The following is a 61,362-nucleotide window of genomic DNA, read 5'->3' on the forward strand; positions in this document are numbered from 1 at the left end:
TCCATCAATGGTGCTTATGGCCTCCTCTGCCCTTTCCCCAATGGGCAGCATCTCCTTGGCTTCATATTTGTCCTGAACTCTCTCCATCTTCCGCTTCATCCCTGCCTCGAGGGGTCTCATGACTGCTCCACAGGTGCAGCAATTGAGCAGCAAACCCCCCATGATAAGGAATCCCCCTCGCCAGCCAAACTTCTCGAGCAAGACCTGCCCCAACGGAGAGAGGGCAGAGAGGAAGACAGGGCTCCCAGCTGCAGCAAGCCCATTGGCCAGAGGTCTACGTTTGTCAAAGTAGGTGCCAAGCATGATCAGGGAGGGCTGGAAATTCAGAGCCATACCTAGACCTGTGTGCAGGGGTAGGGGAAGGAGGAGATGGAGAAAGTAATGGGTGAGAGACCACAGAGACAAGAGGACCACAACAAATGCAAATCTCTCAGAGATTCTGCATGCACACACCTAGCCCAAAGACCCTGTCATGTAGTTTAATTCTCTTCCCAAGTCTTAGACTCTCCCATATGACTTACTGTATGAAACTCATAGGCAGAGGCAGGACCAGGTCCCAAAGACCTTATATTGCACTGGGACCCACCCACTGTCACCTGCCTTTGCTACCCCGTTCTAACTGGCAGGCCTTCCCTGAGGGCCTGTATCAGGGCTTCTCCATCACCACCTTACTTGGGCTATTACCCGTTAAACTCTTGATCAGTCCCACTGTGACCCCACCTCAGGCTGTTCCATTGTCAGATTGCATCCAGAAGAGAAAATATTAATGGACCAGCGTTTGGGGGTTTTTTTCCTGTTACTATGGGTTCTTCTTCCTCCTGGTGCGTGTCTCTCTTCCCCGCGCCTCTCAGAGCTCAGTGGTTTCCCCCCACCCCATACCCTAGTGACTCTGCCTCTGTATGAAGACGGCTGTGTGGAGTTCCTTCTCTAGCCCATCCAATCTTGCTAAATCAATTGATGAGCCAGACTTAAGGTGTTTCTCCTGCCAGCCCCTGAGTGCTGAGCCGATCGTCCTCACAGTGCTCTCAGCCTTTGCCAGCCACAGAACAAGGGTCTTGGACACTGAGGTCCTTCGGCCAGGTCTGATTCCATCTATGCAGCTCCAGATGGAGGCAGGCAGGAGTCTCAGTCACAGCCCAGACCCCTCCTCTTGCCTCCTCCAGCCTCAAGAGCCAGTGCCATAAGAGCAGGCTATCCTCCCAATAGCCACGTCAGCTCCCTGAGCACATCCACAGTAAAGAGAAAATCCTCTTCCCTCAGCAACCAAACTCTGTTTCTCCAGAGCAAAGGGGGGAAAAAAACCCACGTCATGAAGTTGTGTGTTTCTCGCTCAGTCTCCACTTCTCTCCCCTATGACCATGTAATCCTTCCATTGACTTAGACCCCTTTATTTCTCCATCATCCCTGCCAGTGTTCCTCACAACTCCTCACTCTGCCTTGTCTCCCTCAGGTAGCAGCTTGCCAGCCTGAACTGCATTTAAGCATGTGTCTTGCTCACACAGATCCAGTGGAAGCACAGACAGGGCCTCTCTCTCATCCCCTGCTCATCTCTCACTCCCCTCTCTGCCTTCACATATTTATACATCGCCAGTCACCATGGTAGTTAGACATCATCTATGTCCCTTCTGTCTCTATCCCTGCCTATGTCATTCTCCCACCCCAGGCCCCAAGCTGCTGGGATCCGACAGGTGCACTCCCCCAGCTGCAGCGCTCCCCCTCCGTAGGGCTCTCACCTGTCAGCATGCCAGCCGTCAGGTACAGTTCAATAATGTTGGTCGTGAAGGAGGCTAGGATCATACCAGAAGATGCCAGGAGCCCACCGACAAGCATCACAGGCCGGCACCCAAACTGGTTCACCATGATGCTGCTCACAGGCCCTGAATGGAAGCAGAGAAGCCAGAGTGAGAACCAGAGAAAACAAGGAGTTAGGGCAGCTATGACCAAGTGACTTCTCCACACGCCTGCAACACGTGAATGCGGAATGCTCAGGCCAAAGGAAATCTCCCTCCTTCACCGTCAGCTCTGCTCTGGAGGTAGAGCATCAGCTCTAGGGTCCACACAGAGTAGCCCTGGCTCCACACTGCCACAAGGGTGACCTGGCTTTGATTCCTTCTTTCCATGGGGCAAGAAGAGACTTGGTGTAACATGGAGACAGCTATACTCAGCTTCAGTGAGGGCAGCAAAAGGGAAGAGAGGGACCCCCTCCGGCTGACCAAGGAATGGAGCTGATGAGCAGGCAAAGAGATCTTCAGGGTGCCAATGGAGACATAGGGGATGTCTGAGGCATGGGGGACGAGGGGGCATAAATCAGGACATTGCATGCTTATCCCCCTTTTGGGAGGGGTGTTGGGGACAGAGGTCTCTCACCCTGCCCCAACTCCCATTTGGTTTTAGTGCAGAGGCGGATTGGGAAGCATAAAGAGGTCAAAGACCCAAAGGAGACGTCTGCTCTGTGCCGTGTCCGTGTTTGAGTGGGGGAGGGCTAAAGTGGGGGTTTGTTGGAAGGGGGACGGGGCTCACTCTAGCGTTCTCACCTGTGCCATACAGCATGGCCAGCATGATGGACGAGATCCAAGCTGTGTCGCTGTAGCCCACATGGAAGTCATGCATCAGCTCCTTGAAGTAGACGCTCACTGCCTTAGGGAAGGCGTAGGAGAAGCCGGTGATCACAAAGCAGCCCAGCAGCACTATCCAGCCCCAGCCACCATCTGGGGGCTTCACCGAAGCTGGCAGCTGGCCCTCCTCTGGGTCAGACCTCCCCATTTTCTAATTTGGGGGAGGGGACCCAATGCCAAGCGGGGGAGAGCGTGTAGTAGACACGGATCTCCAAGAGCTGCAGGATGAGAAGAGCATGCAGGACACACGGTTACAATGGCAGCTCCAGCCTTCCGCCCGTTGACGTGCTTACATTCACTTGTGCCAGTATTTGTTCCCACATTCTCTGACCTCTGCCCCCTCGTCACATGGAGCTGCAGCGTGGTCTAATGGCTAGGACACTGGAGTGGGAGTCAGAAGACCTGGTGCTATTCTGAACTCTTTGCCACTGACCTGCTGTGTGGCCTTGGGCATGTCCCCTCACCTCTCCTCCTTGTGCCTGGTTCCCCTCCCATGCTTTGGCTGCCTTGTCTAGTTAGGCTGGAAGCTCTTCAGGGGCTGTTTCTCAAGCAGTGTTTGCACAGTGCCTAGCACAACGGGACTCTGGTTTGGGTTGGGGCCTAGACATGCTACAAACCACCACTTGTGCTCCCTGCAAGCACACTACAGACAGCCCCCTCACACACACACACCCTCTTTCTGAGCTGCCGAGGAGACAGATTTTTGAAAGGGGGGGCAAGCTAGAGCTGTAGGGTATTTGCATGCCAGAGGGATTAGGGCTCTGTACCTATATAACTTACTTTGCCAGAACAAAGGCAGGGTGAGTTGGGGGTGGGGGGTTGCCTTGTGAGTTTCTCTCAGAAGCCTTAAGCTGGACAAGAATTTTGCTCCCACTGGGCAGTCTGGGTTTGTTTTTCTCACTTCCACAGTCCGTGCCAGGGCGCCCGTTGGGCCCTTCCCAATGCTGAGCATGGTGGACCCTGGGAGCACACAACAGCAGTACAGGGAGGCCACAGCCTCTCTCCTTGTCACCCAATAGCTTTCCCATGTCTCTGCACACACCCTATGCTTTGGCTATAACTGCTAACACACAGCACTCTCTCACTCCTGGCCAGAGCGTGGATAGCACATGGTATGACAGGTTCCAGAGAATCCAGGTGGATTTCCCCAGGCTTAGCTCACAGCTTGCCAGGACACTTTCCTCTTCTGGCAACGCAGGTTTCCCCTCTCCTTCTGAAACGCCTCTCCCCACCCCAGTGCCACTGGCTGCAGTACTTTGAGCGGACAGGTCACTCTTTGATGATGTCTCCATTCCCTGTCTCAGCCAGTTCTGGGAAGTCCCAGCCTTCACTCTGATCTGGGACTGCCATGAGCCAAGGAGGCTCTCACAGACAAGGCACAGGATGGGGAAGCAGGAGATCTAAGCTCTATCCCCAGCTCTGCTGCAGACACTGTGTGTGTGACCTTGAGCTAGTCATCTCCCCTCTCTGTACCACCTGCATAACAGAGAGTCTATTTCAGCCCCCTCACCACAGAGGTGCTCATGTTTATAAAGTGCTTTGAGATCCTCAGATAGCAGTGCAGAGTGGCGTTATTCAGGGTAAACCACTTTCACGGGGCAAGAGTCAAATTTGGAGAGCAGCCCCTTCTTCCCCAGCACCAGCCAGCCTCAGTAGTTTTGTGAGATTGCTAACTCCCCGCAGGGGTTGAAGGGCTGGTGTTTCACAACCAAACTGGTTATGGTGTAGGCTGTTGGCAGGTCAATATGGCACAACTAAAAATAAAAATAGGGCTGGGTGTTTCCAGGGGGTGTCTGCAAGGGGGTGAGCAAGGACTATGTAGCACCGCACCAGCTGAAATGGGGAGATTGCCGGTGGGCCTACAGTAAGGGACACTGCCATACCCACAATGCACTGCAGGGCTGATTTGCATGAGAAGGCGCCATTGGCTTTGGGCCAGCTGTCACTAATCAGGTTTCGGAGCCAGGCTCAGCACATACAGGTAGGCACAGGGCTGGTGACCCCAGATGCCCTCAGCAGAGTCTCCCTTCCCCACACCAGGAGGAACCTTCTTCTGGAAAAGCATGGTCCGTTGTCCTACCACAGCACACTACTAGGGGCAAGTGCCGTGGGCCAAGCTCCATTGAAGCGGAGCTGGAAAGGTATTTCTGGCACTTCTCCCACAAGGCCCAGTCCAGTGCCGCCTAGTCAACAGTCGTTGGGAACCTGTCCCACAGGAAATCAATGGCCAGAGGGATCTTGCTGTGAGGGTGGAGTTAAGCTGTCTCTCCTTTGGACGGTTCTAGCCAAATGCTCCTCACATGCAGAACCAGCATGTGCTGCAAGCTTCCGAAATCAGGCAGGCAAGGGGCCAGCAAGCTCTGCCCGGTGTTTCAGCCCATTTATAAAGGGCTCCAGCTCCCCCCCACACACACACCGGCTCGAGCATTCTCTACCTGCAGCCAAGCAGCATCAAGAAACTCATTCCAGACATAAGACTTGGCGCTCGTACAGCACCTTAAGTGTTCAAAGTGCTGCATGTACATTACCCCATTAATATTCATCCCCATACACACACACACACACACACGTGTGTTACAGATGGGGAAACTCAGGCACAGAGATGATAAATTACTCGCCCAAGGCCACCCAGTGAGCCAGCAGCAGAGTCAGGATTAGAACTCAGGAGCTGTGACTCCCCCAGTGCTGTGTTTATTTATCTAGCCCCTACTGCCAAAAAGAATCTGAGCCTTACAACCAAGTCTCCCTGACTCAGTGCAAATGAGTGACAGCAGTAGGAACGGGCTGTGGGAAAGGCATTTCCACGCTAAGTATTCACCGGTCGGGGTGAGGGTAAACCCAGATTCTACTGTCAACCACCAACAGTTCTAACCTTTTACTGCTCCAAATGATCACGTCAAACAGTGGCACCCCGGCAGGTTGATTTAGCAACACTCCACTCTCCGCTCCGCCCAAAGCCCCTCTCCAACTTACTAGCAAGCAAGTTACTATTGTATTACAGAGCACGTGCTCTAATGGAACAAAGATTCCCAGATCAGTCTTGCACCTGGACCACTGGCATCATCTGATGCATGCAGCTGTGTTGGAAGAGTGTCTGCTGCCAAACACACGCACCCACGCAGACACATGGACACCTGCCCCAGATTCTTGCTGTTCATTCCTCTGCTCATCCTTACGTTTGTCAAGCTGGTTGAAACCTCTGTGCTCCAGCACCATGATCAGAGGTTTATTGGGAAGTGGGGAGGCATAAGCAACATGTGTCCTCGCTCGAAATGTTCAATAGCTTCTAGGCAAGGGCATTGATTTGGCCCTTTGGCACACACCTCCTCATTTGCAAAACATGGTCTGATGTGCCATTTACTCCAGGTTCTGAGAAACAATATGGGGAGTGTAGGTTTCCCGCTCAGAAGTTCACAACAAATGCACTGGCTGTTCTGATCATTGCTACGGGGGTTGTATGCACTGATGTACACTGTGTCTGGTCCTTGCACACCACTGCTCACTACTATTTTCTCCAGTGCTGGGAAGGTTTGTTTGGATATTTAAAAAACTCAATTCCCAGTTTAAATACACACTAGAGTAGATGGATCATTGGCACACAGAGGCTCCTCCCCGAATGCTAACGCCCAACGCATCACACCTGCATTCTCAGGGGTCTCCATAGCACCCGTCACCTTTGTAGCTCAGTGTGCTGATGCCTCTGTTATGGCAGGGCGAGATTTACCACCAGTGCTAGAAAACCCACATGCAAGGGCAGCGCACTAATGGTGAGAGTCAGACCCTCAGCCTTTGTGTGCGGGGTGGGCTACACCCCGGGGGCTAGCACTGAGAATCATCCTCCACGCACAGCAGGATCCCACCACTAGGGAGCTGTCCCAGACCCAACCGCTGAACAAAGTGGGATTCACAACTCGAGCACACTGGCACTGGGAGTCAATGGGATCCACACACTAGTGCCAGCATTCTCCTCTAGTGTCCCCGCTCAGTGGGGTCCCTGCTCCAGGTGATGGGGCCAGGACTCACGCTCCCAGCCTCCAAGGGCAGCGGATCCACGTCACAGAGGGAGAGAGGGTGCATGGAGAGCGCATCCAGAGAGAATTAGATAAGCTTTCCCTGGCACAGGCTGACCTATTAATAGGCTATGCCCTGAGACCAGCATTAGCCTGGGCGGCAACCAGGAGAACATCCTGCACACACCACTAACCTACCAAATGAATCAACAGTCGTCAAAGTGCATCTGGATACAAACCTCGCAGGACGGCGGCTGCCTGTTCACCCTCCGAGTTCCGGGGGGCCGATCTGCGTGGTGCTTCTTGGCTCCAGGAGGAGCACGTTAGCTTAGATGGTGTCTTTCGGGGTTAGCTCCATGGCAGATGCCTGCTTTGTTTTCCTGGACAGCAAAGTCCCCCCTTCAATCTGGATTGCAGAAAATCCTGCACTGCTTCCTGTCCTCTCCTGAACCACCTGCTGCTGGTGGGGTCATGCAGTGATCTCCAACTGCTGCAGAGACCCCCCCACTCCCGCCAAGTCCTGTCCGCTGGGAGTCCCTGGGTGCAGCGCAGCTTGCAGCTTGAGCCCCAAGGTGTTTACACTGTGGATGTGGGTCAGCAGCTGCTTATGTTTTAAAGTCGGCAAAGCATCAGAGGTGCTGATCTAGCAGAAACCACCTCTCCATTTTTAAGAAGCTTTTCCAGCCAATGGGAAGGAGCAGCCTGCATGCCTGGGCCAGAATGCCCCGGTAATCCCATGGCTCAACACAGAGAGACAGCTGGGAGCCTGGCCAAAGATTCCTTATGGCTTCCCCTCTGCACTCACTTTCCTTAGCAGGGAGACTCTTAACATTTGTCTCTTGGCTCATCAGGATGGAGCAGCCTAAGCAACAACATCAAGGATCTTTACAAAGCTGGAGCGTGAATGCGCAGTTCAATCAGTGGGATGTGCTGAGGAGGCGGGGCAGGGAAGGTGCAGTCCTGGAGCAGGGGGAGCAGAAGGATGGGGCAGGGGGTGCAGTGGTTAAGGAGGGGGATAGGGTGTGGTGACGGAGCAGGGAATGCAGTGACAGGATGCAGGTGTTTACAGTGAATGGTGCAGAGGATGCAGGGACAGAGCAGGGCATGGGGTGGAGGTGCAGTGACAGGACAAGGGTGCAGTGCTGCAGTATGGAGGTGCTGCAGTGGAGACAGGGTGCAATGATGGAGCAAAGGAAGCAGAGCCGAGAGTGGGCCCTGCAGGGAATGCTCTGAAGTAGCAAGCAGGTGCTTGGATTCAATGCTGATGAGGGCCACATATGCTAGTAGATAGACAGGGGAGGAACATGGAGGCCTTCCTGAACAGCCTCCTTACCACTTGCCTGGGGTAAATTCTCCTTTTAAGGAGTGTGGAAAATCTCATGAGTTATTCCTATCTCCTCGTGGCATAAGGCTGGAGGGCTGGTGAGAGTTCACCATGGTTTGACCAGGGCTCCCTTCTGTTGCAGGCTCCACAAAAAAGCCAAGTGAATGGAGGGCAGGGCTGGCGGTCTAGCACACTCCAAACGGCACTCACCCAGAGCAGGCAGAGCCGTTGGCGTTAGGATGGTGGGGCTGCTCTGGGGAGATCAGTGCGCACAGAGCGCCAGGAGGAATGCTACCAGGAGGAATACAGTCACCAACCATAAAAAAAGCAAACCCGGGGGGGGGGGGCAGAATTCAGGCAGCCTCTGCAGCTGACTGGAGGGGAGTGAGGGTTAAGCCACCATAATAAAACCAGAAGTCTGCTTTCCACCTGAGACCGGCAAGACTCATTCCAGGTGTGGCCAAAGGATTTAAGACATGCACACCCTGGTCCCCAGAAGTGAAAGGCTTGCTGTTTAATCCATTAAGCTTCTTAGCTTCCTTCCCCCTCCTCCATCTCTAAATTCCTGCAGGGGAGCAGAGGTAACAGAGCAGGGAGGGAAGGGAGCCGGAGGGGCTTTGGGGAGCTGCAGGGAGGGGGGGTAGTGGTGGTGGTGAATGTCTATTAATAAGGCTAATTGGCTAAAGCAGCTGCAGCAGGTCTCTCCCCACCCTCCCCTCGGGAGAGCTCAAAACAACAATGCTGGGTTTGTGTGCAGGCCTCGTGAAGCACCGAGTGCGGGGAAGAACCCCCCCCCCCGCGGGCCCCCCCCACACTGCAGTGACCCAGCCGGAGACAGGGAGGCCAGGCGTATCTTCATTAAAGCCGGTTTAAAAGATGACTCTCAAACTCAACACCTGAGCAAGGGGCTGCCGCCACCGATTCTCCCGGGGAACCACACTGTGCAGGGGTAACGGGGGGAAGCGAGGGGGGTGCCACATTCCAGTGCAGAGAGGTGGATGGGGAGAGGGTTAGTAGGACCCCTGTTCCTGCAGCTCTAGACATCCCCTGGTGCCAATGGTCTGTATGGGGAGAGCTCACGCCTCCTTGCCATTCTCTGGGCACCACTCACTCAACCCTCCAGCCACATCACCCTCCTCAGTACTCTGACTGGCTTCTCTAGGAACACCCACCACCCTGCCTCCCAGAGACCCCCAGGCCTTCTCTCAGCAGGGCGGCGCCCTGCGCTCAGCGAGGGAAAGGGAACACAGGACTTTGCTGCCCCCTAATGGCCGGAAATTACAGGTACTCAGTGTAAGGTTAGGAGATCACCCACCTCTTACTCCACTCTTGAGGGCCAACTTGCATGGAAGGAGCAGAATGTCCAGGGTGAGGGGGCAAGGAGGATGTACAAGTTAAAACCACAGCTCTAATACAGCTGCAGGCCTGCCTGTCTGTCTGTCTGTCTCTCTCACACACACACCCTACAGCTTTCCTCCGGGCAATGGCTTTCACAAGAACTCTGGCTCAAAACACACCACAGTGTTCGGTGCTGCTGTGAAGCTGAATTCAAACGAAGGAAAGGAGACATTAGTGAGGTTGCAGTACAGGAGAAGCGAGATTGTAAACGAGATGGAGAGTTGGTGAGGCCAAGAGAAGCAGGCAGGTGGCTCCCGATAGCAAGAGCATTGGAGACCCTTTCCTCCATTTTACCCAGCACCAAGGGGCCACAGCAAGGCTGAGGAGCAAACTCCCGGTCCCTTAGGCAGGTGGAGGCAGAAGACTCAGAGGTTTGTCGAGGTGGTTTAACCACTCGAGCCACACGTATTAGCAAGGCTTAGGCACCATAGGGTATGTCTACACAGCCTGCAGCAGCGAGATTCAGAGCCTAGGTCAACAGCCTGGGGCTCTCGCCATGGCGCTAAAAACAGCCAGGTTGCTATTGCACCTCGGGCTCTGAAGCCAACCCACCTGCCTAGGCTTCCACACCAAGCCCGAAGGTCTACACAGCTACTTCTAGAGCCGTAGTGCGAGCCCCACAAGCCCAAGGCTGTAGATGCAGGTTCTGAGACTGCCACAAGCTGCCGCTTACTGTGTGGACCTACCCAAGGCTAAGCTTTCCCAAATCTTAGTTTCCCTGGTGGACACCTGCCCCTGGCATCCCCCCGGGGAGGCAGACAGGAAGGACGGTGAGAGGAACCAGGACGCACAAGGAGGTTGTGTTTTCCATTTTATTTAAAAAATATATTATTGTTATTATGTACAGAATCAAACAAGGCTGCGCAGCTGGGTTTCCCCTCCCATCTTAATCCAACCCTGGGGCTACCAAGCAAGAGGGTGGAGGAGAGGGCACTGCGAACGGGCAGGCAGCCTCCCCACAAAGCTCTTGGAAACTCAGTGGCCAGTTGCCCAAGGCCCTGGGGCGAGGGGCCGAAAGGAGAAGACCCCTGCCGTGCAGTTATCCGCTGATCCATCGAGCAGGGACCTAACCCCAAACGTAGGTCAGGAATCTGCTCAGTGGCCAAATAATCGTCAGTGCTTTACAACAAAGAGAGTAGGGGCTGGGTAGGGTTCTCCTTTTCCCCTGCCAATAGCGCCCCTTGCAGCGCAGGTGCACAGACCAACGAGAGCCATGCCCTCCTCCAGTTCCCAGTGCTTAGGTATAAGCAACCCCCTGCCCACGCTACCAGCACTGGTATCCCGGGGACGCCTTCCACTCAGCATGACCAGCATCACACATGTCACTCCAAAGAGAACGCCAAAGAAAACCAGGGAATCTATTTACTGCTGGAGAGCGCCAGACACAGGGAGTAAAAACAGAGACGCTCCACCGCTGGGGCCGTGCCCTGAGAAACTGCACTAGGTTAGCGCCAACCCGAGGTCAGGGTGGCCCAGGAATGGGAAAGGACTGTGTTTCTCTAGCACTTCTGCTTCTGTCAACCCCCCAGAATCCGCTGCTTTCCACGGCCTCCTTTCACTGGATGATGGGTGCCGACCGGTCGTTGGTGACGGTGGGGCGCAGTTTTACTGTGGCAAACGGGTTGGTGCCGCTGTAAGGAGAAAGGCAAGAGGAGAAATTAAGGCTCAGGAAAGCCTGTTTCAGTACCACCCGGCCATGGGGCCCTGGCAGGGGCCCCGTCACAGAGAATGTTATGGGGACCCGCTGCAGGGACAGCGGAAAGCTTCCCTGCTGAGAGCGGGAAACAGTCTCATTCGGATGGGGGCCCACTAGGTGCAAGTTATCAATGCCATTAATTATAATACATCCCCGTACTCTCTCCTGGTAACCTTCCTCCTCATGCCCCCTGACAGGTCCATTCCCCTTCCTTCCCTGCATGGGACTGCCCCCCCTCACCTCCTCCTGACAGGGCCATTCCCTCCCTCTCCTCTTCACCCCCTCCTGGTAGAGCCACTCCCCTCCCTCTCCCTGGACAGGAACCCCTCCTCCACCCTGGCACAGTTCACAAGATGAGCAATTAGCCAGTGAAGGAGGAGGAGTTGGAGGGGGGAAGCAATGGTTCAAATAAGAGAGAACAGGGAGGTGACTTGGGCATGCGGCTCCTCCTCTCCCCCTGCCCTTTGGCTGGGGCAAGCAAGAGGTCCCCCTGCTGTTTCAATCTGCCTTGACCATTGGGCAGCATTTCGGAGAGTCGCCTCCTGCCCTGCCAGTCGCCCATCCCATCCCCCACTAGAGAGCTCACCCCACTTTGTATTCTCAGAAAGGTTCAGAGGACAGAGAGGAGATGGCAAAAGCCTGTCAGATCCACCTTGTCATCTCCCTGGGGCTGGTGCAGCTTGCTCACTATGGTACATTTGCTAGTGCCCGTCCAGAATAGTTTTAGTGTCCCTCACGATGGGGTTTCCATACCGCTTCCCTTGGAGACTAAGTGATGATCCAGCAGCCCTCACTGGCCTGACTTTCCTGTCCTAATTTGCTCTTAGTTACTCCCTCCCTTTGGACCCTTCCAAATGGGCAGTTCTGAGGGACCCAATTCATCATCTCCTCAACCTGAGAGCTCTTATTGCAGTTCCCCCAGGAGAGGCCAGAGAGGAGCCTGGGGGGCCTTTCTAGAGCCTGAGTGTTTTTTCCTTCCTCTCATTCATTGTTCTATGATTTTAACAGCGATAGGAGTCAGTCAACAGGGCAGTAATTGTCATGATCACCCTTCCTTCCTTTTTTGGAAGACTGGTACCACACTTGCTTTTCCCCAGGCACCTCCCCAGTTCTCCAGGACTTTCCAAACAATAAGATAAAACCACCAGGGATCCCAGACTTCACTTACCGGGGGAAGAGCTCTGGGGGCTGCTCCTGCACAGCTGACTTCTGCAACAAAACGAGATAAAGGGTCAAAAGCTGAGAGCAAGCACATTGTGCAGGTTAGAGAGAGGCACAAAGGGTGGAGGAGGGAAAGAGACACACACACACACACACACAGTGGGATTTTCAAAAGCACCTAAACAATTAAAAAGCCCAAGTCCCACTAACGGGATGATAGACTCCATATCCCAGTCTCCAATTCCCATTTATTGGACTTGGGCTCCTAAATAGCTTAGGTGCTTTTGAAAAATCCCACTAAAGGAGAATTGCAGAGAACAAATATCCCCCTTTCTGTGCAGGGGGAAGAGGGGATTTTGTCCCTCCACACACAGGCTCCCAGGCCCCCCTCTCTTTCTCAGGGAGGAGGGTGCATTTCTGATCATGGGAGTTTAGGATCCACAGAGCACAGCAAAGAGCAAACAAATGAAACTGGCACTAGAATTCACAGGCCAGCATGGCCAGAGATGCCCCCTCTGATCACAGGAGGGCCTGGGATACCATCTCCCGCCCCCTGCATGCTTCCTACAGCCTCATATATAGGGCCCTACCAAATTCACGGCCATGAAAAACAGGTCACAGACTGTGAAATCTGGTCTTTTATGTGCTTTTACCCAATAGTATACAGATTTCACAGGGGAGACCAGCATATCTCAAACTGGGGGTCCTGACCCAAAAGGGAGTTGCAGGGGGGTCATGATATTGCCACCCTTATGTCTGCACTGGCTTCGGAGCTGGTCAGCCAGAGAGCAGTGGCTGTTGGCCAGGCACCCAGCTCTGAAGGCAGCACCCTGCCAATAGCAGCACAGAAGTAAGGGTGGCAATACCATACCATGTCACCCTCCACCAGCAGCAGCGCAGAAGTAAGGGTGGCTTGGTATGGTGTTGCCATCCTTCCTTCTGTGCTGCTGCTGGCGGTGACGCTGCCTTCAGAGCTGGGCTCCCGGCCAGCAGCTGCCGCTCCCCAGCTGCCCGGCTCTGAAGGCAGCGCCGCCGCCAGCAGCAGTGCAGAAGTAAGAGTAGCAGCATCGCAACCCCCCCTACAATGACCTTGCGACCCCCCACAATGCCTCTTTGGATCAGGACCCTGACAATTATAACACCATGAAATTTCAGATTTAAATAGCTGAACTCATGACATTTACTATTTTTAAAACCCTGTGACTGTGAAATTGACCAAAATGGGCCGTGAATTTGGTAGGGCCCTACTCATAGAATATACAGATACAGCAAGATCCCAACATTCACGGCCCTAAATGGCCTCTGGGCTGCCCTGGAGGGACCAACCCGGAGAGGAGAGGAGAGTTCAGGTGCCACAGCCCATTTCATCCCGGTACCTGCCGAGCCCCCGAAGGGAGTGATAACAACTGGCAATAGTGGGACTTGTGATGCAAATATCTGCCCCACTAGGCGCTGGATTAAGACCCCAACTCATTTCACACAGCTTGCTCCACAGTCATCAGCTGGGATTGACTTTCATTGACTGCTGACCTGCAGCTGGCTCAGAGCCAGAGGAGAAAAGCTCCCACTCCTCGATTACCTGAGGTGTCCAGTTTCCCAGCCTGGGTCTGGATTGGAACCAGTGACTTTTAGGGGGTAGGTTACATGTCCACATCCCAGTCCCCCAAGCTGGGCAGACTGGGGCTTCACCAGAACCACAGACCCAGAGGTGAAAAGCTACATATTCCATTTCTCAATCCCTTGAACCATCCAGGTCCCTCCAGCCTGGGATTGGAACCAATCACCTAGAGAGGACAGGCTCCAAATCCCATCCCCCAATCCCCTGTGCCATCCAAACACATTTCTGCCCTTCACCCTGCCTTCCTGCCCCATTCTGGGTCCAAATTGGGTGAAAGCCTCTGTATTCTATCCCCCACCTTGCTGAGACCCAAATGCGGGCCCTCTGCTCCCAGGCTTTTATTCACCCTTCCCCATCCTCAGCTGCCTTTAGAAGAGGCACCCAAAAGAGCTATCCCTAGCCTTATCAGGGCAAGGAGGTCGGCATCTCTGTCAGCTGGTCTCCAGCCCAGCTCCATCACTCATGGTCCTACTTTTAGCAGAAAGAGCTTCCACCCCGGAGCCACCAGAAACCAGGCTGGGATGTCGTGGAGAAGAGGAGTGAACTGAAGGGCCCCTGCTGCATAATAAAGGGAAGAAGTGAGAGGAGCCCAGAGGCCAGGGCTCTCCCACGGGATAGAGCACAGAGTTTGCTAGGGACAGATGGACAGGAGCTGTGCTGAAGACGACTTCATCTTGCAGGTAGGTGCAAAGGGATGGACGGGAGTAGCTGCAAAGCAGCCCATGCCCAGCAGAGTAGCTGAGATCAGCTAGGGTGGATTCATGGATGACCAGCAGCAGCACTAAAGAGGCCCAGAAGCATGGGAGAGATGGATGAAATCTGTGATTCAGTGAGGTCAGGATGACCCTTCCCTTCCCGCTAAGCCTGGTTGGAGCGGGTGTGTATCATGGCATCCCAGAAATGTAGGGCTGGAAGGGACCTCAAGAGGTCACCAAGTCCAGCTCCCTGCACTGAGGCACTGACTAAACCTAGACCATCCCTGACAGGTGTTTGTCCACCCTGTTCTTAAAACCCTCCCGTGATGGGGGTTTCCACAGCCTCCCTTGGTAACCGGTTAACTATCCTCATAATTAGAAAGGATGTGAAAGCGAAGGTCAGTGTTGGTTGAGGGACACACCCTAACCCACAGATCCCTTCTCACTGCCTTAGCTCAGGTTAGAATAGCACCGCGCCCACTCACCTTGGAATCCGAAGGAGCAGCAGCGCTAACCAAGCTGCTCCGGCAGCTGCCAGCACCACGTGAGGCTGGAGAAGGGCTTGGTGACTGGGGCGGGGCAGCGTTGTGTCGGTAATTTCCTGCTGATGGGACACTGGGGCAATCCAGGCCATCCACGCTGTGACTGCTCCGCAGTGGGAAGGACCTGAACAAGAGCGGAAAGGAGAGATCCCAGGAAGAAAAGGAAGAAGAAAAGGCCAGAATCCAGCTCTGGGGAAGAGTGCTCTGGGGTCTCTCCATACAGCAAATGTGGTCTGGGTCCTCCCCCTTCCCAGGATCTCTCCAGAGGGAATATGTCGGTTTCCACACGGAATATGTACCCCTAGGATTTACCTAACTAGAGATTTAAAGGCCTCTGGAAATATTGTGCCCTTATTGGGAGAGCCGTAAAGGGAGCAACATGTCACAGTTTAATCGAGAAAAGCCATGTCCAAGGGTGCCAATGGCCCTCAGACAAGTTCTTGAGCGTGCTCAAGAGCCGTAGCCTTGATGGGCAGCACCACACAGGACAGTGCATCACACACTTGCGTGAAAGATGTACAAACATGCACTTCAGCAGCTCCCAATACCTGGTGGGCAGTTCCTCCGGGTCTCTTACTCCCTCCAGGGGCTTTACGAAAGCTTCGGGGAACCAGCCGCTCCTAAGGCCCCGGAGACAGAGGGGACAATGAGCCTTTGCAGCAACACGTTTCTTAGCATTCCCTTTCCCTTACGTCGTGGAGTCTGGCCAGGGCACAGGGGCAAACACGCCCATTGCATGGAGGGCCATGATGAGATCTTAAAATGGCCACCAGTCACCGAGCCTTTGCCTTGCGTCTGAGCTGAAAGAACAGCACTTCCAGCAGCACGTGGACCCCCACTAGCACCAGGTCAGGGCCTTCGTTCAGGGACGACTTAGAGGAAAGAGCACCATTTACTAAGCCACCAGCACCTGGGTTTTCCTGGGAGAGCTCCCCCTGCACTGTTGGGAGGGGGCTCCTTTTGGACACTTTTTTGGACAGAGACAAGGCCAACTCCAGAAAGTGAGGACAGTTTTGGAGACTCCCCTGGGACTCTCTTCTGGAAACTCCCCTGCTCCAAAGGTAGACACAGCTGGGACTAATGAACCTCAAACAGAAAGGCAGCATCTGGGTAAGAACTATATGGCGAGCAGGCACCCCACAAATTCCAACCCACACCCTGCCCCACGTTGCCAGTAACCCATGCCCCATATCGGATGCCAGGCCAGGGATAGCACCTGTTGTGCCATTCGGTAACTGTTCCACGTGGTGCCAAGCACTGTGCCGGAGCACTAGCTGCTGCCCATGTAAGTGAGAAACCCCTCGGCTAGACAGCGACCGGCGTTGCCTTTTTTAAGCAGGAAGGCTTGAGGGCAGGGCATTAACCCTTGGAGCCCAGCTCTTCACAGCTGGCTTGCTGCCTTCGCCAAGACCCCCCCTCTAGCCCAGCGCCACGGAGACAGGCCGAGCGCACTTACATGGATGATCCCTCTAGCTTGCCGTACAGCCAGCCGTTCTGCGCCTCTGGGATCAGCACCGTGATGATGTCCCCGAGGTTGAACCCCAGCAAGGTGCGGTTGGTGCCAGCAGAGTGGGGCACAATTGTCTGGACTCTAAACACGTTGCTGCCTCCTCCTGCCCGCTCCCCGAAGGAGCTGGAGCGCGAGCGCTGGCTGGCGGAGAGTGAGCCTGCCAGGAGCCGCCAAGGCGTGAGAGGATTCAGAGGGCTTCTTTCAACCCCAGACTCCCCCTGCAAGATCCCAGCCTGGCTAGGAGGGACCCACCACTGAAGGAGTGAGAAGCCTCCATTGTCCATTAGGACCTGGGCTTCCCTATCCCACTCACACAGCTTCCCTAAAGGAGCCCTGCCCCTGCCCGTTTGGCTCCCTGTTCATTCACTTGTGGCCTTCACCCCCACCCTCCATATACCCTGCCCTCTCGCCCTTGCATAGAACAGGTGCCCAAGTGCACCCTGGGACAAATGCATTATGGACAGATTTGTCCCTCCCAAATCCAGCCTGTACCTGCTCAAATAAGGTACAACCAGCCTCACACCACTACCCCCATCTACCCAGTCTTACCAGCAGATGAAGTCTTCTGCAGACCTCTCCTGGTTGGCTCTGGCTGAGGAGAGGGTCTAAGAAGTTCTGCAGGCTCCTGGGGGAAGGGGCTTGAACTACGTCCAGTCATGACTGAGCCAAAATCTCCCAGAGGCCTCTGAGGCTGTTGGAAGGAAATGAAGGTGAGCGTGAGCACCACACAGAGGAGATCTCTCTTCGAGAGAAGCCTGGTCCCTAAAGGATTGTATCCTTCCCCACCCCCAAGCTTTCCCCACCCAGCCCCCACACCTCGTCTTGTATAGCTAATGCTACCAAGGGAGGAAAATCAGGTGAGGCCTGGAGGTATAGATAAATGGGGTACACAGGGGATTGCCTCCCACCCCTCAAAAAATAACAGACCCTGGGAAAAAGCTGGGCTGACCCTCTGTTCTGGGATCTCGGCCCTGGGAGGGGCCATCCCAGGCACCCCCCCATTACTGGACAGATCATTTGTTGGCATTTTTCTCACCATGTCGAGGTGGCTGGGAGTCAGGCGGCCTGACGGGTACCCCTGGCCATGGGAGGCACTGAGCAGGCTCGGGGAGTGTCTGCTGCTTGGATTGCGGCTGGCCTCCAACTGCTCCTTCCACTTTGGCACCTTGCTCTGGATGATGCCACAAGCCTGGGGAAAGAGAGAGAGGAGAGATCAGGGGGAGAATGGGAGCAGACCAGCTGTGAGGGGGAAAGGGGAAATTAAAGAGTGAGGACCCAAAACAAGCTGCAACCTGTACCCAAGTGCATTGCCATCCGCAGGTTGAGGCAGGTGAGACACCCTCGCCACTCTACGAGCCCCTCAATCCTGATTGGCAGAGGGCCGACTGTTCTGTAACTCCCATCAGGCCTGACATACTCACTACCCCAACACACTGCTGTCACGGCATTTATCTGTGACAAGTGTTGTGTGAAGTATCAGCTCAAAGCTGGTGACACACCGGTCATGAATCTCATCGTGTGATGGACGGTGTGTAAAGAGCTATGTACATGTGCCAGAAATGCGTTATGCTTTGGGGGCAGACCTCATGAACAAGTTTGTCCTAGACAAAGGAATGTTGATTTGCCTGCTTGCCTTGGTCTATGATGTCAATTGAGCATGATGATGCCAGAGACAATTTGCCTTGGAGGTAAACACCAGTTATCAGGAGGATGGGGCAATAGCATGACATTGGCACACTGCAGGATACCGCAGTCTGAACCCCGGCGGGTCATCCTAACTCTTAAGGAAAAGGCAATGAACTTTGAGGGGTATAAAGAAAAGCAGAAGGGCCTCTTGTGAACCATCACTTAGTGGACAAAGAGGCAGCGCTCTCTGTATCTTCGAACGGTGGATCCCCACCATGTGGGTTGGTGATGCGGAAAAGCTGCTTTAGGTAAGAAACTTTTCTTAGACAAGGATTGTAAGCTACACATCCCCACATAGAATCATGGAAATGTAGGACTGGAAGGGACCTCAAGAGGTCTTCTAGTCCAGTCCCCTGTACTCAAGGCAGGACAAAGGGGCTATAGCTATGTCCCTCCCCCCAACCTCAGGTCAAGCCCCCTCCTTACCCTGCTGTACACCTGGAGGAAGGTGCTGGAGAGCAGCTGGTGCTTTTCAGCCAGGAAGCGGTAGCGGCGCTTCTCCTCCAGCGCGGCAGCCCGCTGGCTCTCAGAGACAAATGCCTGCATCTCTGACTGCAAGCGCCTCACATTCTCCTGGGTGGACAAGCGGAGGAGGGATTGATGTCAGTGCAGCACCCTGAGTCTGCACAGAGCAGTATTTGGGGGCATACACCCAGGGTTCCCCTCACATGACTGGGTCATCAGCCTTTACAACCCCTTTGTTATGCTGAAGCAGCATACAACATTTATAGGGATCTGGCCCCTAATCTTATTTTAGTCTTTCCACGCAGTTTGCCTCAGAAACATTCTGCAGGAGGGAGTTCCACAGATTTAACGGTACCCTGTGTGAAAAAGTATGTCTCCTATCTGTGTGTCAGCTTGCTGTCTTTTGCATCTCAGGGAGCGCCCCCTTGCATTCTAAGGAAGGGAGAGACAAGCTAGAAGCTATCTAGGGCTCTGGAGGCATCATCAGCATCAGCTTGTGATGACCACTCTCCTCAATTCAGACTCGCCTGCATCTCAGGGCCATCCTTACCTCCCCTTCATTTCCCACCTTCATTTCCCAGGTGTTTTTGTCTCGAGTCCTCTCCATCCTCCACAGCTCCGACATGCACTTCTCCAGGTTGGCAGCCCTGTGCTGATACTCCAGTTCGTACTGCTGATGGCTGTCCTGCCGAGAGCACAGAAGGAGACCAGAAACTATGAGGAACGTTTTCTAAAGCGGGGAGTCTAAATCTCATTGAAAGTCAATGGGCGTAAATTCCTTTTGAAAATGGGACTTAGGAGCCCAGTGAATCCTAGCAACTCCAAAGGAGAGCTGGCCAAGTCAGCCCATGAGGACATGGCAGCTAGGCAGAAGGAAAGTCTCTCTTTCTCCAGTTGGCGAGAGACACTCCCCAACCTCTGCCCCAGGGAAAGCCTGGAATATCCTTGAAAACGCCTCAGGGATGAAACAATGATCTAAACCAGCGAGAAGGTGAAAGCCTGAGCTGTGCTAAGGGACTCAAAGGAGGGAGGGGCACAGTGAGGGTGTGGGGAGAGAGCTCCAGCACCCTGCTTAGGGGTAAGGGAGGGGGCAGCCTGCAAAGAGCTCAGGAGGGACAGGGAAGGACTGGGGCTCACCTTGATGAACTGCATGTCCAGCTTGGTGTTTTTCTCTATGTGCTGCAGCAGGTCTTTGTGGAACGTCTGAGCCTAGACGTGACAGAGAAGTTGTTACAAACCGCCCCTAGCAACTGGTGTTACTGGGCACTGCTGACAGGTGGGGGGTGGGAGGACCCGAAACGGGAGAGTTAGGGAGTGCCCAGGAGAAACCCCACTCCTCTGCCTCCTGATGGACACGCTTAGCCAGGCACCTGCAGACAGAGAGTCGATACCGCTTTTCCTCCCACCTTTTGTCTTGTCTATCCAAACGGAAAGCTCTCAGGGGCGAAGGCTGTCTCTCCATGTAGGTTGGGACCTCTAGACACTGCTGTCATATCAATAACAACCGCACAGCTGGGAAAGGGTTAACATCCTTGTTTTTACACAAGTCCTCCCCATTCTACCCCCACCACCAACAGCACTACCAGGGAGGGAGATGGAAATATTGGCACATCAGAACTGGATGCTGCTTAGATTACATCCCCCTCCTAGGTTTTCGACTGGAACACCTGGTCGAAAAGGGACCCTGGCGGCTCTGGTCAGCACTGCTGACCGGGCTGTTAAAAGTCCAGTCAGCAGCGCAGGGGGGCTAAGGCAGGCTCCCTACCTGCTGTGGCTCCACACAGCTCCCGGAAGCAGCAGCATGGCCCACCTCCGGCTCCTGTGCACCGGCTCTGCAGCTCCCATTGGCCGGGAACTGCAGCTGCGGGGACAGCACCTGTGGACGAGGCAGCACGCAGAGCTTCCTGGCTGTGCCTCTACGTAGGAGCCGGAGCGGGGACATGCCGCTGCTTCTGGGAGCTGCTTGAGGTAAGCGCCACCTGGAGCCTGCACCCCGATCCCCTCCCACACCTCAACCCCCTGTCCCAGCCCTGATCCTCCTTCTGCCCTCAGTCCCATCCCGGAGCACCCACCTGCATTCCAAACCCCTCATCCACAGCCCCACCCCAGAGCCCACACCCCCAGCCGCAGCCTGCACCCCCTCCCACATCGCAACCCCTGCCCCAGCCCGGATCCCACTCCCACCTTCTGAACCCCTCAATCCCAGCCCGGAGCACCCTCCTGCACCCCAAACCCCTGATACCCAGCCCCACCCCAGAGTCTTCAACCTCAGCCACAGTCCTCACCCGCCCTCATGCCCCAACCCCCTGCCCCAGCCCTGATCCCCATCACCCTCCAAACCCCTCAGTCCCAGTCTGGAGCCCCCTCCTACACCCCAAATCCCTCATCCCCGGCCCCACACCAGAGCTCGCACCCTCAGCTGGAACCCTCACACTCCACCCCCAGCACCCAACCCTCTGCCCCAGCCTGGTGAAAATGAGTGAATGAGTGAGGGTGGGAAGAGTGAGCGACAGAGGGAGGGGGGGATGGAGTGAGAGGGGGCAGGGCCTCAGAAAAGGAGCAGGGCCTCAAAGGGGGGGGGGGCAAGAGTGTTCGGTTTTGTGTAAGTAGAAAGTTGGCAACCCTACCCCCTCCCCCAGTTCTGTTCACCACAAACTGGGAGCAACCCACCCGAAACTCGGTATGGAAACAACAGGTGGCATCTGGCCACCGCAGCTCCATAAAAAACTGCTCCATTAGGCCCAGCATACAGCTACAGGCTGCTCCCAGTAGAGATGGGCCATGGCAAGATACTCACCACTACTTCCAGGTCAGAGTTCATATGCCTGTGGGTGTCAGACATCTGTATCAAAATTTGACCTTCAAGAAGAGAGATCAAAGTATCATAATCAGACCTTCCTCCTTGTGTGCATCATTCTCCCCCAGAGTTAGAACAAAGGGGCCATTAGCACTAATCGCCACTGTTAGATGACTGGGCACAGCGTTATCTTGGTGCAAAAGTCCAACTACTATCGCTATGCATAAGCTGTCTGCTAGGGCTGGGTCCAAGGTGTGAGGAGAGGGTTTCAGCCAATTCGCTTCATTCTATAACAGCTGCTCAATCCCTTTCTATGATTTCACTGATTACCCTCAGAATCTGCATGTTATAAACCACACCCAAGGGCTAGTAGCTTAGCGTGCGGTGGGAAACCGTGGTACCAGCTCCCGGTCTCCCAGTCTCTTGCATAGTGGAGTTAGCAAGGGGTTGGAAGGCTGGGATCTGTGCCCCAGGGCAAGCCGTTGTGTACTTCACAGCAAGCCACATCGACCCTGGATTCTGCACGACACTGCGGCAGCAGGCTGAAAATTTGGTGACAGCTTCATCTACATTAAATATCCTGTTTGTAAAGAATGCAGAATTAAATATGCTAGCACGCTTAGTGGCGCCCGCCCTACGTGGCTTATTTTGATATTACAGTCCATTTAGTTTACACTGTCCCCATGTTTTCCGTTTGAGATGTGCCACAAATTTTTGTATGAATAAGTTGTGACGGATGGGGGTAGTTAGAGTGATGGGCTGCTGAGTAGGAAGCAACTGGGGGTCTGAGGAAGGCATGGGAGACAGTTCGGGACTGGGAGATAAGCACGTTCAGCTGGATCTTTTTGTTAACGTGATCAGCAGTGAAATAGTTAAATTGACATCTTTAGGTTTCAGAGTTAACCCACACAGGTGAATGGGGGCTGCCTCCCGTCTCGCCGAGTTCTCGATTCAGGCTGGCTGCAGACTCACTAAGGCAGCACAGCGTCGTTACGGTTGGTTCATGTATTCAGAGTTTCCCTCAGCGCCAGGAGGATGCGGAACATGGTGTGTGTGACATGACAGCTGGGACGCTTGGATCAGAATGCTGCAGCCAGGGCTGTGCGATCCCCAGGGCTCCGTGCGCTGCTCTACCATGGAGAGCAGGAGGCCTGGGCTTCCGTCTCTGAAGCGGGTGGGACATGGGGAGGCTGGGCCTAGTGCTCTGCGGGGGTCAGTGCTCTGCAAGGCCATGTACGAAGCCCGGCTTTCAGGCCTCGGGATCAGTGGGGGCTGGGAGTGCTGCACGCACCGGGCCTAGCGCATCAGGGGTTGTCATGCAGGAGACTCAGGCTCCTTTCCCAGTGCGGTCCTTCATTCCTCATGCCGCTCGGTGAGATGGGAGCACTGGGGCGGGGATGGGATGGAGAGGAGGTCAACATTTCAAATTGACCTGCCTCCCAGAGACGGTCATTGGAGAAACTTACCCAGCATTTGTGAGGTAGAGCTCTGCAGGGCTTGCTCCCCAATCTTCTGTATTGCCTTAAAATAGACTTCCGCCGCCTTAGAGAGTGCTGCAGAAATACAAGGAGAGAGGGCAGCTGGATTAAAGCTTCCCTAAATGACCCTGCTCCATCCTTGTCCTCTGCCCCCTTTTTCTTCAACTCGTCCCTTCTTTGCCACCTCCCGTCCTCATCACCTATCCTCTGGCCTACCCACAAGCTCAGACCAGCCCCAGGAGCACAGACTGACGCCCCCCCCACCTGCCAACTGAGGGCGATGCCCATGGACACAATCCCAGCTGTCCCCCCACTAGGCACAGGTGGGAGACGAGACAGCACTCACCGTGGAAAGTGCGTAAGTAGTTGTTGCCCAGGTAGACCAGGTTCTCCAGGGCAGGGTTAAACTGCTCCAAGATGTTCTGTCATCCATCCGAGTTAGGGAGAGGGGTGAAAGAACACAACAGGTTAATGCGATCCTCCTGCATGCCCATAGGATGAAAGAGGCCTGTGCCCTCCTTATGTGATTCATCCCACAGAGCAGCGGCCTACCTATCCCACCAATCTCTGGTTTCAGGCTCAGACACCCTCCTCATTGGGGAGGTCCAGTGCTTGCATCTTCTCTTCTAGCTGAGAGCAAACATCGGGGTGGAGTGATCAGGAGCTCGCCCTTCCCTCTGAACTTTCCCAAATGCTATTACTGTCACCCAGAATCTAGTGGGTTTCTTTCCTACCTCAGGGATGGGCATCACTTCCTGGCAACCATGTCATGAGCATCAGGGCCCCATAGGTTGATAAGAGTCAAGTAATGGGGCAGTCCTAACCCAGCCTCATAGGTCCATTTACTGTATTAACAAGGTGGGCAGTGTGCACAGCACCCCTTATTGCACGCCACGCAGGGGCAGAAGTCTGGAAATTCAGATGTGGGATTTAAGCACTGCACAAAATTGAGGAGACGAGCCCAGCACAGAAAGGAAGCACCCTCCCTTGTACATTCCAACCCAGCTGGGCATGGTTGTGTGCAGGGTTCTTTTAGAAAGAGCTCCGATCCTGGCAGCATCTTTACCAAAAAGGTGCATTGTATAATTTGATCTGTACATCGGAGACCAGTGAGATCGATCTGGTCACTAGGGCAAGGAGCTGCACAGCCACTAATCTACCCTCAACTTGAGGTCAGAGAAACTAGTGTCTGGGCATGTTTGATTCTCCAGAGAGTTTTAACACTTGTCTACGTTCACTGGCACTCTCTACTGTTGAAAGGGTTTTTTTTTCTTCCCTCAAAATTCACTGTAAGAGGCTAATTATAAGCAGGTCCCATGCTGTGTGCGCACAGGCGGATGTACACCTGTAACTAGAAAAACACCTGTAACAACATGCATTCACGGAGGGGGACAGTAATTGGCCTGGACATATATCAGTACTCACTAATCCTTGGTGGCTCTTCAGACACACACAGATTTTCACACCAGTCATGCAGAGCACACACAGGGGAGCTCTCTGGCCAATTTCTAACACATAAAGAAAAGGAGTACTTGTGGCACCTTAGAGACTAGTCTCTAAGGTGCCACAAGTACTCCTTTTCTTTTTGCGAATACAGACTTACACGGCTGTTACTCTGAAACCTTTCTATCACATGCCGTCCCTGGACACCTTCAATACAGCCCCCCCCACCCCCACAGAACACAGGTGTTGAGACAGGTCTTTCCTATTAGGTAACACGTAATTTACCCCTCCATTGCCAAGGCAGAATTACTCCCCACTGTGTATTCTCCAGGGCTTTGATCAGTCTAGTTTTATAGGTCCCAAGCAATGGGGCTTCCACCATTTCCCTGGGAGAATATTCCACAGTCCAGTAGATCCTCACTGTCTAGAAAGGATTCCTAAGATCAGCCAAAATGTTTCTCAGTTTCAACCTGTTTCTTTCCTGCTCTACCCTTTTGGCTCACTTCAAACAATCTCCCTCCCTCCCTTCTGGGACAGCCCCCCAGCTGAGCCTCTCTAGCTCTCCCATAGCAGGGATTCACTGGGAAACGTGCTCTGTCTTAATACACCAGAATGCCCCAAGGTTAGCCCCAGCACCGCTGGGTTCCGCGCTGAATTACACCACGCACCCTGTCGGCCATTAGTCTGTTCTCACACCAGACCAGGATTCATAGAGGCTTGGAACTACAGCAGTTTACACCAGCTGAGGATCTGGCCCACAGATTTTCAAAGCAAATTAAATCAATTAATCTTAATTTAATCTCCCCCACAGAACATTGTGTTTCTCTTGTGCTTTTAAATCCTTTATGAAGGATCTCCCAACCCCCATGCATCTCTCGCCAATTGGGAACAGCCCTTTCACTCCACAGCCTGCAGGGAGGTAACAGCTCACCTTATAGATGGAGATTGTGGATCTGTAGGACTGCTCCATCTCACCAGCCTTTTGCAGGGAGGCGAGGGGCTCCCAGAGATCGAGAAGTTGGTGGGCAGAGGATGTGTTGTCCTCAAAACTCTCCTAAGAATCCAATTGCAAGGACCTAGATGGGTTGAGACTGTCTCTGCCTGGCACAGCAGGACACCAGGAAGAAACATGTCCGATGTGAAGGGATGAGAATGCCACAAGGAGGTTTAATAATTCACCAGTCAGGATGTTAGAACTTGATCCTTGAATGTAACCAGACACCGAGGAGAGAGGAACCCTGTGACGGCCATGAGGGTCATGTGACCTTCTCCTTTAATTATTTATTGCAGGTTTCAATATACAGCTTGCCCCCCATACCATCACATACTGGTCCAGCCGTCTTCACTATGCCTCACCACTGTGACACAGATGCCAATTGGTGCCAATGGGGAAAGGGTTCACTGTTCTTTACAAGCACCTCCTGTCTCAGACCTCACAAACTCACTACACCTAATACACCGCTTTCATGGTCTTTATCCATAAAGGGTAGCATGTGAGATCTCTACTGAATGCTTGTAACTTATCAATACTCATAATCATTGTGAGATGTGTGTACGAGTGATGTTTAAGGAATAATGTAGTTATACAGAAAAACACGCCCTTATGGCCTTGGATTGAAAGTGAATCACCAGGAAATAATGTGTCTCAGTGATGGCCCATTCACGTGGGAGGAAGTTGTCACCCTGTATTGCTCAGTTGTCCACCTTTGCACCAACCCAGAAAAGTCAATGGAAAACCAGCGAAGTATAAACACTGGAAAAAATTTGGCACTGGCAGTGGAAAGGATGGCAGGACGGCGAGGGGATCGCCCTGTCTGTGAATAAAGACAAGAGACTTATTCAGGAGATCACAGGGTGGAGAGACACTCTGCACCCATTCACTGAGGAGGTAACTCGATGAGTGGGGGTGCTTCATGGAAGACTGGATCTTAGCTCCTTGGGGGCAGCAAATGCTGCAAATGCCTGAACTTTGGGCTGAGCATCTATTTGACTAGATGGGGAAGGTAACTGTGAATAAGTGTAGGCCCTTCTTCACATTTCATGATTTTGTTTTGTATGGTGCCATTTGTTTCCATCACAAACTTGTTTCTATTGAATCTCTTTTTGTTCTTAAATAAATGTCCTCTTGTTTTACTATAATTCTTCCCTTGGGAATGGAGATTTCTGGGGGTATCCAGTGATAAGGGACTGGACACCACAGGGGGACACTTTGAAGGCTCAGAGGCTGGGGAGCCTTCATAGTCAACCTGCAGGGCAAAGGCAGGGCCCGTACAGCCCAGAGGAGAGCGCCTGAGTGGCTGACAGGCTGGTTGTGTTAGGGAGCTAACACCCAGCTGGCACAGGCAAGACTCCCTGCACTGGAGGCTGCTGGCAACAGCCCTGTGTGCCCCAAGAAGAGTCATAACCACCTCCCTTCCCAACTCTCAGAGAAACAAAACTTGCTCAACCTGCACCACCAAGCCTGACTAGTGGCCTTCGTTTAACTCCCTCATGCTTGCAACCTGGTCTGACTGGCATCCCTACTCCAAGAGACCACACCTCTGCCCACAACATATCAAACAGACCCCAGGCCCAGCACAGCTCTCTGAGGTGGGGGAAGCACCTCTCTTTACAGGTGCCAACAACCATCTTTTGGATGAAATGCAGGAGAATTAACACCCTAATGCCTCATGATCATTAGATTCCAATGCACTTTGGTGTATCCTCTATTCTCCTGACCCAGTTCCAACTGGGTCATTACAGACTGCTTGCCTGAAACACCTGGAGAGCTGTGGGATGTTGCTGTGCATTCTTAAACAGCCATTACATTCCACCCGAGAAGAGGCTGCACTTCACTGGTGATTGATCCCTTCATACAGATAGAGGGCAGGATTCTGCTCATACACACATTGGTGTAAATCAAGAGTGATTTTGCTGCAATCAGTGGAATTACACTGGTGTAAAATGACAGGTTTCAGAGTAGCAGCCGTGTTAGTCTGTATTCGCAAAAAGAAAAGGAGGACTTGTGGCACCTTAGAGACTAACACATTTATTTGAGCATAAGCTTTCGTGAGCTACAGCTCACTTCATCGGCTGCACTGGTGTAAATGGGATTAGAATCAGACCCAAAGCCCTTTGGGATCTTGCAGGATAGAAGACACTACAGAAATACAAAGCTTATGATGATCAAATGGACTTCAAACCTCCCTTTATTTCACACCTTGTAAGTTTCACACTGAACCCTCTCTTTGCAACACCACCACAACTGGTTAGTTTGTTTTGCAAGGCAAAAACAAGGTGAGATTTAAAAGAGAGAGAGAGAGAGAGAACGAACGTGGGAGATGACCCGATGCACCGTGAACTCCAAATGGTTCCTACAGGCAAATAAATTCACCTCTATCAAAAACTAAACAAAACACAGAAACAATGAGTGCCTTTTAAGAGCGCACTGGAATTCCCAACACAGGAGGAAAAGCTGGGGAGGGGGAGAATGAAATAGCAGAAATCCATCTAGTCCCAGGGGTCAGATTCCTCAGCGGGAAATGATCACAGAGAATACAGTATTTAAATCATCGTTATCTTTTTATTCAGTGTTATCAGCCAATAAATGGCCCCCAATAAATTTGGTTTAATCTTTGTTCCGTGGCTGAAGCAAGAATTTTGCTCCTCATCATGTGACCCCTGGAAGGGAAGGGAGGGGGAGGAGTTTCCACATCTCAGCCCATGCGTGAGGACTATCAGCACAGGCCAGGCAGCAGGAAACATTCACTGAAAACCCGGAAGCCTCATCCCCTTCCCCCAGGTCTGCTCACACCACCCTAGTGGCCAGAAGCTGTTGGGAACTGGGAGGGACACTGGAAGGAGAGATGGGAGGAGCCACTGGGGGGGGGTGGAAAGAGCACTAAAGCAATAGAAAGGGAAAGGGCAGCAGTCATAGCTATAACAGATCAAGGGAAGATCTTCCCCCATCCCTCACCCCAAGGCTGATAACGGATCACAAAAGAACAATCACAATACTTTGGGTCCAAAACTACTGCAGAGACTTTACCCTATTCCTAGCCCCTTCTCCATCCAGACCACATGGGGTAGCGACTCCAGTTCCCTCCACAACACACATACATTTGCAAGAGTGGATAAAGTAGCCCTCAAAAGTTTGTCTTTGCCTCTCTTTCATTGTGCTATCCAGGGTGGGAAGGGCCAGCACCAGAGATATTCTAGGGGAAGGGAGATCTGTTCTCAGGGTTACCTTCCAGAAGGTCTGCTCAGGAGGTAGGAAGCAGTGTGAGGTCTGCCCTTGCTCTGTCAGATAGATTCAGGGCAGGGTGATTTAGGGAATATGCCCATACCTGGGGGGTACCAGAGACTGCACTCTGAGGACAGGGGACTCAGGCCTCCATACCAGTTGTAAATTCCCAGCTGCCACCGCATGCGTGCATGGCGCCGGGGTACTGCTTCATATTTAATATCGCTGATCCCTGAATTCTTCCCACCAATGTCTTGGTCTGACGGCAAGGATAACCCCTAGTCTGGCTCTTCTACAAAGGCTGTTACTCCTTGCCCGCTTCCTAAGTCACTACTGTCAGGATTGGGCATTGGTGCCTTCAAGTCTTCCAGAGAGTCATCGGGTGAGGAGCTCCTGCACCAGCTGCTTGAACTGCTCCCGCTGTTGGCAGATGTAGAGCTGAGTATCCCAGAGTGCGTTCACTAGGATCGCGTCATTCACCTCATCCAGCATCACGTCCGAGTGCAGCAGTGGGCTGAACCTGTGGATATCGAGATGTCACCAGGTGGGACTGGGGAAGACAGGGGGGCAGCAACACAAGAAGGGACAGGCAGGGATGGGGACACAAGCATCAAATGCAGCACCACATGATGCCTGGGGATGGCGACACATGCCACACTCAGGTTCTGAGAGAGGGGGAGAACAATGGGAAGAGAGACAACCATACAGATAGCCCAGCACAGAGAGAGTGGAAGGGCACCAGCCAAGAAAAGCTCATACCGGAAATAGAGGGTGTCTGTCATCTCACACCAAGCCCTGGCACGGTCCACGGCTGGGCCATCCGCGTCAGTGCACTGCAGGGGGAAACATGCCCACCCTTAGGTCACTGAAACCAACCTAAATGCTTGTATCCCTCTGCTTGTAAAGTCAGGCTCCCTTGGCACTGAGTCCCAGTGTACAGGCCTCCGAGGGAGAGAAAACTACATTTTGGAAACTTACCCACCAAATGATGTAGGGGAGCCTCTCTACAGGCCCTGCCGCAGCTCCCCATGGGGCTGAGCACACTCTTCTAATCCTTTTGGTGTCCCAGGCCTCCACAGTTTTGTGTGCAGACAAAAAGTGCAAAAACGGGCCTTGGTGGTGATTCTAGTTGGGGGCTCTGGGTTCTGAGCCGTGAAATCTCTCGGATTCTGTTTGTATCCTGGCTTCTGCTCCAGAAGCAGGATGCCAGCAGCGGTTGCATTCACTACGAGCCCTATGAGTTATACTGGGGCAGCTTTCAGATGAGACCTGAAATGCAGAGCTCATGGCAAATACAAACTCCACGGAGGTTTTCTGGTCTGTAGGTATAAGACTGAGAAAGGGTCAAAGTTAAGGTTATTTGGGGAACCTTAACTCCAAATTTTCCTTTCAAGCATTCAGCTTTTGTGAACAAAAATATTCCACGCTTTTTGTTGTTTGAGGGGTGTTTGTTTGTGTGAAAAACATATCCAAACTTCTCTCTACTACAATGGTTTTTATTTAGGAATTTCCTCAATTTGTTTAATGTTGACGAATGATCATGAGGGCAATACAGAAGGTTTTTCTAAAAGCAAAATACCCCGCTTTTCAGGGCTTAGTTTTTAAACCAGGCCTCCAATTCTGCAATTGGAATTTTGCACCCATAAGTAAATGGTACCCATTTTTGCATGCAAAAAATTGTGAAGCCCCACTTTGAAAATTAGGTCCTCTGTGTCCGATCACTTGGAGAGGCTCACCTGGTCAACCACAAACTTTCTACACACAAGATCACCTCTGCCAATAGACCGTCCATATAAAATTTCAGGCAGAAAGCAGCTTGTTTGACAAGATTATGATGGCTGGTGTCAAAAAATCTGGTTTACGAAGGAGGGTTTTATACTCTCAGCTACGGTGTCATTAACCCAGCTCCACAACCCGTCACACAAACGCTCCGCAGGATTAACCGACAGACTGTGTTTGATACTTACACCACTCTGCCCCCTGCTGGTTATCCTACCTTCTCATTTGCTCCCAGAGGTAATCCACCTAATCCCTTTGCAAATCTACACGTATTTGAAGGATACAAGTGCCAAATCGGAAGAATTCTTTCAGCTGGGCCACTTCAGACGATCTCACCCCCTAACATTCTGGCTTTCCTGGGACCCCCTCAATAACAGCTGGCAGAGGACCACCCATACTGTAACTTTCATCAGGCCTGACATACTCGTTGCCCCAGTACACTGTCATAATATGTATGTAAAAGGTGTCATGGAAGGTATCATGTAAACTGGTGACAAACAGGTCCCGATAGTCACCACATGATGTATGTACAGGGTGTAAAAGAGTTACAGATGTGTGCTGGAAATACAGTCTTGAAATGTGTTTGGGGGGGCAGTATATAAACAGCCTGCCTTAGACAAAGGAATATGCATTTACCTATGTGACAAGCTTGGTTAGAGACAAAGGACAATGCAAGTATGTTTACATATAAGGTAAACAAAGCCATCAAGCTAAACAAGTAAGGAGAAGATCATTTAACAATCACGCCGGGGGACAGAAACCCCAGGAAGCCTTCCTGATTCTCAAGGCAGAGACAATGGACTTTGGGTAATATAAGGGGAGCAGAGAGACCTTTTTAGTGATCAATCAGTGAGGGGACCTACATTACAGCACCCTTCAAGGCTGTAAAAGTTGGAGGGCCAATACTTGATAACTTGATGTAAGTAACGTGTAACTCCTGGTAACTTGATGTAAGAAAGAAAATGGCATAAGCAAAGGTTGCAGCTTGTGTGGGTTTTCTTTTTTTTGTTTGGAACCACCCATCTCTCTTTCTTGTGCTTTGTATCATTTAAATCTCTTCTTGGTTAATAAATTTCTTCTTGTTTTATTAAGAAGTCATCTCAGTCCTGTGTGGATTAAAGAGAAATGTGAGCTAATTGCTACAGCTAATCTAACAGGCTGATGTGTGCTCTGCGCCCATGGAAGGAGCGAATTTAATAACTTCTGTGAGTGTCCAGTGAGAGGGGCGGACACTGCAGGGAGACGGCTCTGGGGAACTCAGGTTCACTGACTGTTACCTGCAAGGAAAGGTTTTGACTAGTAGACTTTAGAAGAGTTTGCTGGCCAGGCAGTCAGGCTGGTGTGTCAGGGAGCTGACGCACACAGAGCTTAGCAGCAGCAAAGCTCTCGCCCTTGCTAAGGCAGAGGGGTAACACGGTGGCTCACAGTTCTAGGTGTCACAAGCACGGCGTAACAATTCCCATGTCACTACTCAACCCGCTTTCTAAAGTGTGGGAGAGGTTTTTGCTGCAGCAATTTGGACTCACCAAAGTTTAGAGAACAAGGGATTTAAGGAGGTTCCAAGAGGGAGAATCATGGCAGCTGGGATGGAAAGTGATTGTAGACACCTTGCTAGGGAGTAAGACCCTTGTTATTGAGTGTTGTATGATGGGGAGTGGTCCATGGAGCTCTCTGAATAGATGTCACAGGTGATCCCCACATCCTCACTGGAATTTAAAGGGTAACAGCCTGGTAAGTCCCAACTGAGCATCTTTTCTTTTTAAAAATAGTACGATTTAGCATCAGAAACCACCTCAGGTGCCCCCCGCCAGCGCTACTCCACAGCTTCATCCCATCCAACCCACTCCCCATTACTCACACAATCCACCACCATCTTGCCCAGCTCTTTGGCCCCAAAAACAGTCTTGGCCAGCTCCCAGGGGTTGGAGGGGCGGAAGACATCCACGGAGCTCACGGGGACCTGTGGAGGCCTCCCAGTCCCAAGGGAGACCACCACTCCCAATTTCCGCACCTTCTGGCTCTGCCCCTTTGAAGGATGGAGAAACAAATTTTTGTTGGCGTGAATCCACAGTATTACCCCCCCAAAAAATACACAAACGGGGGCGGGGGGGGGGGGGGGATTCACAAATTGCTGTCCCCATTTCATTGCCCAGATCTTTGAGCTGATAATACTGGGGACCTGTATGGCTCAAGAGATTGAGGATTACATAAGATTTCCCCATAGCCCCCACACCTCCTGCACAATAACTCAGACACACGCCTCTCCCACCCTGAACCAGAACCCTTTCCATTCCCCCCTCCAAGTCTTCACTGCCAATCCAAACCCATGTCAGAAGTGACGGACAGTCATCAACCTCTGTTAAACGTCCCATGTGGAAATAACTGGGGGGAATTCCAGCTTTTTGCCTAGAGCACAGCCATCAACATCACGCAAAAAGCCATCACCACATTAGCACTAACTGGCCCTATCTGTTGCCTCCTCAGAGAGGCTAAGAACTGAAAAAGCCATGGACAGAGAATGAGCTGATCCTCCTACAACAGCCAGGTTGGAGCACTGTGCTGGGGAGATCTGGGGAGCTTGCAGTGCCGTTGTCTAGGATGCACTACCCGCTCGGTGGCTAAACACAGGACCCTGGTCTCAGAGAGCCACCAGTTACAGCCCCCTTCCCAGGGAGGAGTCATTTACAAACCAAACCCCATTGTAAAGGCATGCTGGAGAAATCCCCCAGTTAGTGATTAAAGCCCTAGGATTTATCCTCACCTTCTGGCTTAGGGACTTGTTGTACTCATGGATCTCCGTCATGGCATCCAGGGTGGGGTTATTGGCCAGCAGCCCACCATCCAAAAAACGCCCGATTGGTCGGAAGTACGTTGGGGCGGCACCACTGCAGCGGGCAGCTCGCCACACAAGCTGGTCTGTGGGAACATGAGACAGAGCATACGACTGACTGACTTCTTGTGTCACCACGGACAGACACATACACACACACTGCTGAATGGTGAAGCAAGACGGAGTAGATTTTGGGAGGAGGGGAAAGGGGAGAGATCTGTAACTCCAGAGGCCCCCTCCACCAGTTAGCGCTGCCCTCTTTCTTCATAACACTGTGGGCTTTGCCTGGAATCACTGGAGAATAACTGCTTGTGTAAATGACGGCCCAGCAATTTTCTCCCACCACCACTCAAGACTCCTTTAAAGATAATGGGCCAAATTCATCTCTGCTGGGACTCCATTGAAGCCAGCAGAGTTACGTTGGGGATGAATTTGCCCATTGTATGTAACAGATTCATTCACTAGCCCAGGAGGGATGGAGATGTCCCTTTGGAACCCATCCCTATAGACAGAGGCGATGTATAACTGTTGATAGCGGGGTGGGCCACAATTTAAAGTTTCTGTGGGGTGAGGGGAGGCATGTGACCTCCGCATGCATCACCTCTGGGTCTAGAAGCTGTTTCTAAATGGAAGGCAGGGCAAGCCCCACTGCTGTGTATGGGGAGCAGTTTCCCCTGGGCAGAGCCCATTATAAGAGTGGGAGAGTGGCCTCTGCCCTGGGAACAGGCCCAGAGCGTTCACACAGGGCAGTCTGCAAAGCAGGCAGGGGGAAGCGCTGGGATTCAGTAGTGGGGGGGCAGGGCGGAGGGAGGGGCTCAGCCTGCAGCCCCACACCCTGCTGCTTCCTCCCTCCCTGCACTGCACGGACATGTGGTGAGTGTCACCACCAGGGGGAGCCTCTGCCTCCTCCCTGCTGGGTGTCCCCATAATAGGCAGCCCAGGCCTTGCCCAGCCCCAATGCCTTGTGGGGCAGAGTCTGCAGCAGCCCCTCTGGATGTTGCTAAATGGAAGGCAGAAATCTGTGGAGACACATTCCCCGCGTGCCCCCGCCTCTGCACGTAGATTCAGGAAGGTGCATCCTCCTGACCCCTTTCCAAAAATCTGGTGGCCCTTCTGCACCACTCTTCTCCCACAGAGCCAGGGAGAGTGGCTGCTGAATTTGCGGCTCTGCAGATTGGCAGGACATATGCCCAGGTGGCTAGGCCAGTGTGCTACAGCTTATTGCTGCAGAAAGCATGAACAGTCAAGGCAGGACAGGTGAGAGTGGAGACTAAGGCTATGTCTACACTACGGCGGTAAGTCGACCTATGCTACGCAACTCCTGCGAGGTGAATAACGTAGCTGGAGTCGACGTACCTTAGGTTGAGTTACCACAGGGTCTACACCACAGGGGGGGAGGGGGGAGGTTGACAGGAGAAACTCTCACGTCAACTTTTCTCGTCGGGGATAGTACAGGAGTCGACTGGAGAGTGATCTGCTGTCGATTTGGTGGGTCTTCACTAGACCCGCTAAATCGACCACCAATGGATCGATCTCAGAGCGTAGATCCCGGCTGTAGTGTAGACATAGCCTACGAAACGTCCACTAGAACGGACCAAGCTCCAAGGATCGTTAAAGTAGAGAATAACCCACTGCCGGGACATACCTTCCCCCCCCCGCCCCCTTCTCTCCCCCTAGTGGACTCTGGTGCGTGAAAGCATTTACCTTCTGGATTGGTCAGTGGTCTGAAGGGGTCCGTTGTCTTCACATCAGGCTTGTTTTTCATCGCTGGTGCCTTGTAATTCCGAAAGAGGTGGAGCTCAGCAGGTTGCCGGTCACACAGGGTCCCTGTTACTATGACCCTGTGGGAAATGAAATGAGAAACAAAGATTGGTGTTGAAAGAAATCTGGGTAGTCATTGTCAGCCTCTGAATCAACCTCCTCCTCCTGATCTGGTCTGTGGCCTGGCTGAACGCCTCACCCCGGAGCCTGCCGAAAGGAGGGGAGTGAACAATCTCAACAGAGATTATTAGTAAGCGCAGCCCCAGCTGTGACCCACTTCGGTTTCTGGACATCTGTCATTTTGGTGTGCTCTCCAAATTCCCTCTTCAGGAACTCATCCAGGGGCTCCGACTCGTAGGGCCGCGACCCTCGGAACACCTCATCCTTCATGCGAAAGTACAGGCAGCGCAGGTAGTCCACCGGCTTCCCTGAGACACAGAACGGAATTAGCTGTAACAGGCAGTGGGAGGCAGACGGAAAAGCAGAACCAGTCAGACCCGGGGGAATCAGCGCTCGAATTCCCCAGGGTCAGGGGGGGATGTGGCGGCATCACACTCAGCCCCTGCAGTGTCTACCCAGACCAGGAGCCACGTGCTCAATTCTCTGCAGTAGGCTCAATCTACCAGAAAGCCTCTGAGGGAGGAGGGCAAGTTCAGAGCTCACTCCTCAGGATTCTCCAGACAATAACAAAGAGCTAAGGAACCTGGGCATAGACCCTTGGTGGGGAGAAGACCAGGAACACCTGGTTGCCAAAAACACTGCTTGTTCGCTGTGTGACTTCTCATATTCCAAACAGCAGGTCAGATCATTTCCCAGGAGGAACAAACACCGACCAGAGTTCTGGCATTTGTTCATTAAAAAATCCCATTTCCCTTTCGGCTGGTAGCAACCTCCCAGAGCCGCAGGATCACAGAGCTGCAGCCCTCGCCTCTCCTGTTCTCCACATGCCGAGGAACCGTTCTGACCCAGGCTTAGCAACGGTTGTGCCTGTGGGTCGTTGCTGCCTCCCCAGTCGTCCCTTACCGTGTACAACAGCCAGTGCCAGGATCCCTCCTGTGCTGGTCCCTGCGATCCAGTCAAAGAGTTCCCTGATTGGTCGGCCAGCAGCCTTCTCAATAGCGATGAGAAGCTGGATGAGCACCAGGCCTCGGATGCCCCCTCCATCCAGACACAGGAGGCGATCGTACCTTGAGAGGGACAAGGAGAACAGGAAGATGCGGGCTAAGTTATGTATTAGAACATAGGGTATGCTCAGTGCAGCAGACAGCAATGACATTCCTCTATAAACTGACCTCCTCTCAAGCATCCTGAACCCCCTCCCTGATGCCCCAACCTCTCTCCCAGCACCTCCCTGTAGCCCCTCAAGTGTCCCAGCTCTCCTCCCAATTGCTAAACCCTCCTGCAACCCCAAAAGCACCCAACTGATTTCTCAGCTGCCAAACCATCCTCAAACATCCTCCCTTCCCTTTCAGGTGCCAAAGCAGCCATCCACCACCACGATCAGCTCCCAGACCTCACCTATCGCCTGTTTTCAGATACCATCCCCTGGGAAATCAGGAAGAGGTGCCCAGGCTAAACAAGGTCTTTCTATGAGGTCTGAGATCAGCAGCCTCACACAGACAAAAGAAAGAAAAGAAACTCTCTCTGTGGAGAGCTGCCTTCCCATCTCCAGATGTAGCACTGTCTCATATCCCAAAAGAATGCATCACTGCCCTGTCAACATTGTAAACTATTTCATGGCTGATCGTTTTAGCAGAAACGCCCAGCTAATGTGTCCTCCCCACAATCTCAAACTCATCTCCCAGGCACTAAAATCTCCATCTATCCCAGACACCAAAACCCCTACCCTTCCCCGTGCAACATCCCCCACAATGCAGTTACATGTTGCCATGACAAACAAAAGATGGCAGCACCTTGGTAGCGAAAGGACTGATCTCCAGATGGTGTAAACTGGTGTCACTCCAACCACTTCAATGATCAGCAGCTATGTGTTGTTAGGGACAACAGTGCATTCTGGTGGGGCACAGGATGTCATCCCCTTCAATGGGGCTATGCCGATTTACACCAGCTGGGGATCTGGCCCTTTACATTTAAATGCATTGTAAAATAGAGGGAATTTAATATTCAAATAAATTACACTGGGGGCCCACTGTCTTAATCCCTTTCCTATTTAATTCAACAATCCCTCCGCTCTAACACACTTACCAGAAGCTACCACACAATTCTCAATCTGCTGCCCCGGAGTGCCATGGAAACCCAGGGGCCTTGCTACAGAATTTAGGGCCAGAGTCCTCAGGGCTTGGCGATATGAGATCCATGCACATCTCAGAAGAACTGGGAGGAGGAGAAGGCCTTCGGCCCCTCAAGACAGACAGGGATCTGCTCCTCTCCTCTGGCCTCTGAGAGGACTGGGCATACAGTATAATTTCTCCCGATGCCCAGAGTTGGGCAGGACTCTGGTATAACCCATCCCTTGGTGGGAGCTATTTCCCTTGAAGACTGCGATTCATTGATGACATTCTTTCTGCCACGTGTGTTTTAGTACAGGTTTTGGAACAAATGGGTATAGCTCCCAAGCCTGCCATTGCCCTTCCACAGCTGTGACTATCACCAGCCATTCAGATTCCTTCTCTCCGATACGGCTTGTTTTAATACAATATTCCTTTCAAAAGAACAAAGCATACACAGAACTGGCCACCCCTTTGATTTGCTGAGGACAGTTTCCTTATTCCCCTCCCCCACCCAGGACCCTGCTGCTTGCCCTTCAATCACACACCTCCCCCCCGCAGCAAGAGAGTGTTCCATCAACACTCCCCCTGCATTTCATGCAATCTCTGTGCATCCCCTCCCTACCCCACACAAGACAGATGCATCACTTGCATCAAGATGCTGCCAAAACGGTGCAGAAACTGGCACAGAGCTTTGCAGCCATCAAGTCAGTGTGTTGGGCTGGGCCAAAGCCTGCACTAGCTGCTCAACAGCATTAAATGGGTGATGGTGAGGGCAGAGGTGGCAGATTTTAATCACCCAGGTTGGGTTCCATTGGGGGTGTAGGCCAATGCGTGACTCTGGGCACTAGCAGGGGGAGAGGGGTCAAACATGGGCATGCCATGCATGGGATTTTAGTCAATGATAATGAGAGCAGAGAACCTCACATGCGCATGAGCCCCTGCATGGCACTCTGGCTTGTTCCAGGAATGAGGGTGCCATGCATAATGGGGGGAGGAGAAATTCATTCCCTCCCATCCCCGTATTTGAGCCGTGCAGTTGTCCCATAAGTTCCACTCCTAGCTTACGTTCTCTTTGCATCACTGGTAGAGTCCACGACATCCGGCGTCTTCAGCAAGTGGCCAAGTGCTGTGGAAATATGGATGATGCTGTCGTAACCTAGAGAGGCACAAACAGACAGCAGGAGAGAGTCGTAGAGGGAGGAGAGGAATATGCATAAACAGTGCCTTTGCTTCACCTGGGGTGAGAAGATTTCCTCCGGGGTCCCCTGCATCCCTAGAGCTCCCCCACTGCCCTCTAATCTTCTACCCTATCCCTCTAGTTCCCTTTCCCACCCTTCTGCCCTCATCTCAAAGAGCTCGGTGGCAGAAAAGACCTTTCATGCCTGTCCCTTCCCTGCCAGCGAAGACCTGCTCTTTGCAGTACAATCTCCAGTGCTTCAACGTCCCATGCAACAATGCTTCCACCACTTCCCCTGGGAAACTCTTTTGCACTTACACAGACCTCACCATCAGGAAATACTTCACAACAGCCAACCAAAGTTTTGTGGTTTTATCCAAGTGACATCTCCTTGCTATTTAGACCCTTCTAGCACTCCTGAGAGACAGATACTTGTCATATCGCCTCAAGTCACTATTTAGCAAAGTTATAGTTAGTGGGCTCTCTATCGCAATAAGCCAAGTCCTCAATCATTGCTCTGCCATCTCTCTTCTGTCCTCCGGTAGCTGGTTACTGGTACGGACACATTCCACCCCTCCAGCAAAGGCCTTGCACCATGTTATATCAACACTAAGAACTTCAAGTTCCCACCCCTATCAAACAAGTTCTTTGCCCCTCCTCCCTTGAGCAGACAAGCCACTGCATGCAGTGCCACCAATTCACCCCTTCCTTAGACTCCACACCAAATAGGATCAGAAATCAAATCCCCGAGAGCAGGCAGGCAGAGAACTTTCAAACAAAGATGCAGAGGAGCAGATGGACCACCAGAGTAAAACAGAGAGGAGGTAGGTCTCAGCAGCTGCAGGAAATGAGAAAGAAACCTAAATCTAATCCTGGGAGATAACCAGACATGGAGGTCTGGGAGCCTCCTTACTACCGATCTGCAGCTGTATCCCAGGCCACAACCTGGGATGGGGGGGGGGGGGCAGGGGCAACCTGGCCCAGATGAGGTGCCAGCCTGTGAAACCAAAAGAAAAACAGGGGAGGAGAAAAAATACATTATTGCCAGCGACTAGAAGGAAGCAGTGGATCTTTGGAGGAACCTCAGCACTGGATGAGATTTCTCAGCACACACTCAGGTCCCTGATAAAAACAGCCCTGTTCTGTCAATATATCAGAAGCCTAATCCTGGAAGGACACACATAGACCTCCACCACTCTTGAGAGAAGAGGGGAATTCAGCCCTGGATTTCCCTCCTTGTATTACTCCAGCAGCGGAACTCCGGGAGGTACAGACACACCTGCTGGGGTGAGATGAATCCATTTTCTCTGGAGAAACCACACAGGAATGGTACTAAGCTTGGAGTGAGAATCCTGGATGGCCATTTCTTCAGAGCAGCAGAACTACAGGTAAGTACTTCCTCCTTTTCTGTCCTTCTACCACACCCATTGCTCCATCTTACCAATGAGACCCTATCACTGCCTAGAGAGACGCCCCTCTGCTGGAGTGAGAAGGGAATTCATTTTCCACATTCATCTATCCCTAGGCCTCAGCCTTTCCCTCCACTAGCTTTCAGACTTCAGGATCTGGGCCCCAGACACTCCCATGTCTCATTTCTCCCCACCTCTCCCCCACACCCAGGATGCCCCATCACCAACCGAGAATGGAAAACTCAAGACAAATTTCAGCTGAGCTCTTTTCCGCCTTTCCAGATGGATGGGGGAGGGTGTCACAGCGTATGGGGATGGACATAGGTCCCAGATCTATTCCAGGGGGGTGGCCAGTCACCCCAAAATTCTCCTCCTCGGGCTGGTGCACTGCAGGGGTGTACCCAAGAATCCAAACAGATCTACAGAGAGAGTTTTACTGGGGAAAATAAGAGAAGGGTAGACTTGATCCTGGGAAGAATGGGAGCAGGCTGACAGCTACTAAAGACAATGAGAGCTGGGAGAGAGGACAGAGCCCCAAAAGTGCAGGACAATCCAGAGAGAAGCTCTCAGAGAAGAGTGCGAAGAGAGAGAAGGAGAGAGTGAGAGACAGGGCCAGGGAAGGCTTTACCTAAACTGTGGCCGTTGTTCCGTGGGAGCGGCGGTCTTTCCGGGGAGGTGGACAGCGGTAGTGACGCTGTGGATGCCATATGGGGGGATTCAGGGCTAGGTGGGTGGCAGCGTTCCGTCCCTACCATTTGCAGCAGGCCTAAGAGCACCTTCCGGTTAGGACCTTGCAAGGTGGGGGAGTCGTACATATTAAAAAGAAAAATCAATACACAAATCACAGGGTCATTCCATACACCCTAGAAAGCCAGTCCCGTGTGTGTACAGTAACTGAGGGATGGAAAGTGAGGTAGCGATCATACTTTGTGCATCCTTCTACAACCAGATTTTAGGGCTTGTGCTTTGTTGGGATCCCTGACCCTGCATTTCACAGCTGCTTTATGGGGTAGACACTGTGTACACAGTGTGCTCGGGGACGGGACTGCACCTTGGCGGTTCAGTTGCCCTGCCTCTCCCCATCGTGCCCCTGCAGCATCTGACAGCGTGGCTTCGAGAGGGGCAGTGTCTGGCTTTCCACTTCTACCTCCTGCTCCCTTCTTCCCCTCTTCTGCCCAGAGCTCACCTTTGCTGGTCCTGGCGGCCACCAGCCCTGGTGTCTCTCCAAACTCATTGGAGATCTCAACATCTGCGCCAAACACAATGAGGGCCTTGATCGTCTCCAGGTGGTCTTGCTGTAAGAAGGAAGAAATCTCGTTATAGGCAACGCTCCCTTCATCCGCTTGCCGCCACCTTTGCTGGGCCCTGTCGCTCTCATCCTTGGGTGCTCCCGCTAATTAAGAGCATCCTGATGAATTCATCTCCTTCCCACCACTTGAGGGCCAGGGCCTGTGATGTTCCTGGTGTGGGCACCAGCACAGCTGGACCAATTAAACCCAGCTAGAAGCATAGAAGAGAGCAGTTGTGCATACTAACCCCTTTCTCATAAAAAGGAATGGTGGGGCGGCTCCATGGTGTTCTTTTCATGCCCTGGCCTGGCAGAAAAGGTCTCCATCAGATCCCCTGGGAAGTGAAAACCTGCAGCCTGGGAGAAACTCACCTTCATGGCCAGGTGCAGCGGGGTGTTGCCATCCTTTCCCTTGGCATTAGCAAGAGCCCCGTGCGTCAGCAGCACCATTGCGCTGTCAAAACGCCCCCGCTTGACCATGATGTGCAAAGCCGTGTCTGCCGTCTTGCTGACAGAATTCACGTCACAGCCATACTCAATCAGCATCCGGGTCATCTGTGCCCCAAAGGCATAGGAAGAGAGGGAGAGAAAGCAACAAGGAAGCGTGATAGCTTCAGAACAACAGCATGGATGGGCAAACTAGCCTGTTCTTCCTTAGGTAGAAGATGCCAGGCAGCGAGTGCTTGAGAAGCTGATGATAGCAATGGGGGAAGAAACAAAGACTAGTGTAGACAAGGCTTAACAGTTAAGTGTCAGCTACAAAGCCCTGGGCATCTGTATTGTGACAATGAGGATCTTGTGAGGTTTCTCTAAATACTTGATACCAAAACAGCTCTTCACTTTAATGACCTTACCTATGCTTCTGAATGTCTCGCTTGTGTCTTACAACAAAACACAGCAATGGGGCCAAGCAGAGCCAGAGCTAAATGAAAAATGTGATCCCATTTGGACTGAAATCCTTGGCACATTTGAGGGAAGATTTTGTGTAGATTTTGCCAAAATCCCCCTGTTTATTTCCACTGTCCCACCTTATGAGCCTGGCAGTTTCAAGCCTGTTCAATTCCTGACTGGGAGACATCCAATGAGAACCTAAATGCTGGTGGAAGGAGTGCTGCAATGCAACAAGAGGCAGTCTCCTCTCTAAACTAGGCCTGAATCAGTGCACTAGTATGGCACCAGGGGGGGCGTTATGCCAGCTCCCCTGGCATTTTTCACAAGAATTCTGGGTATTAGTCCCAGTGGGCAGGCCAATTTCCACTCTGGGTGATTATAACTTGTCTAGCTAAAATTCCCCTGCAGTGAGAAGTTATTCTTCTGTTTCCCACCTTAGAAACTGCTATGTAATGTTGATGGCACAGAATAGCTGCCAGGTTCCACCCTAGAGGTGGCCTTAGCACTATTACTCCATCAGAAAGAGAGCGAAGGGGAACAAGCTGGCAGTCCAATAACCAAGGGTACCCAGTACCAAGATCTGCCCATTTCACTGTGAGGGTCCACAGCTCTCTCCCCCTACTGTTGATGGCACTGAGTCTCTCAACCAGTACCATGGGAAGCAGCCTGGGGAAAGAGGCTGCTCTACTTGAGAATCTGAGTCGTGGGTGACCAGCGACTGCCTTTTAGGTGTCTTGCTAGGTTACTGTGCTCTAAACAGAATCACACATGCAGCAACCTGCAGGAAGGTGAACGTTTCCAGCTGGAGGAATTAATGGGGGGAGGAGGGGAGCAGAATTTCATATGAGAAGAAGTGGTCCAGTGTGACTGAGTGGCATGCTGGCATGCCTGTCAGTTTGCCCCTCTGCCTGGCATCAGCTCTGCTTACCTCAGCATTTTTGGCCCAGTGGAGCACAGCTGCTCCGTAGTGGGGGTCCTTGAACTGAACTTGATTGACATCCACTTCAAGAAGGGCCCGCACACACCTTCAGGAGGAAATGAGATGGAGGCATGGAAAGGGAACGGTCGTGGATGGGGACAAAGACCCCAGCCTGCCAACAATGTGCAGGGGTCGTCACATCCTTGAGAGCCCACACTGAGGAACTGTGGGTTAACAGCCCTCTGTCTCTCCACCCCACCTGGGATGCTCTGTGACCTGGGCAGGCCCCTGAACAGCAAAGCATCCAGTGCTCCCTGTTCTTAGACTGAGGAGGAGCTAAGAGTCAATGGGCCACACTAGCAGAGAGGATCCTATTCGGATCCAGGAAGTGGGCGGGCAGAAGTCCACGCACTGCTAAAGGACCTCCCCCCAGCCTAAGGGGAGGATCCACAGGACCTGGAAGCCAAATGATTCTGGGGGACAACTAATGAGATAACAGGGACAGGAGTGAGATCAAAGGATCAAACGAAGGGAACCTGATGGAGACACCGAGCAGAGAACCCGGGACAGCGCCCACTGCTCCTCAAAGGCATCAACAGCAGAGAGGATAGAGGCACTGGGAAAAGATACCTGGAATCTAGGCCATTGGGTCGTGCCCTGCTAGCAAGGCAAATGGACACTGGGAGGTAACAGAACATTAGTGCTAGCGGGTGACATTCTGGGGCTGGCCCATCCTCAAAGGCAAACCCACAATGATAGTGGGCACACAGGATCTGAGCCAGCATGTGGTGTCTTAAGAGTGCCCATTCTCAGGGAGGCAAGTGAGCACTAGGAAGGGGCATGCTAGCCAGGCATCAACCACGGAGTTCCATTCCAAGCAAGGCGAACGGGTACTAGGCAGAGTCTCAGCCAGTGAGCACTATCCTGCTGTTACTCCTATCCCAACAAGATAGGCAAGCACTGGGAAGGGGCAGGCAAGTCTATGCCAGTCAGTGATACCCAGATATAGTTCTCAGCAGGGAGGAGCACGCACCCAGGGAGGAGCATATGGGCTCCAAGCCTGTAGGCGGGACCCTTCCAGTGCTCCTTTTCCAACAAGACAGGTGAACACTTACCCCTTATGGGAGTACTTCACAGCAGTGTGAATGGGGTAGCCCAGTGTCCCCATGACGTTGCACTTGGCATGGCATTTCAGTAGAGCCAGAACTACATCCTCTTTGCCCAGCTGGCAGGCTAGGTGCAGAGGCGTCTGCCCCTGATTGCTCAGGTGGTTCAAGCCAACAGATGGCTTTTTGCCCAGGAGCTGAAAAGAAATTAAACAGCAAAATCTCTCTCTCTCCAGGCTCTGAGGACTGCTGCTGGGGACAGTATTTGACTCATCATAAATGGTATAGCTTGTCCCCCTCTTCATCCCCTACCCTAGGACCACCCCACAAGTCTATCCTGGTGGTTATTTAAACTCTCCTTGTTTGTCCAACTGGGAAGTCTATTACTCCACCTTGTGCTCTCCCCTTTGGCTCAAGCTTAGGTTAGAACGTGAATCCAGATCCTGCTTAAAGTATCAACAAAATAGAAACGTTTTCAAGACTTTGGTTTTGGAAATTTCAAACAAAACGGTGTTGTTGGTCTGTTTGTTAACCTGACACTCCCTCCCCCACACCCCTACCCCCATTGCAGGAAACCCAAAACCACTGGAGACGCAGGAAGTGAATCTGGACAGTTTAATTTCCCTGTTCTTTGCTGATGCAAAGGGTAAACAGCATCCTGGGGGAGGTCAATCCAGTTTAAAAATCTCAGGGCAAACCCATTAAGCTGCTGTTATTATAGTAACATGGAGAGGCTGCCCCGTTAAATCAGGATTGTTTTTAGGGTCCCTTAAAAGTCCAACACCCTAGATGTGGCGAGGCCTCCTCCTCATCCCACCTTCCTTGTCACAAGTCAAGAAAGCCCCCATGGTCTGTCCCAAAACTCTCTTGGACTCCTCCAAAGTCCAAGACTGACTTCTAGAAAACTACCCAATTCAAAAGCCAAGAAGTAGGAGAAATGGTGAAGTGCTGCAAGGCTATCTGGCTATAGCCATAGAAATACCAGCACTGAAGCACCTTCTCTCACCCCACACAGATCACCAATGACCTGCCATAGGAAAAAAAAAAAAAAAAAGCCAGGAGGAAGAAAACTCAAGTGGTGCTGGCATGGAATGCAATCAGATACAGCCAGACTTGGCCCTGAGGAATTTCTACAAACCTACATCAGGGCTGTGAAGGCGGCAGAGCTCCTCCCTCTCCTCTGCAACAGAGGCAGCAAAGTCAAGCCCAGCAGAAAATTTCTGGACTGCAAATCGCACTGAGAACTCAGTCTGCCCCCACTCGACTCCAGAACCTCTTCTCACAAAACCCATCTCAAAGTAACCACAGACCAGAAACACACACTCCTCCATCCAAGGGTTCGGCCACCTGTAACTTTGAGCCCTGCCCTTCCTGGATGGTATAAGAATAGGGAACAGCCAGCAAAAAAAAGTCTCCAATGCCACCTGTCAGTGTCCTGTCTCCTTCTCCATCAAGATTCAGGCTCTGGCACAGTGCAGTCAGTCATCTCACAGAGCAACAACAGAAGCACATCCGTAGCCCTTAGGTCTATACTCAGACCAAATCCAGAGGGTAGTTATGGGCACCACCAAAACCTCAGGATCACAATCCTTAATCTTAGCCTGTGTAAACGCACTGTTCTCACTAGCCCATCAGACTAGCAGGAAGGAACCACATTGACTCAGCCCATAAGGGTCTGGATTGTCAAGTCAGTCTGGCCAACATACCATAGTAATTAAAAAAGAACCCAGAGGAATGATAGTTTGGTCAGACTCTGTCCACACACAGCTCCGACTGTCATGTCACCTGAATCAAGGGGAGGCAGGTTTAAGGACAGACTCTGCAGACTTTGAAAAATGACAGGAATGGTTCAAGTTAGGCTTTGACCCTCAGCCACCATGAAAGGCCATATGAAACTTGATTTGGTCTTCCATTGCTATAGGCACCATGAAAGCAAAAAAGGGAACTCTTGGCCTAAGGCCAGAAGTAGATGCAAATAGTCTTTTCTGGTGCACTCATTTTGCACCTCGTCCTGTTTTATTCCTGTCCCAGAGCACTCTGGGCTTTAGAGTTCAGTCCTGGAGAACTCTGCAGCCATGCAGACAGCAAAGTCCCTGAAGAGGGAGGAAGTGGGGGGGGCTGAGATCAAGCCAAAGATTTGCATCCTCCTGCAGCAACAGATTTATCTGGCTTTTTCTCCTCCAAATGTGGAAAGCCTTGTTTCTATCTCCTCCAGACATACAGCACTGGGTTCCTTTCTTTCACCCCCACCCTGTGGTAGGAAGAGTACCCAGCAGCCAGCTGTAAAGCCCCCTGCTTCGCCCTCACCTTTATGATCTCAGGGTTACTTCCTCGGACAGCATAGTGAAAGACTGTCTCCCCATTTTTGTCAGTGACATCCAGCCGGGCATGGCACTCCACCAGCTCACACAGACACTCAATGTTTCCCTTCCGGCAGGCAAGCTGCAGTGGGGTACAGCCATCCTCGCACTCTGTGCTGTTCACACAGCTGCAACACAAGAGAGTTAACAGGTGGGCCCCTGCCCTGAGAGAGGACATTCAGTACAACACCCTACCAGAGGTTTGCGTCAGATTCCCTAAATTACTGTGTTAGAACTAATTGTTTCATGTACTTGGTGAAAGCAAGGGGCTGACAGCCCATGGCGGAGCGTGGGGAAGTGGTGTGCAAGCTTCCTCCACTCACAGCCCTGCCAAAGCACTCATTCCTGCCATCTAGCGCCTCCTGCTATTCCAGTACTGGAACCACCACATAGCACGGCTAACACTCCTCCTCCTGATGTGCAGCATCCTCTGCTAGATTGTACCCAATGACCAAGAGGAGAAAGCTCCTGCATTAACCCCTCAGTCCCTGAGCTATCCAGTTCCTAATTCCTCTTGCCCACACTGAACATTTCGCCAGATCAATACTGAAAGGGAACGGGGCACCTAGCCCAGAGGTGGGCAAACTACGGCCCGCAGGACCATCCTGCCCGGCCCCTGAGCTCCCGGACAGGGAAGCTAGTCCCCGGCCCCTCCCCTGCCCCCCCCCCCCACCGACCACCCCCCCGCCCCCGCAGCCTCAGCTCGCAGCCAGCGCAGCAGCGTGGCTGGCTCCCGCCAGGCTGCCAGCTCCTGATGCTCTGAGCAGCATGGTAAGGGGTCAGGGAGCAGGAGGGTTGGATAAGGGGCAGGGAGTCCCGGGGAGCAGTCGGGGACAGGGGGCAGTTGGATGGGGCAGAGGATCGGGGGCGGGGGGGGGGCGGTCAGGGGATGGGGAACAGAGGGGGTTGGATAGGCGTGGGAGTCCTGGGGGGCCTGTCAGGGGGCAGGGGTGTGGATAGGGGTCGGGGCAGTCAGAGGACAGGGGGAATTGGACAGGGGGTGGGATCCTAGGGGTACAGGGGGTCCCGGGAGGGGGCGGTCAGGGGACAAGGAGTGGTGGGGGTGTGGATGAGTTGGGAGTCCTGAGGGGGGCAGTCAGGGGCAGGAAGTGGGAGAGGGCAGTTAGGGGATGGGGGCCAGGCTGTTTGGGTAGGCACAGCCTTCCCTATCTGGCCCTCCGTATAGTTTGGCCTGAGGGCCACATTGCGGTTGCGAAAAAGTTTGCCCACCCATGATCTAGGCCAAAGTGATTTCCAGCCTAGGAAGGCTTTATGATCCAGGAAGACAATTCCTCTCCTTTCTTGTTGCTTATGTAACATGACACAGCGTACCACAACCCCCTCTAGTGGCTGGTCCACATAGATTATATAACAGCCTTACTACTGCTACCGGCTAGTGGATTTACTCCTTCAGCTCAAATACAGGAGGCTGGCGTTGACGGTAATGAGCTCAAAGCCCACTAGCAACTCCCATGGTGAGTGTTAGATTTATACCCTTCAATAATGGGTAAGCAGCAGATTTAAAACAAACAAAAGGAAGTATTTCTTCACACAACGCACAGCCAACCTGTGGAACTCTTTGCCAGAGGATGTTGTGAAGGCCAAGACTATAACAGGGTTCAAAAAAAGATATACATAAGTTCATGGAAGATAGGTCCATCAATAGCTATTAGCCAGGATGGGCAGGGATGGTGTCCCTAGCCTCTGTTTGCCAGAAGCTGGGAATGGGCGACAGGGGATGGATCACTTGATAAACCTGTTGTATTCATTCCCTCTGGGGCATCTGTCATTGGCCACTGTTGGAAGACAGGACACAGGTCTAGATGGACCTCTGGTCTGACCCAGTATGGCTGTTCTTATGTAAGCAGTTATCACACCCATCATTTGGCCACGCTAGGCATTTAGGCCACTATCTGCCAATGCGAGGTCCATGGAAGTTGCAGGACCCAAGCTCTTCCAAGAAGCAGCCCACTTTTATTTATTTAGGGGCTGGAATATGGATTTAGGTGCTTGACCTTGAAAGCATGGGCCTGCACTGCATTCCTGCCCTGAGCTAACTCCAAGTGATACTCCTTCAGGAGAACTCCTCAGCCCTTGCCTTAGGATGCGATTGTGTCGGAAACTCCCCAGAAGCTCTGTCTCCACTGCCACATGCGCCAGGGACCAGTGGGGGTGGTTACGGAAACAGTCACTTAGTTGCTGGAGGACCTCCAGCTGCAGGGGTTGTGGCGAGCTCTCGTAGAAGGGGCGCAGCCGCCTGGCATACTGCTCAAAGCGCTCAACGGCTTCCGTCTCGTTGTCTAACTGGAAGAGCCTGGAGAAGAGTAAAGGGAATGAGAATGCAGCCCAGCTCCCCTCAATATAGGCCAAAAGCCAATCCTCCTAGCACTAGGGAGACATATTGATTCTCCACACCCTAATGCTAGGCATTTCTCCTCCCGCCTGCATTCACTCTTAAGGAATCGTCACCCGGTTGGGCATCCTGTCCCCAGTGACAGCACCTGTAGCCAGAAAGATGTTTCCATTGCCCATGCTACCACTCTCCCTGTTCTCAGAAAATCTCCACTCTGGCTCCAAAACGTGTCCAGAAGAGGAAAGGATCATCTGTCACTCACCGAAAGGCAACCAGCTTACTCTGGGGGTTCACCAGCAGGCAGTCCCAGTAGCGAGCGTTTTTGTTCTTATACAGGATCACCCTGTTTTCCTCTCTCAGAAGTGTGTGACCCACATACTCTGCCAGGGGCACCTCCTTCACCCGGTAAGGGTTTGAAAACAGGTTGCTGACATTGTTGATGGTGTTTACAAGTCGGCCAAAAAACTGCATCTTTTGGGGAAATCAACTGTCTGCTTCCCCTCACCCTGGAAGAAATCAGAGTCCAAGTTCAGCCTAGGTCAGTACCTTCCCCCACTGCCCGTACCCAGCAAAGCCCCGAGACTTCCATTCAGTGACCTTAACCCCAGCTCCCCACTCCCTACCCACAACGCATTGTCTCAGCAGGAGTCCATTGACTCTTCATGTATTCCATTAGACAAGATATGCCATCCCTATCCTCCCTCAGAAAGGTGTGCAATGCGGAGTGAGGGTTGAAGAGTTGGTACCCACATATCAACTGAACAGATTTCTAGCAGGCACTGCCTGGCCCTGAAATTTCAGCCTCAGTCAGGGTCAGGGTCCCACTGTGTTAGGTGCTGTACTATGAGATGGGCCCTGTCCCAAAGAGCTTACCATCTGCACAGACAAGAGAGACAAGGAGTGGGAGAAAGGCCAGGCCTATTACCTCCATTTTACAGATGGGGAACTGAGCTGCAGACGAGTTAAAGTGACTTACCCAAGGTCACACAGGGTTTCTGTGGCAGAGCCAGGAATCAAATCCAGATCTCCTGAGTCCCAATTCAGTGCTTTAAACATAATACAACCATAAGACAAGTCAGGAAGCCCTTAGCTAAGTCCTCAGCCAGCCCTTGCAAACTACGGCCATGATTTTGCCTTATTCACATTACCTCACCAACATCACTTCTGTCGCCTCCCTCAATCTCCACACTAAAACCCCCATCCTGCAAAGATAAGGGCTTAACTTTATTACCAGTGGGACTACCCATGGCAGTAAATTGTTTGCTATCAGGGCCTAAACATGCAACTTTTAACTTGGACCACATGAAGTGGTATGAAATAGATGTTTGGAGTATAAAATTAGTGCTGTGTAGAAGTAGATGGCTATGGGCATGGCCTAGATTTGAAGTGGATGGTTGACGTGCGTCCTGTTGTATGATTGTTAATGGAGAGAATTATGGTTTTTTTTTAAGTGCAAGCTGTTTGTACAGTGTTCATCATTTTGGGAAGTTACTGTCTAACATCTTTAGTAGACTTAATTTAGGCGACGAAATGAGGAAGCCTGTCTGCTAATGTGTTGTAACAGCTGCTTGTGGATGGAGTTAAAAGTTGCATTTGCCTCCTCCAACTTCCTCCTCTGCAAAAACATGCATCATATTGCAGGTGAGGCAGAGGAGAAAAGGTGAAATCATGGCTGTAGGTCAAATGAGATAGCTGAGGACTTAACTAGGGATTTGCTGGCTTTTTTATGGTTATATTTGTGGAAGTCACTTGAACCACCTTAACTGGTTTTTAAGGAAGTTGCCAGGTTTTTAAAGTCTACATCAAAGCTGATACTCAGACAGCTGTCCACCTTGATACATCCCCTTCCAGAGCCCTGATGCCCCCGCACCGTCCTGAGTCAGTTGCCCCGGTGGCCCCTACAGCTGCAGTCCACCATAACCATGTTACCCATTCTCTCCATGCATGGCCCAGCTACTCTCCCTGCTATACATAGCCTTGCTCCTCCACCCACAGCCCTGATTATAAAACAGCCCTGGTCCCCACCAAGCTCCCTACTCTTCCACCACACGCCACTTTGAAATATTGGTATGTATTAACATGGGCACATAGTGTCTGTTAAATCTTTAATTTAAATCTCTGAAATAGGAAGGAGAGAGAGTCAGTATGGACCTACTGAGACAATATGTTACGTGGGCAAAAGTTTCTTCTGTAAGTAAACTTAGGCCAGGTCTACATTACAGATAGATATCGGTATAATGACATCACTCAGGGATGTGAAAAATCCTCAGCCCTGAGTGACACTATGCCAACCTAACCCCGACATGTAGACACAACTATATCAGCGGGAGAGCCTGTCCCACCAACATAGCTACTGCCTCTCAGAGAGGTGGATTAACTCCACCAACGAGATAAGCTCTCCCATCAGTGTAAGAGCGTCTTCACTAAAGCACTGCAGCTGCACTGCTGTAAATGAAGACAAGCCCTTACTTTTTTTCCTTTCCAGATCCTGCTTCCTCCCACATCCACTTGAAGAGAACTGAGGCATGCTCCTTACTGAAGAGAGACTGAAACACTCCTCTCCTGTGCGCAGCCTTCAATCTGATCACAAATCAGTATCAAGAATACAGCAGTTAGAAGAGGTGAGTCAGGCTCTAGGTAGCAGCCTTCCAGCTCAACAGTAGCTGCTAGACTCCAGCAGAAGGGGTATTAAGTCCTTTTGGTACAGAAGGAATTCAGCAAGGACATAGTCTGAGAACTTTTCAGAGTAATGGCCGTGTTGGTCTGTATTCGCAAAAAGAAAAGGAGTACTTGTGGCACCTTAGAGACTAACCAATTTATTTGAGCATAAGCTTTCGTGAGCGACAGCTCACTGAATCTGGCCTGCTTAGATCACTTCTAGGTTGAAAGGAATGGCCGGCCACCCACCCACCCTCAATCTTGAGGATTTCCTAAAAGACTTTGCCCTGACAATGACTTAGCAATGGCCCCTCTTCACATCCACTGTATCCAGCCAAGCTAAACCCAGAAGGTCACAGGATTTTGGAAGAATATTGGCATAGAAACTACCTGATTTAAAACAAAATCAGACCACCACACTCGTGTTTGGGAGGCTGGCTTAGGACTACTTCATCCTTCTGAAAATTTGTATAAGGATGCCATCAAAGCCTGCAGTTCTGAAACTTTCTTCACAGATGTTATAGCCATAAAGTGACAGATGCAAGAAAAGTAAGTTTCTGTGAGACTCACAAGGACCTTAGAAGGATGAAAATTCATGGGATTGAACTCTAAGTTATGATTTGAACATGCAGATTCATCAACTCTTTAATATACTGTTCCCTAAAGGATGACAAGGGACTGAGGCTTGTTGCACCGGCATATGCAAAGCAGAGACAACAGCCAAGTGAGTTTTGTTTACATCCCAGGAGAACCTTAAATCAATCCAGGGCAAAACCAATTCTAAAATAACTGGCAAAGGGACAAGAATGGAGTTTCACAGGCCCCTTCTCAGACAAAAAAGCATCCGGGATCTGAGGAGGCCTCATCTCTCTTGCATTATACAGACTGTGGCTATCCACCATGTAATTTGTCAGGGAAGGGATCCCTGACATCTTCCTCCATCTACCAAAGCAGAGAGAACTGAATTGTCAGAAAAAATCCAAACCTAAAAGCAAGAAAAGAGACTAGAACTAGAACTAGTTTCTACTATGTATATAATTTAGACTAAAAACACCCTGACCCCAATACAAATGCCAGCTCAGGGAGAAGATTGGGTCCCACAACCTCGCAGCCTGGCAGAAAGAACAGCTGAAAGGAGTGATGGAGGATTTTATGGCCTTGGTTGGAGAATATCCAGAGCAGGTGGAATTGACAGAGTGCTTACAACGGGGGTAGCCCATCTACACTAGGGCTCCTAATGTTGCTAATACAGGTGGAGCTGAACTGGTGTTAGCAATGAAGGGACATATTTAAAAACTTCCTTAGTGTAGACAGGGACCCAGATCTCTACTGTAACCATTAGACAATGGTCCTCCCTTTCCAGCAAGAGGGGGAAGTTAGCCAGGTGAGTTCAGATACTGAACAGCTTCTGTGCACATAATTTTTGGGGACACCTAACAGCCTAAAAACAGGATCTACAGACCAAATCATAGAAGATCAGGGTTGGAAGGGCCCTCAGGAGGTCATCTAGTCCAACCCCCTGCTCAAAGCAGGACCAATCCCCAATTTTTGCCCTAGATCCCTAAATGGCCCCCTCAAGGATTGAACTCACAGCCCTCGGTTTAGCAGGCCAATGTTAAATAACAGTACAAGGAAAATTTGAGACAGAGTATCTAACACAGCATTTCACCTCATTCCCAAAAGAAATCTCAAACAAACCCCAGCCACTTCCAAGTTGGGGAAAAACCAGAGACAGATGAGAAGCGGGGAAAATTTCTGCTAGTCAGATTTCTTTTTTGGATTCACTTCTAGAAAAGAGGAAAAATGCTGACTGGAGAGAAGGAAACAGAGTGTAAGCACAAGATAAACAACCTGCACAAGGCAGTCTCTTTTATCCCCACCCATCCTATGAAAAAAGATATAGGAAATTAACTATATGCAAAAAGAGGAACAGAAAACCAGTTCCCACACATACACCCCAAAGAGGAAAGCAAACATGAAGCTGTGGCTCTTTTGTTCCTTTCCTAACAGCGCACTTCCCTCTAGTCTGTCGTTCATACCAGGAAGGGCATGTGGGGTTTTCGCTGTGCCCCACAGACACCCACTGGCCTCGCTGCAGTCTGACCCCTTGTGTCGAGGCCCCGCCCTGCACCGGCGCCATCCTGCCAGCGGAGGCTGGAAATCCCCCCTTTCCAGGGCCACTCGGGGCCACGCCTGCCCCGGCCAGAGCGGGGGGAGCGCTTCATTCCCATCCCCCAGGCAGGGAAGGGGGCAGCACCCCGTGGGGCCCGCAGGGAGCCACGGAGGAGGGGCTGTGGCGTCGTGCCACGGGCTGGGGTGGCCGGGGAGCCGCCCGCCTGGCAGCGCCAACCCCGGAGAAGCAGCGCCAGGGGGCAGGCCCGGGGGGCGGGGGGGTGCAATGGGGGCGGGGGGGAGGGCGCTGAGCCCAGCTCCCCGCACGGCAGCACTGACTGGCACCCGCACCCCCGCCCCCGGCAGGGTTTGGAGGGCGGGCGCGCCCCCGCCGGCAGAACCGACGGACCTCGAGCCCGGACCTCTCGCGTGCCACAGCTCAGGGTGGCGCCGCCGCTGCCCCCAGCTGCACCTCGGACGCCCACAATCCTTAGCGGCAAGCCCAGGCCCCGCCCCCAGACTCGCTTCGCAGCCGAGTCACTCACGCAGCGCTCGCTGCTACCCCACCGTCAGCCGTCACCAGAAAGCACGGCAACGTCACGTGATCCCCTCTTCGCCAACCACAGCGCTCGCTCCTTCACTCTCTCGCCCCGCCCCGCCCTCTGGCCAATCACAGGGGCCATCCGATCTTTGGGCGGCGGAGGGGGCAGGAGCTGGGGCCCAGATGATTTTAGTTCCGCCGGCGGCCATGTTTGGGCGGGGCGGAAGTAAGGGGAAAGAACGATGGTAGCGTGACGGGCATCTTTGTCAGGGGCAGAGGACGTCCTCACACCCACACACCCCCATTAAAGAGACAGTGACCTGAAAACCTTCCCTCATTTCGATAGAGCGTTCATGACTCTCCCGTTCAGTGGCAGGGGGAGGGCTCTAGATTCTGTGATGGGGAGACCAACCTCCTGCCACCCCTGATTTCTCTGATGGGACAAGAGTCATTGCATGGCTCTGCGGGCTGCACAGCGCCCCCGGCCCTGCACCCTGATTTGCAAAACGTCCGGGGGAGAATTAATTGTCCTTTCCCACACAGCTCGAAGCACCGAGACTGGCCTCCTTGCCAGTCTCATGCTTTGAGCTGGGCAGGGGTGGGAAAGGACAATTAATTCTCCCCCGGACGTTTTGCAAATCTGTTTCTTACTTCCTTACAATTTTCTGTGAAAATGTTTCAGTTTTGGGTAAAAAAAATGTCCAGTGTCAGAAAATGTTTCCATCTTAAAACACCCAGAACCAGAAAAACAGGCCCCCTTCCTACCACGGACAGACCTTTCCACTGAACGTCTTTTGGGTTTTGTATTTTGTCAACCACAATTAAAATGCTCGTTCTGAGACAAAAGCCCCTGATCTTTTAAAAAAAAAAGGGGGGGGGAGCAGTTAACTAAAATATTTCAATTACCTTTCCTAAAGTCATAGATTTTAAGGCCAGAAGAGGGGTCATTAGATCATCTAGTCCAGGGGTGGGCAAACTTTTTGGCCTGAGGGCCACATCGGGGTTGCAAAATTGTATGGAGGGCTGGGTAGGAAAGGCTGTGCCTCACAAAACAGCATGGCCCCCACCCCCTATCCACACCCTCCCACTTCCCGCCCCCTGACTGCCCCCCTCAGAACCCCCGACCCATCCAACCCCCCCTGCTCCTTGTCCCCTGACCGCCCCCTCCCGGGACCTCCATCCCTAACTGCCCCCCAGGACCCCACCCCCTACCCAACCCCCCCTCCAGCTCCCTGTCCCCCCTCTCCCGGGACCCCCTGACCCCCCGGGACCCTACCCCTATCCAACCCCCCCGCTCCGTCTCCTGACCGCTCCTCCCCCAAACCTCCGCCCCATCCAACCACCCCCTGTCCCCTGACTGCCACCCCAGGACCTCCTGCCCCTTATTTAACCACCCCTCCCCCCACCCCCTTACCATGCCAGTGGCAAGACAGGCTTATTGGAAAGCTTGGGAGGTGAGCGGGCGCAAGCTGCGCTGCCCGTGTGGCGGTGTGTCTCGGGAGAGAGGGGACAGCAGAGGAGGGGCTGGGGGCGAGCCACCCCGTCCGGGAGCTCAGGGGCCGGGCAGGACGGTCCTGCAGGCCGGAAGTGGCCCGCAGGCCGTAGTTTGCCCACCTCTAATCAAGTCTGACCTCTTGTAGATCACAGGCCATAAAATTTCACCCAGTCACCCCTGTACTGAGCCTAGTAACAGGTGTCTGACTAACGTATATCTTCCAGAAGGGCATCCAGTCTTGATTTGAAGATAACAAGAGATGAAGAGCTCTAGTCACTGTGCAACAGCATGATGTCCTGGCTGAAGTCACCCTTTTTACAGTGTTGCCAACTCCCATGATTTTGTCATGAGTCTCAGGATAATTACAGTTTTCCTTAAAGCCCCGGATCCTGTAGTCAGGTGACTATGTGATGATTTCAGCCTTCATTCTAAAAGAAAAATTAAATTTCTAGCCCTCTTGGCTGTGGAAAAAGCTTCAAAATGTGACTCCAGTGCCCCCTAAAGCAGCGGTTCTCAACCAGGGATACGGGTACCCCTGGGGATACACAGAGGTCTTCCAGGGCTACATCAACTCCTCTAGATATTTGCCTAGTTTTACAACAGGCTACATAAAAATCACTAACGAATCAGTACAAACTAAAATTTCATACAGTGACTTGTATATACTGCTCTGTATACGATACACTGAAATGGAAGTACAATATTTATATTCCAATTGATTTATTTTATAATTATAGGGTAAAAATGAGAAAGTGAAGTTTTTTTCAGTAATAGTGGCTGTGACACTTTTGTATTTTTATGTCTGGTTTTGTAAGCAAGTACTTTTTAAGAGAGGTGAAACTTGGCGTATGCAAGACAAATCCGACTCCTGAAGAGGGGTACAGTCGTCTGGAAGATTGAGAGCCACTGCTCTAAAGGCTCAAAAAGCAGAAGGCGAATAAAAACAACACCAAATCTGTTATTGTTACATAATTTCATGATTTTAAAACCAACCTCATGATTTTTGGTGAGCCTGACTCACATTTTTTGAACGTTTGGAGTTGGCAAAACTGGATCCATGAATGACAGGACTGGCCTAAAATGAGTGGAAGGATGGCAAATGTTGTCCCTCTTTTTTCCTCAAGGACTGATACCTGCATGAACGCAAAGGAGTCTCAGCAAACGCTATGTCCTGGGGCACAGAAATCACTAGCTATGTAACCCATATGACTGAGTTTCCGAACAAGATGATAGGAAGCTGTGCCCACAAGGGCTGTGGGGGGAAGGTACCAGCGAAAGGAGGACACTCAGGCCTAAGAATAGTAAACTATGCTTTATTGAAGGAAGGAAGAACTTACGCTCCAATCTGCGCGGGGAGCCCCTAGGACGCACGGAGGGGTTGCAGGGGACTCTGGCCGTTCGGGATAGCTGACCAGGCAGGACTCCGCTGAGGGGGGAGTCCTCTGCGGCGCTATATTCTCCATGCTTATCTCAGGGTTACATGAGCTCAACAGCCGGTTACATTCTTACATATATAATTTATGCTTATTACATAAACTGACTTGTTTACAGGCAAAAATATGCTGAGCTATGCTACAATATCTTTTGGCAGGGTCTGTCGGACAAAGTTCATTGAAACTGCCTGCATCCTCCGCTTACATCCAGTCACATACTCAGTCCACCACTTAGCTCCTCGCCAATCTTCCACAACTTTGCCCCTACAGAAGCCCTGGTAAAAAAAAAACACAATACTACCCTGCAGTCCTGGCCTAACGCTTCAGTAACATCATTGCCATCGTTGAATCATTACTACAGGTTAATTTTGTAAAGGAGAGAAAAGCTAAACCATGATGTTCTGATGGCTGAAATTAGCCAGGAATCATCCCCTTTACAGTTCCTTCCTTTCTGTATTTGTCCATGCAGAACTAAATGCTGTGTTGCAATGTTTATCCCCACCCAATGTAACATGACAAGACCCCAAATAAATGCCAAAAGATTCATTCATTGTCCTCTAAACTTGGAGGCAGCAGGCCAGATGTTGGAAAATTGCGACTGCTCAGTAAATTTCAGGCGAGTCGTGTGACCAGATAATCTCAGTACCCCATGACTGGTGCACTAAATGGTAGAAGGAAGGCGTGCTGTTAGAGGCAGTAGGAAATTCCTTTTTATAGTAATCTTAGACATGTCATCCCTATATGATGTGTCTTTCAACACACACAACATATTGATATAACAACTCCAGAAGGGATGGGTGAACCCTTCCATTTTTTGGTATGGATTACGCCTGCCTCTAATTAAAAATACTTTCCTGTCATTATGCAAGGCACTGACTTTAGCCGTATGGAATGGAAATCCATCAACTTCATGAAAAAACTCGTACAGATACAGACAGACATCATCTTCCTTTCCAAATGCAAACAGATGGACATCATACCAAAAGGACTAAAGGTAAAAAATCCATTACAATCTACATATCACACAGACTATGCTGAGAGATTGTGCCGTATACTTTCAAAGAAACTGCAAAACCACCTGATCAACATCCTATACAGCAAACAGGGAAAGATTAAGAATGAGCTCTCAAAACTGGATACTCTCATAAAAAAACAACCTTCCACACAAACTTCCTCATGGATAGATTTTACAAAAGATAGACAAGCCATTTACAACACAAACTTTGCTTCTCTACAAAGGAAAAAGGACACTAAACTATCTAAACTGCTATATGCCACCAGGAGCCACAACAGTAGTTCCCTTAACCCACCCAACAATATTGTTAATCGTTCCAGCTATACTCTTAGCCCGGCAGAAGAGTCTGTCCTATCTCGGGGCCTCTCCTTTTGTCCCTCCAGGCCCACGAATATGATACAGTTCTGTGGTGACTTAGAATCCTACTTTCGATGTCTCTGACTCAAAGAATATTTCCAACACACCTCTGAACAACATACTAACCCACAGAATCCTTCCTACCAACACTACAAAAAGAAGGATTCTGTGTGGACTCCTCCTGAAGGTCGAAACAACAGACTGGACTTCTACACAGAGTGCTTCCGTCGACGTGCACAGACTGAAATTGTGGAAAAGCAGCATCACTTGCCCCATAACCTCAGCCGTGCTGAACACAGCACCATCAACAGCCTCAGGAACAACTCTGACATCATAATAAAAAAGGCTGACAAAGAAGGTGCTGTCATCATTATGAAATAAGTTGGTATATGAACACGAGGCTGCTAGGCAGCTCTCTAACTCCACATTCTACAGGCCATTATCCTCTGAGCCCACTGTGGATTACCAAAAGAAACCACACCATCTGCTCAAGAAACTCCCTGAAAAAGCACAGGAACAGATCTGTGCAGACACGTGCCTAGAACCCCGACCAGGGGTATTCTATCTGCTACCAAAGATCCATAAATCTGGAAATTCTGGATGCCCCATCATCTCAGGCATTGGCACCCTAACAGCAGGATTGTCTGGCTATGTGGACTCTCTCCTCAGGCCCTATGCTACCAGCACTCCCAGCTATCTTCTAGACACCACTGACTTCCTGAGGAAACTACAATCCACTGGTGATCTTCCAGAAAACACCATCCTAGCCACTATGGATGTAGAAGCCCTCTACACCAACATTCCACACAAAGATGGACTACAAGCTATCACGAACAGTATCCCTGATAATGTCACGGCTAACCTGGTGGCTGACCTTTGTGACTTTGTCCTCACCCACAACTATTTCACATTTGGGGACAACATATACCTTCAAGTCAGCGGCACTGCTATGGGTACCCGCATGGCCCCGCAGTATGCCAACATTTTTATGGCTGACTTAGCACAACGCTTCCTTAGCTCTCGTCCCCTAACACCCCTACTCTACTTGTGCTACATGGATGACATCTTCATCATCTGGACCCATGGAAAAGAAGCCCTTGAGGAATTCCACCATGATTTCAACAATTTCCATCCCACCATCAACCTCAGCCTAGACCAATCCACACAAGAGGTCCATTTCCTGGACACTACTGTGCTAATAAGCGATGGTCACATAAACACCACCCTATATCGGAAACCTACTGACCATTATTCTTACTTACATGTCTCCAGCTTCCATCCAGGACACACCACAAGATCCATTGTCTACAGCCAAGCTCTAAGATACAACTGCATTTGCTCCAATCCCTCAGACAGAGACAAACACCTACAAGATCTCTATCAAGCATTCTTAAAACTACAATACCCACCTGCTGAAGTAAAAAAACAGATTGACAGAGCCAGAAGAGTATCCAGAAGTCACCTATTACAGGACAGGCCCAACAAAGAAAATAACAGAACACCACTAGCCGTCACCTTCAGCCCCCAACTAAAACCTCTCCAGCGCATCATCAAAGATTTACAACCTATCCTAAAAAATGATCCCTCACTCTCACAGACCTTGGGAGACAGACCAGTCCTCGCTTACAGACATCCCCCCAACCTGAAGCAAATACTCTCCAGCAACCACACACCACACAACAAAAACACTAACCCAGGAACCTATCCTTGCAACAAAGCCTGATGCCAACTCTGACCACATATTTATTCAAGTGACACCATCACAGGACCTAATCACATTAGCCACATCATCAGGGGCTCCTTCACCTGCACATCTACCAATGTGATATATGCCATCATGTACCAGCAGTGCCCCTCTGCCCTGTACATTGGCCAAACTGGACAGTCTCTACTCAAAAGAATAAATGGACACAAATCTGACATCAGGAATCATAACGTTCAAAAACTGGTAGGAGAACACTTCAACCTCTCTGGCCACTCAGTAAAAGACTTAAGGGTGGCAATTTTGCAACAGAAAAGCTTCAAAAACAGACTCCAACGAGAAACTGCTGAGCTTGAATTAATATGCAAACTAGATACGATTAACTTGGGTTTGAATAGAGACTGGAGTGGCTGGGTCATTACACATATTGAATCTATTTCCCCATGTTAAGTATCCTCACACCTTCTTGTCAACTGTCTAAATGGGCCATCTTGATTATCACTACAAAAGTTTTTTGTCTTCTTCTGCTGATAATAGCTCATCTTAATTAATTAGCCTCTTACAGTTTGCATGGCAACTTCCACCTTCTCTGGATGTATATATGTATCTTCTTACTATATGTTCCATTCTATGCATCCGATGAAGTGGGCTGTAGCCCACGAAAACTTATGCTCTAATAAATTTGTTAGTCTCTAAGGTGCCACAAGTACTCCTGTTCTTTTTTCTTCAAAAAAACCCAAAACCCCTCACTACCAAGCAACAATGGTTCCCCTTCTTCTCCACTTTTAATATATACTCATCCAACATTTTAAAAGAAGCCATTTAAAATTCATTCCTAATCTTGAGTGCTTTGAAGTCCTCAGATGCAAGACACTGTTAATAAGACAATAATAATAATGCCCACTGCTACAGTGCTTTCCACCCAAGGATATCAATGCACTTTGCACAGGTTAATTAATTTAGCCTTACAAGAAGTCTGGGTGGCAGGGGGAACTATCAATATCCCCAGTTCACAAAGGGGAAACGTGAGAGGCTAAATGGTTTGCCCAAGTGCGACAAGGTGGGTTTGCTCAAGTGCGACAAGGTGAGGTAATGCTGTTAAGTTTCACTTTTCTTTTTCTTCATGTTGTGGAGTTTCCATTTTGGATGGTAACATTCGATATCTTCCATTGTTGTATGCAGTGCAGTGCAGCCCTGCTGGTGCCAGGCTATTAGAGAGACAAGGCGGTTGAGGTAATATTGCCCAAACGACAAAGCCAGGACTACCACCTGCATCTTTTGATTC

The 61,362-nt window shown here is 51.5% G+C and overlaps 3 protein-coding genes across 31 annotated transcripts in view; all 3 read right to left on the bottom strand.

Annotated features, from left to right (window-relative positions):
* Positions 1 to 7,478, bottom strand: part of SLC16A8 (solute carrier family 16 member 8) — a 13,283-nt gene extending 5,805 nt beyond the window's left edge. Inside the window, exons 1-4 of one of the 2 annotated variants that reach the window (XM_007069100.3) lie at positions 6,865 to 7,478; positions 2,535 to 2,833; positions 1,734 to 1,877; positions 1 to 341 (exon numbers count right to left, since the gene is read on the bottom strand). The exon at positions 1 to 341 is cut by the window's left edge and continues 529 nt beyond it. In XM_007069100.3, coding sequence (XP_007069162.2) covers positions 1 to 341; positions 1,734 to 1,877; positions 2,535 to 2,763 — 714 coding nt within the window. In that variant the 5' untranslated portion in view covers positions 2,764 to 2,833; positions 6,865 to 7,478. Of the gene's footprint in view, positions 342 to 1,733; positions 1,878 to 2,534; positions 2,834 to 4,125; positions 4,283 to 6,864 lie in introns of those variants that run through there. The other variant, XM_043543164.1, reaches the window with a different exon arrangement.
* A 3,381-nt stretch (positions 7,479 to 10,859) lies between these two features.
* BAIAP2L2 (BAR/IMD domain containing adaptor protein 2 like 2) lies at positions 10,860 to 27,466 on the bottom strand. Its single transcript, XM_037881423.2, has 14 exons — positions 25,370 to 27,466; positions 23,342 to 23,417; positions 22,984 to 23,070; positions 21,518 to 21,579; positions 19,858 to 19,929; positions 19,289 to 19,405; positions 18,682 to 18,828; positions 17,606 to 17,758; positions 17,119 to 17,260; positions 16,516 to 16,726; positions 15,608 to 15,679; positions 15,003 to 15,183; positions 12,212 to 12,252; positions 10,860 to 10,978 (listed from the first exon to the last, which is right to left on the bottom strand). Exons 1-14 carry the CDS (start codon positions 25,406 to 25,408, stop codon positions 10,903 to 10,905), a joined length of 1,476 nt encoding a protein of 491 aa, XP_037737351.1. The 5' UTR covers positions 25,409 to 27,466; the 3' UTR covers positions 10,860 to 10,902.
* Positions 27,467 to 27,608: 142 nt separating this feature from the next.
* On the bottom strand, positions 27,609 to 54,241 carry PLA2G6 (phospholipase A2 group VI). 28 transcript variants are annotated; one of them, XM_043543193.1, is made up of 18 exons: positions 54,080 to 54,125; positions 52,369 to 52,407; positions 49,027 to 49,270; positions 48,510 to 48,725; positions 46,359 to 46,539; positions 44,061 to 44,248; positions 42,955 to 43,051; positions 41,508 to 41,690; positions 41,034 to 41,142; positions 40,476 to 40,637; positions 38,327 to 38,417; positions 36,054 to 36,217; positions 35,308 to 35,458; positions 34,974 to 35,110; positions 33,201 to 33,355; positions 32,298 to 32,465; positions 29,420 to 29,493; positions 27,609 to 29,180 (listed from the first exon to the last, which is right to left on the bottom strand). In XM_043543193.1, the coding sequence occupies exons 3-18, from the start codon at positions 49,233 to 49,235 to the stop codon at positions 29,036 to 29,038; spliced, it is 2,430 nt and encodes an 809-aa protein (XP_043399128.1). In that variant the 5' UTR covers positions 49,236 to 49,270; positions 52,369 to 52,407; positions 54,080 to 54,125; the 3' UTR covers positions 27,609 to 29,035. The 28 variants fall into 28 exon arrangements, 26 of the variants coding, with proteins under 26 accessions (XP_043399128.1, XP_043399179.1, XP_043399149.1 ...); XM_043543244.1 differs by lacking the exon at positions 52,369 to 52,407 and adding an exon at positions 51,234 to 51,344 and having other exon boundaries at positions 38,327 to 38,387; positions 53,944 to 54,090; XM_043543214.1 differs by lacking the exon at positions 52,369 to 52,407 and adding an exon at positions 51,234 to 51,344 and having other exon boundaries at positions 53,944 to 54,087.
* Positions 54,242 to 61,362: the final 7,121 nt, after the last annotated feature.

This window comes from Chelonia mydas, chromosome 1, assembly GCF_015237465.2.
Source record: "Chelonia mydas isolate rCheMyd1 chromosome 1, rCheMyd1.pri.v2, whole genome shotgun sequence".
NCBI classification, from domain to species: Eukaryota; Metazoa; Chordata; order Testudines; family Cheloniidae; genus Chelonia; species Chelonia mydas.

Bases quoted from the DNA above. Each gene is read 5' to 3' on its own strand.
- BAIAP2L2 (XM_037881423.2), bottom strand. From the start codon at position 25,408: ATGGAGCAGTCCTACAGATCCACAATCTCCATCTATAAG. The intron at 23,418-25,369 runs GTGAGCTGTTAC...GATGGATGACAG, and splicing joins CCACAATCTCCATCTATAAG to AACATCTTGGAGCAGTTTAA. The intron at 15,680-16,515 runs GTAAGTGCGCTC...CCGGGGCCTTAG, and splicing joins AAGCTAGAGGGATCATCCAT to GAGCGGCTGGTTCCCCGAAG.
- PLA2G6 (XM_037881410.2), bottom strand. From the start codon at position 49,235: ATGCAGTTTTTTGGCCGACTTGTAAACACCATCAACAATGTCAGCAAC. The intron at 43,052-44,060 runs GTAAGTGTTCAC...TTCCTCCTGAAG, and splicing joins GTGAAGTACTCCCATAAGGG to GTGTGTGCGGGCCCTTCTTG. The intron at 36,218-38,326 runs GTAAGCTAGGAG...GTCCCTCTCAAG, and splicing joins ACCAGTGATGCAAAGAGAAC to GTACGATCGCCTCCTGTGTC.